The following is a 62548-nucleotide window of genomic DNA, read 5'->3' on the forward strand; positions in this document are numbered from 1 at the left end:
GGAAGGCAGTTTTCCGGGTCAGGGTACTTGGAGACACTGGAGAGGGGGTCCTAGAACTTATAAATTAAGATCACCCTCTAAGAACTGACTTATAAAAGCAGTACCCAAGAGATCCTATCTAGGGGACTAAATGACTCACTGGACAAGGCAGTCAATAAATTCCAAAAAGATCCACATGGACTGGTGGTCACTAGTGATACCTCAGAAGAGACAGGAAGCATGCCCTAGCTTGCCAAGGAACTGGTGACATGGTACCCTGGTCTAGGAACTCAGCCCAGCTCCCCTCAGCTTCCCCTGTTGCACTCTTGGTCTCTCCCACATTTGGAGGATCACAAAGCTTTCTGCTGGATCTCCTTCCTCCTGCTCAGTGGCTGTTGTTCCTGTCACACAAAGCAAATCCTAACCTTTCCCACTGAACTCTTCGGGGCTCCCCATCTTATTCAGGGGAAGGGCACGGATCTTCTTACTGCCCTCTCTGCTCTTTCCTCACTCGCCCCCAGGTTGGTCTTCCACTCAACCCTGTAAGACTACCCCTCCTTACCCGCCCTCCTCACATAGCCACACAGACTCCCATGCCCCGGCATCCTTCAATCATCCTAGCTGTGCTCCTGCCCCAGGGCCTACATGCTGTACACGGATGGCAACATCCTGCCTCTGGTTATTCTCCTGGCTCTCAGCTCCTTCACTGACGGTATGTGTCCTGTCCTGACCAGGTCAGCACAAAACCATCCCCCACTACCCACCCTCTCTCTCTTCACGTCCCGTTTTCCCTGGAGCACGCGCCCTCTCCTAAACCGTATCACCAGTTTCACTAACAAATTTATCCTCACTCTCCATGCACTAGGATGTACAGTCTGGTCAGTTTCTCTCACTGCTGCATTCCTGATGCCTGCCTGGGACAGTGCCTGGAACACAGCAGGCAATCAACTACGTTGAATGAATGGAGCATTTTCACCGACCCATGTCCTGGGTATCTTCATTGTGTAGACAGAGGCCTTCGTGAGCATTTGAACAAATGATCCGCCGGGGTAAATGTCCTTGATGAAATGATGGTTTCCCACAGCTTGTCTATGGCAGAGATGTCTTTTATATTAAGTTCGTTTATTAGGTAAAACAAGCAGCATGGCAAGCGACTGCTTTCCACCACTCCCAACAGCTCTGATGATGCTGTCCCCTGGGCCCCCTCTCAGAGGCTTAGCTTCCCTCCTGATTCCTAAAGCCTCTCCCTGGCTCTACACAGCAGCAACTGAGCAGACAAGGGTTTGACAGTGAAAACCCAGCAGCCATTCATGAATGGCTCAAAAGGGTGTGATGTGGAAGAGATCTGTCACTCTGCAGGGTCACAAATCTGCATCAGCAGGCTGGCGCACAGCAGCCCGGCAGAACAAAGCGCCTCTGTGGCCGGCCGGCCCACCATTCTCCTGGAAAGCGAACAGAGGTCTGCCTTTGTGAAAGATGGTCCTCACAGGGAGGCAACTGTGTGTGCTGGCAATGCTGGTGCACAGGGCTCAAACGTCTCCCCTTCATTGGTCCCCTAAAGTGCCGTTTAGTATCACTCACCAACATGGGGGGTCACTTGGGTTTTCTGTAAGGCTGCCTGTGTCTGCATTTACTGGTTTGTGTGCAACTGGAATCTTAGACAAGAACAAGACAGAGACAGAAAAGAAGACTTGTCTTCAAGACAAGAGCACGACCTCCCTGTTATGTTGCATTGGCAAAATCTGGTGCTTTCAGGTAAGTAGACAAGTGGTTTAGAGCTGTGAGCTGCGGAATCAGGTGGCCCCTGTTCAAATCCCAGCTCTGCCTCTTTCTAGATCTGTTGTTTTCTAGGGCTGACAATGTAAGCCCCCAGCTTCCTTGATCACCAAATTGTTTAGAAGGAAGAGTCCTAAAGATAAAATGTGGATGTGATGGCAGGCAGGAGAATCATGCCCCTAGCAGACACACCACACAGAGGTGGTAAGAAAAAGGATTATCCCTGGATCCACAGGTAACCATTGGCTAAATGCCATCCTATTGATGAAGTGGTAGTGCAGAGAAGGGGCCAGGCACTGAAGGGAGCATCATGAAAGGATTCACAGGACAGGAGACAGGAGGGAATCTGATTAGAAAGCCAAGTAGATTGTTAATCGTAAGCAAGAGCCCATGGCCTTTACAGCTGTCTTTAGACTACGGTCCAGTTACTCCAAATGTGGTTGGGTCTCAACAAGGGCTAGCACAGCAAATAGATTAGCTTCTTGGTCTCAAAGGTGTTGCCACCGGGGCTATAGCTCCATCCACCTCTTTGACATCGCTCTTAAATTTTGCTTGTCCCTCTGTTGACTTCAAATCTTCTGTCCATCTATTTTGAAATACCAGAGGCCGTCATTCAAGCATAAAGGATGCAACGAATGAACAGTCTCCCGTCTTTGTCCCAAGTCCTTGGTCCCAGAAGCAAACAACGTGACCTTGTTACTAATGTGGGGACATTAACGAAATAATCTACACAGATATAAGCATTTGTTTCACCCGCTGGAGCAGCAAGTGGGATGTACTGTTTGCCTCTTATTTCATTTAATTTTCTTAGGAAATTCTATACTGGCATATAGGTCCCCTATTTATTTGATACAGGATTACATCATGTAGCCCCAGATGGCCTGGTGCTCTGTAGATCAGGCTAGCTTAGTTTAGCAATTCTTCAGCCTCTGCCTCTTGATCACAGACATGCACCATCATCCTCTTTTAAAAATGACTGACACCTTCATAGGTTTTGGTACTTTAGCTACTGTGGAAGTACATCATGAGATCATGTCGAGGTAAGCGTCTAAAAAGGCTGAACTTTCCGAGCATTCTAGACTAATAGCCATTAACATTTCAACAAGCCCCTTGCTCTGGAATCCCAGGTCTTAGACTGCACATGCCAGCACCTAGTCACTCCAATGGCTTGGAATAAAATTTCCAGATGGGCTAGGTGATAGAAAAATGGTGTAAAATATTCTGTAGCAAAGCAAACAGAGTCAGTGTTAGTTTTAGATTGAATCTGATTTGCTAAATCCTTGACTATACTTTTTTTTTAAAAAAAAAAATTTGTTCCCAAGGTAACTATTTTAAGTAAAATACAATTTCCTAAAACAGTTGGCTTGGACAAAAATAGAGCAAATATGTTATCTGATATAACCTAATTAATTTACACTAACACTGAACATGAGGGGGCTCGTTTGTGTTTTTGTCCTGTCCACCCCCCCCCCCAGCTGTTTAGTCCCAGAGAAAAATCACATACAGGACTCTGTAAGTTATAATGCTGATTGGTCCATTAGGTTAGGCTTCTTACTGGCTAACTCTCACATCTTGATTAACCCATTTTTCTGATCTATGTTAGCCATGTGGCTCAGTACCTTTTTCAGTGGGGCAGCTCACATCCTGCTGCTTTGGTGATCTGGGCAGGAGTGGGAGAAATCAACTTCCTCCTCCCTAGAATTCTCCTGCTCTCTTTGCATCATTTCCACTTCCTGACTCGTTTCCCCGCCTACACCTCCTGTCTGGCCAATCAGCGTTTATTTAAAACATGATTGACAGAATACAGACAATTCTCCCGCACCAGAACATAAGGGTATGTTGCTTCCAAAGTGACACCCAGCATCAAGAACTTGACTACCCAGAGAAGAGACACTGACCATCCAAATGCCTGTGTGCTGATGAGGTCAGTCAGGTACTGACACTGAGCAGGCTGTTCCTTTGGGGCTCAAGTTCACATTGCAAAGACGGAGAAGAGCAACTCAATGGGACCAAAACAGAAAGTCTGAGCTGCCGTCCACTCTTCCTTCCTGCCTAGAGTTATGGGACAACTTCCTCAAAACACTGGCACTCAGTTCTTAGAAAGCCAGGGACCTGTACCAAAAGGATGAAGGATGAACAGGGCCCCCAGCCCCCTCCATCGGCTCAGTGGGTGTGAGAGTGGCCGAAATCAGGTTTGCAGGATTCAGACATTGCAACACATGGTTGTCATCCATGAGGCTCGGGTTCAAGCACTGTCCAAGAAAGTTGCAAAAATATCTCATAGTGTCTTGAGTAAGTTAACAATTTTGTTCTGAGACCCAGTCACAGCTATCCTGGGCACCCAAGGCCTGTAGGGTGCGGGTTAGGAACACACCTCCTAGCTCAAGGTCATGTGATATCCATCACCTGCTTCTAGAATCAATGGTCACTTCCCGTGTCTGTTAGAGGACAACTGTAAAATGGCTGAAGACTCTCCATGGCGTTCTTAACCAACAGGCCCCCAATGCCGTAAATCTGGAGGCCTACAGCACAACTCAAGGCAGGAATGGCCTAGTCAGCTGAGGCCATATGGGGTACGGGGAACCTAGGAACTGACCCAGGCCTCTGGCTCCAAAGTGTCATCCTTCTGATGTGCTGGCTCAGCTTGCACAGAGCCTGCCAACCCAGCAACTATGAGAACCCGAGAGTCATTTCCTGGCGTGAATGAAAATGCGAGGCACAGGGAAAATGTGACCACTTCAACCTCAGACACCAGTTCAAGTGGACTAGTGACAAAGCAATATAACGTCCTCTCTCGAGTGGCTCGAGCCCCCTTAAGGGTAACTTCGCAGGGACAGTCCTGTTCTTGATACGTGACTTTAGTACTTTACCGGTGAGGACTGACTGTCATCCTCCCTAGGAGAAAAGGAACAAGGCAGACTCTAGATGTCTCTTCTGCATGTTTATGTCACGGCCAAAGAATGCTAGGATTTTTATCCACCCAGTGCTGGGGAGCTTGGGAGGTTTAGAGAATGTTAAAAAGCAGAGGAACGTCACCCACCGAAACCACTTAAAAGTAATGGCTCGAGCCAGATCCCAGGATAAGTGCCAGCTAGCAGCATCCCTGTTTGTGTGATCTCGGGGCTTTAACACACACACACACACACACACACACACACACACACACACACACACACGAGAGACAGACAGACAGACACACACACACGGGGGGGGGGATCTTCCTCGGGGGGGGGGGGAGAGAGAGAGAGAGAGAGAGAGAGAGAGAGAGAGGCGGGAATCTTCCTCGGAGGTTTGCTGCGAGGACCATCAGATGCAGCTCATGGCGAGAGGGATCTGCCATTTTCTCCCTTCCCTTGCAGGCTTTTTGGAAAGGCAGGCTGGGGACACTGGGGTGGCGAGGGGAGGCAGGTTTAATGTGCAGATTCCACCACAAAGTCCCCAAGGAGTAAATGTAATCTTTCCGGACTGGGATCGGTCAGGTCCTTGGCACACAGTTGTTGGTTTTGGGCAGTCTGAGTTTGCTGCTTCCCAGGAACTAGTGGAAACAGTGTTTGTAAGGGTTTTACTTCCACACCTGTTTGTTTGGTGCTGGATCCATGTTAACTATCATGTCAAAGACCTCAGTTTGCTGACAATACTCAGTGAGACCACCTGAAAAGTGGCTTGACGTTAATCCAATTAAAGTTCCAGGAATAATCCAAGTGGCAAGTACAGTTGAAAGCTGAGGACTGAGAGCAAATTTCAGTTTCTCTGTGTCTCATGTTAGTGAACGCTTCCTTAATGAATGGAGAAAACACATTCTGTTAAAATTGAGAATGAAGCAACTTGTTTTATTTTTTGAAAGATAAACACATCTGATCCACACTACTTACTCATAGCATTCTGAAGTAAACAATATCCACCATTTCTCATCTACAAATAAATACCCGGGTTGATTTACTCGGTTAACCAAACATTTCCAAAAAGTTGGAAATGAGGAAAGTGGATAACGTCTATGGCATTAAAGGCTCAGATAAGATGTCCGATTCTAAGAAAATGAAAACCCACAGGGGTGGGAATGCCTAGCAAGGAACTCAGTAGAGACAGACGTGGAAAGGTGCACGTATAAATGTTTATATGTTTGATTTGACAAGCTGAAACATTTTTCAGGTCCTTAGTTATGTAAGACATATTAACAAAAAGTAAGACCATTAAAAAGCAGCATTTGAGAGTTTGTTGTAGGGTCAGGAATAAACGCGAGACCATAATAGTACCAGGGAAGCCTGGGAAATTCTAACCACTACACTGTTCCAGCCAATGTGCTTCCCCATTCTGGGTGTGAACTGTGCCTTCAGATACAACCGCCTAGAAAACTATACATGGCTGTACAACCAGTCTTGCTGCACCATGGCTACAGCCCATAAACAACTCACTACTTGTGATTAAAATAGCAAAACCAGGCTCAAGGGTGCACACCCTTGTGTTAGGCACAACTGCACATCAGAATTTCAAATTCTAGAAATAAAGACGAACGATGGCTTGAAGGGCATGATAGTTTATTTAAAAAACAAAACAACAAAACAAAACAATGACAAAAAAAATGGTACCACACTGATCATGGTGACCAGCATACACACAATGGCTTTTCTCTTGGGTATAAACATCGCAGTATTTTTAGATACTGAAATGTTTCAATAGGACCAAGAACGTTAGAGAATAAGGATCTTGGACAAAAATGGACGCTAGGAACTCTGGCGCTTTAACCCACAGAATTCATTGAAAGTCCCATGAATCAGTGGCATTATGCCATGTGGTTAGGAAGGACAAAGGTTCTCTTAGAAGGAGGCAGCATGAACTTATATTTCTTTGTACTTTAATCTTTAGCTTTTATAATTTAAGCTATGTCCACCCTGGCTAAAGCACAATCATACAAGATACCTCAGGTAATTTCCTTGTTATTATTGCACAAGTTTAGTAATTTTACTCAAAAAAAAAAAAATCAAACCACCGTCAAAACAAAAAGGCAAAAAAATGTGACTTTCAAAACAACTGAAAAGCAGAGCTTGCTTGTTCAATACCAATGCAAACTTAAATTAAATGCTATCGTTATAACCTCCAAATTTCTGCAATAAAATTAATTTTTAAATATATATGGGCTTTCTTTATCTAACTGGACTTTGCAATCAACACTAGGAAGTCGCTTTTTAAGGGAGCACAGCCTCTGGCGACAGTCCCATGTGTCCAAGTGAAGACAACGCAACATGATGCCAAGTTTGGCTCTAAGTTCTGAAGCATAAGAATTTGATCAGAGATCAAAATTATCATAATCCGTTCTTAAAAATTCAACTCATATGTGACTACTTCGAGGAGCGTAAATGCGCTGTTGAGCAATCATCCCAGGAGCCTCTCATTTTTGGCCTTTCTGCGAGCTGACCTTTCATGTAACTCTGGCTCACCCCCTTTGAGACTGGCCTCTGGCCTCCCTTGTCACCATTTCCGTACCAGGGCTTCTGGGGTAGCGGACGTGTAGTTCACAGGACAGCAGATGCAGGCGCCTCAACTGTCCGAGACAGCTTTGACATCTGCAAAATCAAGAACCACATCATTTAACTCAGCAACTACAAAGAACATGGAGATTTGGGCATTTCAAGCCAGAATCTCTTTGTGCTTTTTAAAAGAAGCTGCTTTTGAAACCTTTTTTGTTGTTGTTGTTGTTTTTGGTTTTTTTGGTATTTATAAGTCATTTGTAGTTCCCTTATAATAATAAAAGACTATACTCAAAATAATTTTTAAGGTTAAATGTTCCGAGGGGGGGCTTTTATCAATATTTAGTTTTTAAAAACACAGTATAAATCAGTATTTTTTTTTTTCTTCAGTACTGGAATAGTAGAAATTGTTTCTGGTCCCTCCTTAAGTCAACCAACAGTTCTCACTGCGCAGAACACTGAAATTTACAGACATCCCTGAAATTTTCTGATTAAGTAAACGAGTGAATCACAGTGGCGTCTCATTCAGTTAACAGTGTAGATCCGTTTAGAAACAGAACAAAAAGCTGAACATTGAAAGAAAATTTCAAGCTAAGAACAGAAGAAGACAGAAGGAAGCCTCCCAAGAACTAAGAGCGAGTATGCTGTCTCTCACTCGCTGTTTCTATACTGTCTCCCCACTGATTGGACTCCTCCTTCGCCACGCACTAAGCGCATTTGCTGAAGTCCTGACGCCCGGTCTGCAGGACCCTTGAGACACGCACGAGGCCATCCTGCGATGGGGGTAAGGGAATGTGGTGCGCTGCCTTTTCCCCATCCAAAGATGGCATCGCATCTCACCCCTCTGGAACCACCAGCATCGTAACTGTCTGGGCACTGACGGCCACTGATTCTCCCACCCGACCCAAGAAACATGAGGTTTTCATCCGTTTGTCGCCAATGCACCGGCCTTTCACTCTTTCCATCAGAAAAGTGGGGGCATGGACGGGGGTGGGACAGAAATGAAAACAACCAGTCTAAAGGCACAAAGTCGCGTAGCTGCTCTAGTTGGAGTTTGTAAACAGAGAATAGGTTGAATGTAGGTCACCTCGATCTATGAGAATAAAAAGGCATCCACAGCAGGCTTTTATCCAGCCAGCTTCTTTGAGACTCTTCATGGGTTCTGAGGTCTACAAAGTATACACTAATATACCCATACTTCAAAAAGCAATAAGGCAAATAGTATAATCATTATCCAAAAGTTACAATGGTAGTGTAGGCATACATAGTATAATTTAGTTACAAAGTGTGGTACTGTTTCTGCTATATAACCATATTAACTGTTTCTTTCCTACATAATTAGATATCCAGCCGGGTTTCAGTTGAACAAAAAACCATCCTGGTACCACCACCTAGAGTTGGCAATAGCTCTTTGAAAGCAGTTTTCACTCTGCTGTAGGAACGAACTATCCTTGGACTGAAAACAAGTGCACAGTCCCGTGTCCAGCCATTAGACGCTGTCGTATTTGTGAAGAGCTTCTTCCAACTTCTGGGTCACTTTTTGGAAAAATATTATTTGTTGTTGTAAAAAATGCTGCATCTGTGATTTAAAGTCTCTCACTCGAATTTGATGGAAGTGATGGATCTCGGCCAACGTGGCGAAAGAAATAGTGTTACAGCGGTCTTGAATGCCATCAGCTTTCTGGACCTCCATCTTCCCTTCTTCCACGTGTCGCCTACTCTCCTTTACTTTGGTAAGAGCTCCTGCAGTCAAAGAGAACAATAATTAAAATATATAGGTATACGTACAGCCCAATGGCAGAGCTAAGTATCACTCAGGAACTTAGGTACTGTTGGCACCTGTCTAAACTATTTCAATCACCTTTGAATTCAAAATGGTGACTGTAACTAAAATAGTCTGATTTCTGAAAGCTATACCACGGCTCCAACTCTACTTACTCAACCAATGTCTTCCATACTGATCAAGCCTCTGTAGTATTTGAGATACTAAACCTAACAAAAAGGCGTGAGAAATTGTCCTTTCAAAGATAAACCCCAAACCTGAAGTGTTCACGTGATAGGGGAGTTCAGCCAATCATATTCTGTTTTCGGGGCGTGCCGCCCTCAGGCAAAAGCCTGCCTATAAACCTTGCAAACGCGCTCTGCTAGCTCTCTTTTCGCCTGGCTCCTGTGTCCAGACAGATCGGTTGGATTCTGGTGTAAGCTGTTGTAAGTCTTACTTCTGTTTATTAAAGCTATATATTTTGTATCAAGATAGTCTGGGGACTTTTCTTTACCAATCGCCCTGCAGCTTCATTCATGTTTACAATGTATGAGACTGTTATACTTATGCACATTGAGAGAATTATAAGTCGAACAATACCCCAGAGAGGATGAAATCCCCTTTCCTGAGAAAATCTCACTAAAAAGTTGTTGTGTAAAGTCAGAACCGGTCCCTGAAGCATGTCAGAACCAAGTCAAGTTGGTTCTGGAAATCAAGCCACAGTGGGGGAGGGGCTGGGTAGTGCCGCCAGCATACAGTGAGGCTGTCAGGGTATCTAAGCCCATGATGCATACATGCATGCATGCCTGGTCTGACAGTACATGCTTGTGGGAGACCCTGCATGGGACACCAGCATCTCCAATGATTAGAATGTGATATCTTCTCTGGACGTCAGGTGCAATAGGTTTTATGTTTACTCTGATGACTGCTTCAGAAGGTCTTCAAAAGTATCACAGCCTTTTATCTAGAAATTTCTCCAGAGTGCTGTATGGTGGGAGCCATGGGTTCAGTCATTCTGGCAGGAGACACACAGGGTGCCCTCTCTCTGAGAACCACATGCCACACAGTAGGAATGGAGGCATCCATTGGTCCTGAGGGTTAAGCAATGTCAATGCTTGCGTGGCCTGAACATATTTTAGCGTAAAGAATGGAGGTGCTCAAGGCATCTGGAACGCACCCCTGCTGCTAATGAGCTCTAAAAGGCAAGATGACCGAGCACAGAAGTCAGGAACGGGAGCTAGCAGTCTGTGAGTGGGACACCTGGAGAAAGGCAGCCTCTTCCATTAGGAGCTCGCTCTTACCCTAGGAGGCCCTCCCTGCTTTCTAACTCCTTCAGATCTGCACATTAACAGTGCAAACTGGTGTTAAACAAAGATGAAACAGTGCTTTTTAAAAATGCTATCTTAATAATACCTGTGGAATAGCACCCATATACCAATAACTTACATACACCAACCAGGCAAGTGCTCTACCACTGAGCGCCGCTGTGTCCTCCCACCCTGCTTCAGCACTAGACAAAAATGGGAAATGAAAAACCACCAACAGCAAAACTGTATGCAGAGAAATGCATGTCTGTAGGGGAATGTCCATTCCCACACGTTTTTCACGTATTCTTTCTAAATGGGATCTTTCATTGACATGGGCAGAGTCCCAGAGCAGCAGGGGCAGACATCCATGCCTGAATCATTTTGCCCTGCCACTGAGAGGATGCCCTGCAGGGCCAAGAGGCAACTACATGGTTTCAAGACGACCCCTGCCAAGCTAAGGGAAGTATCAGGCCCTCAATGTTTTTCCTAGCTGGGCAGCATTAATATTCGCCAGTTCTATAAAATTTTTGTTTGTTTTTTTGAGACAGGGTGGTCTCACCATAAACTCCACGCTGGCTCAGAACTCCCTTTGTAGACTGGGGGAGGGGAGTGTGAACTCACAGAGATTGCTCTGCCTCTGCCTGAGTGCTGGGATTAAACATTGCCTGGCTCTGTCTGCTTTATATTAAAAGATTTGCACCCACTCTCGTGCCTTCTGTAATATAGTGTGTTTGTTGTTTTTGTAAGGTTTTCCATTTACATAAAGAAATAAAAGACCAGGAACATTGAGAGGCAACACTCTAGAAAAAAAGTATTTGAAGAAACAACCAAAGATATAAAAACCCATGTTTTAAAATGGCAGAGAGGAGAGAGATGTCTTGGTGATTTGACTGTTTTCTCATTCAATTTCAATCCAAGGTAGCTCTGGAAGCCACAGTCCACGGTTCAGTGTGGAGCCGCGGTGTGCTTCCCATGTCTGTACAGTCCATGCCCTGCTTAGGTGCAGAGGGAGGGGACTGCAATGGCTGGTCTCACTGTAAAGTTCCTCGGCCTCTTTAGCGGTGAAAGATTGAGACATGGCCCAGGAGGACACGAGTGTCCCCTCAGCTGAAGTCTAAGGAACTTTGAGGCTTCCAAGTGTGTATGTACAAGAGGCCAAGGAAAACGTCAAGACTGAGTTCTCTCCCACACATGACTCTTCTATGTGGTAAAAGGGTGTTGTATCTGCAGCCCACGTAAGGGCTCTAATTCATTTAAGGAATACTGAAGGAGAACCTAGCAAGCTTAACATGCTGGCTTGGTGGACAGAACAGGCAGAATCAAACACTTGAACTCTAGCCCCACCCTCCTGAGCTCACCAGGAAGCTATGTGGCAAGCATACTCAGGACAGATGGACCAGCCAGACACAGGGTAGCAATATCACGAAGGGTAGAATTCTGCATGGGAGTTGGATGTGTCTGCCCACAGGTAGCATGAATTATGTCATGACAGAAAATGCGGCAAGAGCCAGCTAGAGGCCACGTGTTCTACTAAAGGTAGTGGAGGTACAGGGAAGGGCTGGACTAGAAATAGACGGACAGTAAATGGGCACTGGAAAAAACAATAGTCCTGATATATCTAGGTACCACGCACACAGTCTCTAACCTTGCCACAACTTTGCCACAACTTACAACGGATACTGCTCTTACTTGACGAACGCAGAAGTTAGAGTTGCTCGTCATGGGAGCCTTACAGTCACCAGGCAGCCCTGTGAGAGGCTGAGGTGGGATCTGAATGTGTAATTGATTTCAAAGCAAACACCACAACTACACAGCAAAGGAACAGGTGCATGGACAGACAAGAAGAGCGGGCTCAGGGCAGGTCAGCCAGTGCTTCCGTCCTGGCCAAAGACGGCTGTCTCCTTTCTCACTTTCCTCATAGTAGCACCGCAATGAGCCTCGCCTTGCCTCCCCTCCCCTTCCCCTTCCCTCCTCTCAGACTACGGTGATTACCATCAGGTGAAGCTACATCAGTTCTGTGATGTGGATGCTGAGGCCCAAACTCAGCATCCTCATGCTTACTCAGCAAGCACTCTTACACAAAGAACCAGCCCTCTACCAGTCCCCTGGCTTTGGTAAACCATGTAATTCAAACGGCATTCTGAATGTGTAAACAAAACTATTTGTTTACGTTTGAAATCTTTCCTTTTACTGGTCTAATTCAATTAACTAACTGAAACTGCAGAACCTTTTGTACTTAAAGATGTATGATGTTCTTATCTTAAATACTGAAAAAGCACACACTGTAGTATTTGAAAGTCTAAAAACAAACTCAGACTAAGGAGGGAGTTCCCTGTTTTTGTTTTCTCTTTTCTTCTTATTTCTCTATCTACTTAGATGCTATATGGAAGATGGCATAAATTGTTGTAAGCGTATTAAAGAGTTCCACAACAGCCTGGAATGGAGTATAACAAAGGTTTATTTATTTGGGGACAAAACTCACAGTAAGGGTAGTAATCTGTGGTCCTCCATGTGAGCTGGAAGCTAGGAACTGAACCCAGCAGAAAAGGGGCTGCCTACGCTTTTTGTCTGTGCTTATAGTACCTCCCATAATACCCAAAATGGGCTGGTATCTAAAAGGCTATTGGCTGAGGGCGTTCCCATTAATACCTCCCTCTTTTGTCTAAATAAGAAGGTTCTAAGTCTAATACAAAACTATATACAATAAGAACAGGGAAAAGAAGAGGCAAAAGCATACGTAGAATTTAGAATTACACCAGCATGAACAATATCAAGTGAGAGACATGTGCTAAATGTCCAGTCTAAGGTAATTAGCAAAATAGCACCGATTATTTCATAGTCCTGAGGAGTTTAAGTCTTATGTTAAAAATGTCTTGGCTAAGTCATGAGAGGTAAGTAGCTATGACTATCTAGTCTTCAACCCCATCAAAGACCTAAGAAGGGAAATAATATTGCCTGAGATAGGAGGAAGTGCAATCAAGCAACTTCTGAAAGGTATAAGAAATGACAGAGAAAACTGGCTACCTGGGCAATCACCCAAAGTCTCATCTGAAACACTGGAGCAACCAACTTTGGCTAAGGCCCAGAGTATCTGATAGACAATTTTTGGAGGCAGGAAAATTTGAAAGACTATCTTACTCTGCCTTGGCAAGGTTTGGCAGACATTTTTGCTTTTTGTTCATTTTGGACAGTGTGTATATTGTCAGCAGTCGAAGCAAGGGCAGTTCTTTGCCCAAACTCTAGTTTTGCTGTGAAGAAAACAAGCTCCAAGTGAAGTGTCTTCAGTGCCCAACATTCTCTCGGGAATAGACTGGTGCTGCCAGGAGCAATCATGTGTCTCACATCAACGGGATCCTGAGTTATTTACATGCCATATTCTACAGTTCTTTGAAGTGTTTGAAGATTACCTATCTATGTGGAATGCAATCTCTGTGCATCTAGAGAACCTCACTAGTCTAACTATACATATGACAAACATAGGTGATTATTGACCTGAAATTTTGTTGTTGGTATTGTTGTTTTGTTTGTTTGTTTTTCAAGACAGGATTTCTTTGTAGCTTTGGAGCCTGTCCTGGAACTAGCTCTTGTAGACTGGGCTGGCCTCGAACTCACAAACTCTTAACACCTATATAGCTTAAAGACTAAGGCTTCACATTCTAAAATTAAACAATCTTTAAACAAATGTGCAGCAAATGAAGACAATTACCACAAAATGTAAACAATATATATAAGTATCTTGATTAGAGGTAGAAATGTATAGTGCAATATGATAATATATCCCAAATTTGCATCAATATACAAGATATCTTAAGCAGAGGTAGAAGCATGCATGCATACAATATGACAGAATAACTTTGCCTAGGTGTACAAATACTGTAAACAGAAATAGGAGCATATCCAATATAACAAATACAATTTGAATTTGTATCAATATACAAGAATCTATACCAATAAAAACTGTCTATAAGTAATAATTCACAAGTAGATATATTAATTTATCTATTAATCCATCCCATCCATTCCCTTTTTTGTCCCCAAAAGAGATCTGTAAGCCTACTTAATTTCCACCCCCAGTTCAATACAACTTATAACCAATCCCTAACAGATGATAGCTGTCCTTAACCCTGAGAGCAAACTTTGTTGGGAGAGGAGACATTGTTTTTTTAGAATTACTTTCAGCTGCCATGGGAGAGATGTTATTTCTATGGGATTCTGTAAAAACTAAAATAATGGCTAAATTTCCAGATTACTATCTGGTAAAATTGCAGATAGTCTCTGAGTAGTCGGTAGGGATTTTTTTTTTAAAATTTTTAATTGAAGTTCTGGCCAGAATGCAAAAGGTACACCATCTCAGCTAACCAAGTTGGAAACATTTTAAGCACTTTGTAGCCCCAAACCAATCTTAGAGTGGTGCTATCAGCATAATCATATGAACCAGGTGGAAACATTGTGGGGCCCCATCTTCTTCCCGGAGACTTCAGAGATTATTGTTGGAAAATGTATTGTTCACTGTGGAAAACTTAAACATTCAAAATGGAAAAAAATTAATTTCTATAGACATGCATTCCAAGGGACCATAGAGACAAAAATAGGTTTGGGGAGAAGTAAAATTTTTGAAAGCAGAGTTTCTGCTGGCTTTGACGGTGGGTGAGGCCTGGGTTCATGGTTGAGTAGCATGGGTGAGGGCATGGAGGAGGAGCACAGCGGGAGGAGGAGCTGTGAGCCTGGCGTGGAGCAGGCCGTGGCCGTGGCGTACACCTATCTCTTCATCTACACCATCATCGGCAACACAGGTGTTAGTAAATCGTGTTTCTTGCTACAGTTTACAGACAAGGTTTCAGCCAGTGCATGACCTCACAATTGGTGTTGAGGTTGGAGCTCCAAAGATAACACTTGACAGTACACAGACAAAACCCCAGATCTGGGCTACAGCAGGGCAGGAGTCCTTTCGCTCTATCACAAGGTCATATTACAGAGGTGCAGCAGGGACTTTACTAGTGTAAGATAGCACAACAAGAGACACGGCCAACCACTTGACAACCTGCTTAGAATTCCAATCCCAATATGGCTATCATGCTTATTGCAAATAAAAGTGACTTAGACTCAAGGAGAGACGTGAACCAAGAAAAAGGTGAAGCTCTTGCAGTAGAGCATGGACTTTTCTTCAGAGAAACTTCTTCCAAAACTTCTTCCAATGTGGAGAAGGCATTTATTGACATGGCAAGAGAAATTTATGAAAAAATCCAAGAAGGGGTTTTTGACATTAATAATGAGGCAAATGGCATGAATATTGGCCCTCAGCATGCTTCCACCAATGAAATAAACACGCAGGGGCAACCGAGGAGGAGCGCAGGCGGGGAGGCTGCTGTTCAGTCATTATTTCCGGCTGACTGCCCAATGGAGCCATGCACTCTGTTCCCCTCTTTCCTCACGCCCAACTGAGACATGGAACTATCTGAAATGACTTCACGTCACAGGGACTTTAATCCTTCAGATTCCTGCATAACTTTGAATAAATGGTTAGTGCTCATTTTAAAAGACAGATTTTGTGGACTGTATTTATACCTATTTGCATTTGATTTCTAGGTCAACTGATAGGATTATTTTTGTTAAATGTTGTCTTGTGTCCTTAACTACAAGCTGAATTGTATTGAACACTACAAAGCCATTGAGAGTATTTTAATCAGTTTGTGTAATTAGGTTTCCACACCTGTGGTTACCTAATGTTTAATAGGATAGGACTGTCCTCAGAAGGTCTGTCAATTTTCAAGAATATAAAGAAAGACAGAGGGACTCTCTGAATTCTGTATTTATCATTTGCTTCCTGTATATATAGTTTAATAACATGCTTGGGTGTGATTTCCCAAGCTTGAAGTCTAGTGCATTTGCATAAACCCTGCACTCTTGGGAGCTTGAAGCCACAGAAGCATTGCTAGGAATTGCTTGGACACTGGCTTGTAAAGTTTTTGACATCGCTAATGCACATGTTCATGTTTTCTTGTCACTAGTCCAAGAAGAATAAGGCTGTGTGTGTGTGTGTGTGTGTGTGTGTGTGTGTGTGTGTGTGTTAACCTGTATTAATGTCAAAAGCTTGCTATTTGTCCACAATTTCTTGAGACCGCTTCACAGAAGGATTTGTTTGCCTTAATCATGTTCCCTTTCATTCACTTGATTTCTAAGGATATATTTCATGCAGGACAAAGTTTGTCAGCCTTGATGGACAGTAACTGTGTGAAATTTTTCTTTCAGTGGCAACCTATCTATAATCTTTCAGCTACGGTAAGCTTACTGTCTGTTCTGAGGGGATGTGATGAAAATAAACCTACTAGACAGAAAATCCATTAAAGGAGAGAAGCTTCAGTTGTTTACACGCTGTGTGGTTTTACCTTTGCTTTTTCTCCCTTGGTTTAATGAGATTGTTACAGCAAATGCTATGTAATTCTAAAAAGTAAGGGAGATATGATATAGAGATGAATACTCTGCATTGATATGGATCTTGTTCTATTGATACAAATTTAAGGTCAAATTTGTTACACTGTATATATGTATTTCTGCTCTTTTTTAAGGCATTTTGTTTGTGCAGCTCATTTAAAAATGTAATGTATAGTTAAGAAATACAGATTAATAGATAGTCATCTATAATAATCAAACTTTTAATTATGTTAGTTAGGTTTTCTAGATATACAGAGATATATTTCAATTAGATAGATAATCTCCAACACTTCAAAGACCTACAGAATATGGCATTTAAAACGTTTTAAGAACTTTTCTTGACAGTGAGACATATCTGCTTCTGGCAGCGCTAATTACTTCAGAGAGGTTGATGGGCACTGAAGAAACTCGTTATGGAATTTACCTTCAATGTGACAAGGCTAGCCATTTGGGCAAGAAACTGCTTTTGCCTGGACTTGTATAAACTGGACATGTAAGACCCACAGAAAAATGATTACTGAACTTGTCTAAAGAAGATAAGACAGTCCTTAAGGGTCCCTGCTTCATGCAAGAGTCTGCCAGACATTTTGCAGGACACAGAAAAAAGTGACTGACAAACTGACAGTATAGGCAGAACTGCCTGCCTTTCAAATTTCCTGCTTCATGGAAAAGCCTGCCAGATACTATGGGCCTGTAGGCTGAAGATGGGTGCCCCAACGACACAGAACTATGGCTGACTGTCCAGGAAGTGAGATGGCTCTGTAAATTCTAGAGCTTTGGAAGTTGGTTACAATGTACTTCTTGTTTATTTAGGTAATATATCTTTCTGGGGTCTTTTATGAACTTAAAGACAGATAGTTATAGTTTTCCTTAGTTATGATAAAAAAATAAATTAGGTATGAAGTTTTAGACTCACAAAGAAATATTGTAAATGTAATTCTTTCTTGATACTTGTTTTGTTATATGTAATTTTATGTTAAAGTTAAAACCTTCCTTTTTATTTAGACAGAAAAGAGGAGATATTGTGGGATTTCCCTCTGTATGTTATGAATATGTTTTATTAGCATCGGTTATAAAGAAGCTGCTTTGGCCTATGGCAGGGCAGGATAGAACTAGGTGGGAAAACTAAACTGAATGCAGGGAGAAAGAAGGTGGAGCCAGGCAGACTCCAGGAGAAAGATGCCAGAATCTGCCAGTAAGCCACAGCCTCGTGGTGATACACAGATTAATAGAAATGGGTTAATTTAAAAGAGCGAGCTAGGAATACACCTGAGCCATTTGCCAAACAGTATTGTAATTAACATAGTTTTTGTGTGGTTATTTGGTGGCCGGTAAATGAAAGAGTAGTGTCCATTACAAATTGCTAACTCTAATCCAAAATATTAATACATAGCTGCTTTAGGATTGTATGAATTTATCTGACAGGTAAACAGGAACATCCTGGCAAAAAAAAAATCACTATTGTAAATTAAAGAGAACCAGACAGAGCATTTGGAAGACGAACGCCAAGAGCCAATTCTACTTGGACTTTCAGTGTGACCCACTTAACAGTTTCAAGTTTGCTGGTCTAGCATGTCAAGACTGCAACAAGGCAGAGGAGCAGGTGTGTCTATGAAAACTGTGTCTCCTGTGTAAGGGCTCAATCCTCTCCCAAGCACACAAACAGTACATGAAGGTATTAAAGGCATACTGTGACTGTGCAAACAAAAAGACCCATGAGCGCGCTGTGCAGTCAAGGGGGTCACCTCTCAGCGGCTGAAGAAGAATTGTAAATTCCAGGCCATTTGTGCTACACAGGAAGACCCTGTCTCAACCTGCACTGCTGTCACTCGTGATGTGGAGCAAATCTTGTGAATGACCTCTTTTAAATGAAATATAGCTAACTTGATTTCTCCTAGAGCTTTCAAAAGAAAGTAAGATGATTCAAAACAAAACAAACCAATAGCAATAAATTTAAAAACTAAACGAAAGAGAACCACACAGCCTCTGGGTAGGACCAGCAGCCAGGTTCCGCCTACCAAGTTCAGAATCCTAATTTCAGGGGCCTTCCACATCTGATGCAACATAAAGTTTCTTTTTCATAAAAACTAAATTTTTCTTCTTAGCACAAGAAGGCCGTTAATTTTTTTTTTTAACAACCTCTAACAGACAGGGAGCTGGTGTGTTTTCCATTCCAGGAACAAGATTAATTATTACAAAAGCTAATTTTCTATCTCAGACTGGGAGTGAACAGAACACTGACACATTTAAAGAAGCCACGCCACACTTCTGAGGGTCCAGAAGCTTCACTCTGCCCCACCTCCACTCACTGAGCTCAGTTCTCGTCAGAACAAATAAAAACCACATTTTCCCGAAGGCAATGCTCTAACAACCTCAGCTGAAAGTACGCAGTGTGACCCAGGCTAGAACTTGGGCTGTTACAAATCGCTCATTCCCACAGCTGACAGCTCTGGAGCCGGAAATTATCTGTGCAGCTCCTGACACTTCACACGTTTCATGTTTAACACGCTGAAGATCAAAAGAAAAGCAGTGTTTATAAAATTTCCAGGCAAACCTAGCTTGCGAGAGTGAGGAGCTGGAGAGGGAAACGGGGCCAGAATCAGATCAATGCAGGCTTGCTTGTCTACAGTCACTTTCAACATGCTTTGTAGGGCTTTGGGGACAACTGCAGAGGTGCACAATGCGGCCAGCTGCAGTGCCCAAGCGAAGCATGACAGCCACACTGCAGCATTTTCTTCAACCCTGGAGGACAGTAAATAAAAGCTAAAAACACTGCCCAGAACAGAACAACAAAGGGACCACACATTTCCATCAAAGAATCAATGGGGAGACAGGCAAAGGTTTCAGGAGCTCTGCTTCTTAAGTGGTTCATTCAGCAGGGACCTGGCCCCTCCCAAATGCATTATCACCATGTTGCTTTCAGAACCAAACAGGGAGATGAAAGAATGAGAGAATTACGTGATGAGGTCTAAGGTCATGAGAGCACTACTAAGTAAAAGAGTCCCATGGTGCCCATGATTAGGGTGACAATTCCTAAGTGAAAGAAAGGAAGATACAGATAAAAAAATAATAATAACTGGCTGAAAGAGGTACTAGTAGACATGATACACACGAGCTAATACCTAGTCGTCAGGAAAACATAACTAACTACATAATCCAACTACAGTGAGATTCCATTTGACCACAGTCAGAATGGATGCCATCAACTTCAAACAAACAAGCAAAGCAAGAGAAAAGCCAACGCTGAGAGCACTTGGTGTTTGGAAGCAGTTTATACAGTGCAGGTGGGAACACAGATTAACGCAGCCACTGTGGGAAATCAGCGTGCAGGGCCCTCAAAACATTAAAAAAAAAAAAACTACCACGATTCACCTACAGCATTTCTGGATGTAGATCAAAGGAATCTTAAGTCAGCATGCAACAGACACCTTCATCCCATAATTACTACAGTGTTAATCACAGCAGCCAAGCTCTGGAATCAGCCTGAAGCCAACGTCGCAGGTGTACAGAATGGAGTATTACTCTGCCATAAAGAAGTACAAACTGGGGCTGCAGAGATGGCGCAAATCAGTGAGGTAAGTAACTGCCGGTTACAGCTTCTAAGGGGGCTTTACTGGGCTAGCAGACAGACACGAGCAAACCAAGTGCTTACTTTAAAGGGGTCTACAAAGTGTGGTGCGTTCTTCAGAAGTATGGGGAACACGTCCACTCAGAGCGCTTGCTTCTCACTGGAAGGAGGTGGAAAGCAGTGCAGTCTCCTGAGTCACCCACAGGAAACCGCTCCTGACCTGTACTCTAAGCACAGGAAGGGGCCTGGAGGGAGGCAAACACTTAGGCAACAACCCCCAAAGGCAGAAGTAGCACAGGCTGTCCCAGAGCCCTGGCAGGTTCCTTCCTGTGAGCTCTGCGGTAGGGTATGACATGACATATTGAAAAGCTTACATATTGAGAGGGATGGTTCTGGTGTGCGTATGGTTGACTTATTAAATTAGTTTGGCAAATTATATGAAACCCTCAATAGGACCAAGAGTTCACTTGGCTAAACTGTATTTCTAAAGGAGCGACAGGAGCCCTGAGGCCCGAACTTCCACACAAATATGACTGACCCCACCCTATCACTCCAGGCCTGACAGACTCTGAGGAAGCTGAGCTGCGGCTCAAGCCCAGGTGAGCAGGGCACAGCTGGTGCCAGGTGCCCTTAGTATCTGAGACGGAAAGAAGCTTGAGAGAGTTCATGGTATAATTCTAAAATCTTCCATGAAAGAAGAGGCCGTCACTTGTCCAAAATGTCCCAGGGCGTTTCAAAGAAGCCACCATTCCCACCTGTGGGCCAGCCTGGCCCTTTCCACTTTAAGACTAGGCAGGTGTCTACAGGAGGCTGCCAACAGCTTTGCGGGCATCCACAGATAAGATTCACATCTTATGAGTCTCAAGTTGGCATGCATGAACTTGGAAGCAGAAGCAGGAAGCCCACCATGAGCTCATGGACACGTGAGCACTTCGTGAATTCCAGACCAGCCTGAGCTACACAGACCAAATAGTTTTGAAAACCAAAAGGACTCCTTCCACATTCGGAGAGTTAAGAGGAACTAAACCAATGTTTTTTAATCTCCTGAACTCCAATGCAGACTCTATAACTGCAAATTTCAGCAAGGTTCACTCTCAAACCTACTCCCATTGACCCACCTCTGGAAGAAACTTTGTATCCATTTCCAACTCCAAAATCAGGCCACAGACACCCAAGGCCCAATTCACTTCTGCCTGCTCCCTCCCTGTGTGTGTGTGTGTGTGTGTGTGTGTGTGTGTGTGTGTGTGTGTGTGTGTTATCAGGGTAAGCACACTGTAAAGTCTTAAAAGTCGCTCTGGTGGAAAAGAGCAAAGCCAGAGAGAACCAAGTCTCTGCTTGTAATTTGCATGCATGCCTTTATCAGGAGCATATTATTCATGTTTGAAATGAATACAAAATGAAAGGATTTAATTATTAACAAGTTCATTAATATCATTACATTAGATTCAAATTTTATAAATGAATAACGATCAAGAAAGCCAGCACCACTTGACTGAGCACCATACTACTGATGTACCATGTCATTAAATTATTTCTCAGTTAGCTAGTGCTTACCAAGCATTTCCACGTTACTGCCTTTGCAGAGAGACCATGGGATCTCTGCAGCGGGTCCTAGACCCACAGTGACAACCACAGCCTCCAGCTGAACTAAGTCAACAAGTGTCTGTGCCCCACTCCACAGCGACAGGCAACTTTCCTGGCCCCAACCGACCCACAAAAGAAACAGGAAAAACCCAGCTTCACGGGCTCTATCCTGCCTCGGGAGGTGCCCCGACTCTGTTTGACAAGTTGCTGGGGCTGGTGCAGGGCTCCCTCTTTATGCCCCGACCCCAATTCTCCCTCTGCCTTCCCACCCTCATCCAAATGTCTTCTCAGTCGGTTTTGTCCTTCTAAATCCACTTACATAAAAGGCCTAGTCACTAAGCAACAGAGATCCAAAGGCTATGTTTTTTCCCTTCAAAGAAAGAAAGGGAGGGGTGGTAAAAAAGTCATCTGATTTTGAAATCATGAATGTGCCAAAAACATAAAGTAGCTTTTCCTATGGACTTTCTTGGAAAATAGAGGCCTTGGTGTAAGGGGCAAAGCAGGAAGGGGCACAGGGACCAGCAGTCGGCCCGGGTGGCCAGTTTATTTTCATTCCCTTGTGCAACCAAAGTTGAAAGAAAATGCTAATTTCGTCAAGGTGACCTACTTCCTTATCCTCCCTACTGATCCCCACACTCTTGCAGCCTCCTCCTCTCCAGCAACCTTTCCCACCCCTTTCCTTCCTCCCTTTGGGTCTCCACCCACTTGGTGGTACACTTTCCCCTCTGCTCCTGTATTTACATACTTGTCCCTCAAGTACAAAGGCTTCCAAAACAAAGGCCAACACCAGCTAACAGAGGAGGGATGGTCACTGGGATGGTGACAGTCGTGCAGGGCATCAAGGGTACCTGTTCTGGGCTACCCCCTCTGCAGGTTGCATGCTTTTCTTCTCCTCAACCCCCACAGGAAGTAAAGAGCACCCAATTTTCAAAGGTTGTAAGGCAGAGCCTTAGGAACTGGATGACAGTGCTGACGACAGCCGGCTACAGGAACCTGGGCAGTGAGCTGGAAGGGCCCCGTGGGGACTCACATCTCATGCTGGAGCAGCCCCAAGGGGCCTCAAGAATTCCGTCCATTCAAGTCCTAGTAGGTTCTGAGTACGTTATCTGTTTCTGTGTTGGAGACCACAGTCTGCTAGGTAGACTTGAACTCACAACCCCCTAAACTCAGCCTCTCAAGGTTCCAGGATTACTAAGCCCGGCCCCCAACAATGTTATTGAAGGGCTTAAATGCCACTAAAGTACTACCAAACTTCCAAGGTAAATTCATTTGGGTTCCCTTTCAGCTCACAACTGCACTAAATGACAAGACGTCTGGAGCTATTTTAAGAGCGCTGAGACAGAAGAATAAGCAGCAGAAAGAAAAAAAAAAAACCCTGGCTGCTTGTTAATGGGGGAACAACAGAAAAAAGAATCCTTTAAAGAATCCGTTCTCAATCAAGTGGTGGCGGCGCATGTCTTTAATCCTAGCACTTCAGAGGCAGAGGCAGGCGATCTCTGTGAGTTCGAGGAGGCCAGTGTGGCCTCCAAGCGCTAGTTCCAGGACAGCCTCCAAAGCTAACCCTGTCTCAAATAAATAAATAAATAGAAGAATCCATTTTCTAAGCTCATTTTGGTCCTACAAGTTTGGTCCTACAAGTAAGTTGCCTGTTCTTGGTAAAAAGCCTTTGCTATACCCTGAGGAGCCAGCTAGGATAGCTTTATTCAGTCACCTAAGGTCCACCAGTGGATGGACGAGCCAGTATGGACCAGAGCATCAAGGTTATCTACACCCACTAAACGGACGTTCAGTTTGCCTTGTTCCCCAAATGAAGGCTGAAAATCATGGATCTCTTGCAGCTTATTTGCTACAAACACAATGTTCGTGGCTGGAATCTCATAAAGGTTCTTATGATGCTCCAGCTCCCAAGAAATACTAAACCTGGGTGGCGCTTAGCTCAATGGGGAGCCACCACACTCAGCAAGCAAAGCCCTGAGCTTGATCTCCAGGACCAAGGGTGGATTTAAAATCTGGGCGACAAAAGTAGATCCAAGACATTTGGTAAGCACCATATACCTGGACTTCAGAAGAGTGGAGTGAGGGGAAGTGCTGAGTAGCCTCTACCTCACAAAATACACAAAGACTCTAAAATCTGTGCATAAAAGAAAGACAAAGCAAGTATTATTTCTTTTCTTAAATATTTTCTGGCCATAAAATTCCACTAAGCAGGGTCAACAAGCTGCCAGGACTTGCTGCGTTTAGACCCTTCACAACCAACCCCAGGAGTCGGAGAGGAGGGGACCTGGAAAGTACTTATAATTGGAATAAAATCTTGGTTTCTTTTGTTCTGGGAAGATAAAATGGAGACTTGGGCTAAAATCAAACCTACACAGGCTGCTAAACAGAGAAGACCCACCCACGGGGCAGGACCAGGCCCGGTTTAGTGCCAAGCAGCACCAGAGCTTGACAGGGGCCACCAGGGGGCTGGGTGCTGAGAGCTCGGAGCCAAGGCCTTCCAGGAGGCTGGGCTGTGAAGTCGTCCAAGAGGGCTGCATTAACCTGAGGCCACAAAAATAGTTCCAGAGTTTGTATTTTTTGCTGTCTAGTATTTTTCCTGAAATGGATCCAATCATGCAAGGAAGGCACCTCAGGCCTTCTCACATTTCTTTCACTGCACCCACGCTGTGAGGGCCGCTGCACACCACCCCATGAGCACCAAGTTTTAGGGGCAGCTCTTACAAGGCCATCTTAAACAGAAACCCCCTCATCCCCGTGGCTTCCCTGCTTCCCTGTGCTGGGAGGGATCAGGAATCTATTGGCTTTATTCTTTACTCTGGCATGTTGGAACTTCCTTGGGTAGGAGCAGAGAACAACCAACCAACCAGAGACAAAACACAAGAACTAGAAAATACCGAGTTTAAAGACATACTCAAAACACAGGTCTTGAAGTGAAAGAAGAAGACCAAGATGGGCCAGGTTGTTATCTAGATTGGTTAAGAGTGTCCTACTGTGTAGAACAGGGATTGAGTTCTCTGGGATGTAAAGGCACTCCCCGACCCCCACTCTGAAGCCCCTTGTCAAGAGCTGGTATCAGTTATGCTGCCAGGCTTCAAGAGGAGGCGTATTATATCTCGACTGATTTATTTTAGCCAGTGCCTCCCTTTACCTTTGTAGATCAGAAGAAACTTAAGCTTTTCCTTTCATTAAAACAATGAAGGGGGCCACAGTGGTGTGGTGCGACACTTAAGCTGAGGCAGGAAGGTGTACATAAATTCAGGGCAATCTGGGTTTCAGATGGGGAGATGGGGACCTGCCTAAAGACACAAAGCAAAACAAAAGACAGAGGCCTGGAGCGCAGGATTTCCTCCAATTCCTTTCAGCCCCGCTCCCGTCTGCTTACCACGCCCCTCCTCGCCAATGTATATTTCTATTAGAGGCCTCACCCAAACATAACACCCAGGAGTAACACTAAGCCCCTCCAGACACCCAGCGCCGTGCCAAGTGCTGCCATGCTAGCTAGCAGGCGTCTCAAGTTCAGCCGCTCCTTTCCAAAGCCGCAGCCAGTGTCCTACTCCACAGCCCAGTCTCTGAATATGTTGGCAGAGGTTTCCAAAGTGGGGCCTGCAATCAACACCAGGGAGGATGCGGAAACCTCAGGCTTCGACTTCCACAGCTCAGTCCCCACCTATAAAGCGGTAAAAACAGAGGGGTGGCTACCTCAGAAGCTCCCATGAGGTTTAACCAGATACGGCGTATATAAGTATATGAAAGTGCCGTGCCTAGTACATGGTAAAAAGCCTTCAAAATATGCTAGCTAATTTGAAAATGATCAAGATGTCACTGTTTAGCTGAAAACCTTTCCCAGATGCTAACTGTCAACAGACTCTTTCCTAGCAAGTATTCTTGTAGCGAAGCACACCAGTCTCCAGATAAAAGATGAATTCAAATGCTGCCTTGGCTTGTCAGCTGCAGGACCTAGGACACGCCCAGCTTCTCAGCCTCAGTTGTGAGGATCACCATCAGTTGTGAGGATCACCATCGGGAGATGATACCCTCTTAGGGGAAGTTAACTACCTACACTGGATTGAAGAGCATCGCCCCGATCCTTATCCACTGGGAAACAGTCTTTGCACATACATGTCATTAGTGAGGCGGTGTCAGATGTAAGGCCACACTGGGCAGAGCAGGCAAGAAAGAAGGGAGCAGAGTCACCCAGTTACACACAGGGATAATGCCATGCCACAATGGGTACTGACTGACCACCTGTAGCCAAGGTACTCTGAGGCAGGCCAGCAACTAGGAATGGGAGAGATCTCTATGGAAGTGTAGACGGAACTATCTGTCCTGCCTGGTCCCACAGCCATTCAGTCACAAAGAAACACACAGAGGCTTATATTAACTATAAACTGGTTGGCCTATTAGCTCTGGCTTATTATTAACTAACTCTTACAACTTAAATTAACCTGTAATTCTTACCTATGTTTAGTCACGTGGCTTTGTACCTTTTCTCAGTACAGTATTTTCATCTTCCTTCCTCTTTGTCTGGGTGGTGACTAAGTCTCTGCCTTTCCTCTTCCCAGCATTCTCTGTTTGGTTGCCCTGCCTATACTTCCTATCTGGCCACTGGCCAATCGGCATTTTATTAAACTACTACACAAATGACAAATCTTTACAGTGTACAAGGGCACTATCTCACAGCATGGAAGAGCAATGGTTCTGCCAACACCTTCATTTCAGACGGTCGGTCTGTGGAACTGTGACGGAGCACACTGCTGTGGTTTAAGTCACCCGGATTACGACGACCTGTGAAAGCAGTCCTGGGAAATTAATACAGGAGATAATACCAATGCCCAAAAACATTAAACACTGACCCCATAAGAGGCAGACGTGAAGCACTTGTTTAAAGAACTATGATGTAATGTACCAGTATGCCTGAATAGCGAAGCCACACAGCAAACTCCATAAAGAGCAGCAACCGCCACGTGTACCTCCATCCCACTAGCCTGCTTGTCCTTGAACAAGAGGCTCAGCAAACATTTTCTTTGAAGGCTAGACAGTAAATATTTTAGGCTTTGCAGATCACCAAGCAAAACTGGGGTTATTATGCAGGCACGTACAGAACCACTAAGAACATAAAAGCCATCCTTAGCTCAAGTGCTATAAACAGCACCTTGGTACACCTGACCCATGAGCTGTGGCTTGTAGACCTCTGCTTACAGCTATCTTCCAAGACTTATGCTGTTGGCTCCACAGTTTGTGATCTACAGTCATTTTGTCTCCTTTCTCCACTTCTGCGAGGGAAGTGCCTGTCTCTTTCTCCATTCCGTGATACTGCATCTATTTGGGATTTTACCATGTCTTGCCTCAATTATTTCAAAAGCTTCCCACATATCACACGTGTCCACCGTGTCCACCGGAAGCGCTAACTTGGCCACATTAATAACCCCCTTCTATAACACTCCCTCCACCACCCACAACAATAGCTGTAAACCCAGAAGCATATCATAAGTACTTTTTAAAAGACCACTACTGTCTAAACTGTATGCATTTGACATCCAGGTTCAACAGATGGGGGAGGGTGGCTGGGCTGATTCTGAGAGGCAGCCAGGACTGATTTTTGCACATACAGTTCCTCTGGTCTGGGAAGTTCCCTCCCTGCTTGGGCTTGGAAATTTACAATTGCTTTCCAAACTCATCTTAGAATGAAACTGTGCAATTACAAATACCATCAGTGTAGGCCATGCCTGTGTGTGTCACATGGTAATCACAGCTATTCAGACGTCATCATGGACTTCTGTGCTGGAACCAGCGTGTTGGCTATAATGTGTTTATCACACCTGTCCTAAATCATATCTGAGACCGAGCAGGTACTTTCCATCCATGTTCTTCCAAAAGAACCTTTCGAAGCAGAAACTAAATACCCTCCACCCTGGTCTCAAATGCAAACTGACAACCCTCTCCATCGTCTAGACTCTCACACACGTATTCTGAGGTGAAATTGTCCTTCGTCTGGATCCTCTGTACACACATGCCACCCCACAGAACTACAGCTTCCACGAGGGAACACGCAGTCAGCATCCGAGCTCCAGGAAGCCAAGTCCATCGACAATGTCAATGCACATACTTGGGTCCTTGGGCTCCAAATACAACAGAAAGAACCCAAAAAGGTACTACTACTACTAAAACTGACCAAAGGGGAAGTGTGTGTTTATGAACTTTATCTCTACACGTTCAAACACCACAGTCCAGACAAAGAAATACCATGAGGAACATATTCATTTTCCTCCCTCCAGGGAATTTTGGAAAGTCACATCATAGCCACATAAATCTAAGAATTTAAAACCACTCACATATTAATGACTTCATCCATAAAGTTCACACAGGTTCTATCCTTTGATTCTGTACTTTTAAATGAAAAAACAAAAACATCTAGTAAGTCACATAAGACGTCTCTCAAAGTCAGCCAAGTGGTTCATTAATGAGTGCCTGCTTCATTAACGCCACAAACATGTATTAAGCACCAACCATAAATACATACGTGTGTGGAGCTGTATAATACACAGAAGGGAGACAGCCAACACCAGCCAACAACCAAACCCTGCACAGGATGACTGTTCAGGACAGGAAGGCTCTAAGCACAAGGTCCAGGTCAGGGGTTTGGCTGCCTGTGCTTGTGATGGGGAAAGACGCAGATCCCAGTGTATCTACCAGGCTTAAAAAGTCCCATCTTTTTGGTCAGGCCCCAAACCTGAGGACTGTATCTTCAACACAGATCTTGCCTAGGGCTGGGACCCCTCCTGATCACCTCTACTGCCTCTCTCTTGTCTAGACCACCACCAACTCCTACTCTTTTCTTGTTTGTACCTACTCAGACCTCTGAGCCATTCTTTTTCTCTGTGCAACTGGGAAATGTCCACAATGTCATTCCTTTACTCAAATTCCTGCAACAGCTTTCATCTCACTTGAACTTTTTTTAAATAACCTATTCTTATTTTATTTGTATTAGCGTTTTGCCCGCTAATGTATGTCTATGTGAGGGTGTCAGATCTTGGAGTTATAGACAGCTGTTAGCTGCCATGTGGGTGCTGGGAATTGACCTGGGAGAGCAGTAAGTGCTCTTGACCACTGAGCCATCTCTCCAGCCCCTGGCTTGAACTTTTAATACATGTCCTGACAATGACCTACAAAGCCTGACCTGACTGTTCTGCTCTTCTGGGATGACCTCTCTTACTAGGATGGCCTTAGACCCAACAGTTGACCTCCTGGCTGTTCTTCCACCTTCCTGATCCATCCAGTCACCTGGGGCTTTGTTACAGATAACCCCTCTGCCGGAGCAGCCTCTACTGCAATACCTGCTCTAATAGCCTCCCACCCTCCACAATGCTACTCAATTCCACCTTCCCAGTGGGCTCTACCCTGCCCACACAACTCTGCGCTCCACCCCGTTCCCGGCTCCACTTCTGAACATGTATCATACATATCTGTTGTGCATTATGGTTCGCTGTGTTTATCTTTCACTGTGTCTCCACCCCGCTAGACTGTGAGCTACACAGGGTGGTAATCATTTGGGTCACTGATGTAATGTTGGCAGTGCTTAGGCTATGGTGTCTACTTAAATATTTATGCAATAAAAATCGAGATTATTTTTTAGAGGGTTGCCTTTCTCCCAAATACTGTCACCCAACCCACTAAATGATGCATAGGGGAAAATCAGATCACATCATGAGTGTCAAAGTTCTCAGAAAAAGGGTAGAAATGACACTGACGTTCAATCAGATTACATACCGTGATGGGGAATTTTGATTGTCAGTTTGAGTGGATTAAGGGCTTTCGTGACACACACCTTTGGGAATGTCTGTGCGGAGCTAATAAGGAAGATAAACTGAGGACCACCCAAAGACTGGAAGAGAGGAAGAGGGAGGAATCTCGGGAGCAGAAGCAGAAGAGGGGTCCCCCCTGCACACTCCAGCCACCAGGGAGCCACCTGCTCTGACGCCTTCCCTCCCAGGATGGGCATGCCACTTGCAAACCCAAGTCAAAGCAAACCCATTCTTCCTTAAGCTGTTTTTGAGTGGTATTTGGGTTACAACAAGAAAAGGAAACTTGATTTTCCTTCATTTTGGGAAAGGAGGCTGTGTTTAAGAGTTCAAAATAAAGTTCACTTTGCAGGCAAGAAAAAGCCAGCATTCCAACCAATCACTTTTGCAGCCCCATTCATTACACCCCTCATTAGGTCCTAGAATTGGTACCAGATGTTCACCACAGGCAGCTTCAGAACTCGGGGCGCCCCCACAGGTGGCCAGGAGACCAGGTACCTCCCTTCTAGAAACACCTGATGAGTTAAACCAGGGATACATGCTTACCGATCTGAACCAATCTGAACTAAATGTTTTCAACTTCGTCAGCTGATAAAGGATTTTCAAGCTCCCAGCCTGCAGTCACGTGGACAGACAAATACTCCTGAGGTCAGCCTGAAACAATGTCTAAATGTCTACAGCATTCTTGAGCTGTTTTACTTTCAATATGAAACACTACTGCTATTTAACAAACTAAAAATCATCTAAACAAAGTAGTATCTAGGGAAGTCCGAACTTCACCTTTACAGATGTGGGGCTGAAGCAACCTGTCCCGGCACAAAATTCATTTGGTGTGGGAGGAAGAGGGCTGACAAGAGAAAATTTACATAAACTATATAATGTGAGCAATATACTAATCACTCCAGGCAACGTCTCCACCTACCCCTCTGATGCCAGTAATGACTTCTGGTACTCAATACGGGGTAACTTGATGAAAACAGAACACCCTAGGGCTGTACTAATGAGTCCTCTAGCTTTTGTGCCGGTGTCTGCAATTCTGGTGGTTACAGGCTGCAGGGGGGATGTTATACTCTCTAGAACTGTGTTTCAATGGAGATTGATTCCCATTTTAAAAGTACTTTCCTGATCTCAAAGCCAAATATTTAGTAAGTAGCTACTAAGCACCATAGAATCTAATCCTGGGGTGACCTTGAGGAAAGGCTTCCACTTTGCCCTGAAGATTATGGAGGTTCCAGTCGTTCAGGGTTACTCCCACTGGGCTGCGTACCAGCCCAGCAGACTCCACACTGGTCCACAGATGGGCACCGGGCCACAGCCCTGAAGCTGCACACAGGACTTCCCTTGTGCCATGGGTACACTAAGAGCACGCCCCCTTTCCCATTATCCTGCAGGCCCTCAGCAACCTGGCTCACCACACAGTGCCAGTGCAGGGTGTCCACCCTTTATCACTGGTCCAGAACTCACTGAGGATCAAGAGTGCTGTCTGCGCCCCAGTCTGTGCTGCCTAACACCACTGCCGGATGGTTCCGTCTGTCTTCTGGATACAATCTCACTAAACACAGCACAGTTACCAGACCAGTTTATTGGTGATAATCACGTATCATGGGCGTCAGAGATGATGCAATCCAATTTAATACTAAACCCTGGTTTAAAAATATTAGATAATAACACAGCAGATTTTTATGGAGGTGCCAAAAAGGAACCAAAGTTTAAGGGAAGTCTCCTGTTTCCTGGTGAATCACAGAATTTCTCGTGCTTGGAAACCCTACGGTGATCAAACAGGGTGTCACTTCCCAAGGAGAAGGGAAGGCCAATGAAGATGGAGGGGGGGATAGTGCGTGATAAGTCCTTGGTGGAACTAGGAAGGAATGCAAGTCCCCTGCCTCCTCTCATTTGCTGCAGACAGTCTAGGTCTTTCAGTGGGGCAGAGAGGACTGCAGAGCTCAGTCTAGAAACCACTGGCAGGGAGGAGGGAAAAGCACCTGAGCAGGACAGTCACGGACCAATCACGTTTAAGCTTTAATCAAGGACCTGACTCCTCTACCTTAGAGCCACTGAGAAAAGTGCAAACGGGGCCAAACACTACATCTAGAAATGAAGTCAATGCTGAGGTGGAGGTAGGAGCGGGAAAACTGCTCTGAGTTAAAACAAAAAGAACGACTGGCCTCCATCTCTGGCCCAGGGGTTTCAAACGGATGGGCCCGCAAACCGCCGCCTCCTTAGAGCTTTCTCTTTGTTCCTGGCACCACCTTCTTCCAGCTATTTTTAGGACAGGAGAACAGGGCACACTGAATGAAGCCGGGACAGCAAGGCCTCACCTTGTCTGCCCTGCTGGGGCTCGGGCTATCTTTAATTAATGTCTGAGGGACACAAGACCAGCCCTCCTCAGGGCGGTGAAAGGCGGCACAATAGAGAAATTCTAGCCAGGACGACTCCCAGGCCAGCTCCTGGCCACCATGCCTCACTCAGGTCCTGGGACTATTTGTTGTTGTTGTTGTTGTTGAAAAGGCAGTACCATCTGGACCACTCAGCGAGCAAAGAGAGTTTCAGCATCAAGGGAAGAGTACGAAGATGGGACTGTGTTTACCCAGCCCTTTGCAGACCACAAGTGAGGTTTCACCAACAGGTGCTTCTGTCACGGTTGAAAGTTCCACTGAACAGCGCTGTCTAGTAGGCTGCAGCTTCAGAGACCCTGCTCCTAAGATTCTCCCCCAAATGAGTCATCGTTCAGTGTGTAATGAGGTTTGAGGCCTTTTCTTTGGAATAAAGAAACTGCCCTATGTGGCCCCCTCCCTCCTCTGGTCCATTTTTACAAGCAAAGAGGAAAGCAAGGGGTCCCATCACTTTGCTGTCATGGTCCTTCCTGCTGTGATCCTCAAGAGATAAATGACAAACATTAAACCATGGGTTGCAGCCAACCAGAAGTGGCTTTATTACATCAGAGAAACTAACCATATCTTTGGAAACCACACTAAATATGCTGTGAACCCCACAATACTCTCCCACAGACTGCTGCAGAGCCCCTGGGGCTTCGGCATCCTCAAAACACACTGCAGGCAAGAATGATAAACAGGGAAGATAAAATGCTCCCACCAAGGGGAACAAAATCAGAGCCTCAGGGTCTCCAGGTCAGTGACAGGCCTGCAGAGGTCTGGAGAGCCGAAGGGGCTCCTGGTAAGTCAAGCCAAGTGTGGCTGCAATCTGAGCACATTCGAAATTTCCATCCCTGCAGCAACCCCCTCACCCTCCACTCCACTCCATTAAACTAAGTAGGTCTATTTATCCAAGAGTCCATTAGTTGATTTAAAAACACAACTCTAGAATTATCTTTTAGCTGATGGAGCCATATGGTTCTCTTCATTCCTGCTCACAGTACTAAACTAAAACCTTTAGTAGTCTGAGCAAAAGCCAGCCCACCAGAGCTAAGAGCACCCACAGTTATTCTGTCGTGGGGGTCCCCACTAGGACGGTTCAGATTCCCAAAGGAGGCCAGTGTGGTTCTGAGACATGGCGGCCAGTAGTAAATCATGCACACTGGGTGAGTGAGGGGAGCCGGCAGCAGGGATCCAGCAGGACCTGTTTCCCTCCAGCGGTTCATCAATTAAGCTTACCAGAGAAGCAAGCCTTGCCACAAAATAACCAAACGAAAATGACCAGGAAAACACACTGAAAGGTAACTAATTTTCCGGGCTCTTCGGAAGGGAGTTGCTGAAGTCACAGCCAACTGAGGCAGAACTGTTGAAACTCTGAACTATGATGGACGTGCCTGGGTCTGGTGCCCAGCCTTCTGGTCACAACTCATTTAAGCACCTGTTACTTACGACCATTTGAATAAGGAACTGAAGCTTTCATTAGACTTCATTTACCATGCATGTAAAATGTCAAAGCAATGAAAAACCACCTCCCCTTTAAATAGTGAGCGCAGCGGAGATGAGACCGTTGTTAAATGTCTTAATTATAAAATTTCTTCCTACACTGAGACAGAGACTTTGGGTCACCTACAGCAAAAGGCCGGGAAGCTGCTTGAGTTTTTCTCGTTTGTTCCATTTTGCAGCTGCTATTTTCAAAAGTCAACGGAGCCCTCTGATGTGATTATACTTTGAGACCTTAGATGAAAAAAAAAAAAAGAAACAAAAAACAAAACAAAACTCAGGCAGTAAACAGGCTCCCAAGGGCTCTGACTAAAAAAAGGAAGAGCCATTCAACAGCAACTACACAGTGGAAAGAGAGGAAAGGTCAGCTGATCTTTACATCACCAAGTCCCTAAGCATGCTCAGAAAGCTTCCTCCGCTGGGGGGTAGGATTTTAATCTCATCCTTACTTCTAATAGTAGCATCCTTACTGGTTGTAAGCAAATGTCAGCCCTACATAGGGCACTGGGTGCGCTACAGTTGTAAGTGTCAACACTCTAAAGACAGGTCACGTGGAGACTCTAGCTCCCGGTGCACGACACACCAAGGCAACAGCAGAAAACACTTTACCATCAACGGTGTTCCTGAAGTAATGCCCACAGACGTTCACTCTCTAGAACTGACTAAACCACATAAAACGACTTCAGTTTTGAAAGGATTTCCAGGTCTCAAACAACAGGAGACAATTCATGTTTTATGGTTGAGAGAGAGAAAAAAGCCCAATGGCTGACTAGACAGCTAGACTAACTGCATGTTCAAGCAGTCCTAAAGACAAACACAGCTTTTCTGATACACAGTTTCCACAGCAGGGCACCCAAAGGCCTGAACCACAGTAGAACCAGTGAATGAACCCACACAGAGGAGGAGCAGACACCTGCCCGCCCCCGAGGTGTCTGTATGCCGTTCTGCTCTACTTCAATTCCTGTCAACATTCTGTACAGAGTCACAGAAATTCAGCAATAGGCAGCCGGCGTGTGACCGACTGAAGTCACACAACGGAACTTAAAGGGGAAGGTGCTGCACTGGAGACTCGAAATGTCAGTTTCACCAGCACCAGCCCAGAAGGGAAGGATTCCTAACAACTTTAAAAGAAAAAAAATAAAGAGTGCAGATGTGGGTTCAGCACAGGCCAGCAAGAATATTATTGCTCGAAGAGCTAGTTCAATCTGAACTGTGTTTATGAATCGCTAATTGTCAAGAAAGTTGCTATTCGGTTAGGAAACTAGTACAGCGCTGTGTTCAGCAGCAGCAAGAAGGGACTCAGAACTCTGAACGTCCCCATCCCCCCACCCTATTAAGAGTCAGAGCCTTGGTCACACTGGGAAGGGGAAAGAAAAGTGTGGAAGGAAGGAGATGGCTGATGTCCCCAAATGTCTGAGGAAGAGATTTGTTCTGTTTCCTTCCAGCGAACCATTAAGAGAATAAGAAAGAACTCTGCTGAACCCAAGAACAAGTTAAATATCAGGGATGTTCACAGACTCTCTGTCGTGTCGTGTGCCCCCCCCCCGCCCCACAGGGAAGTAAACGGGTTACCCCCACCCAAGGCCAAACCTGCCAATCCAGGCAGCCTTCCACCAGCCCAGGATGCTACAGGAGGTGACTGCCTGCCTCCACCTCCCCCACTCTGAACCTCCAGAGGCAAGGCCGCATTCCTAAGAGCAACACCTCCCCATCTCTCCCAATCAATAGAGCCATTATATGGGACGGCCGGCTAGTGAGGAACCTCAGGTCAGGAAGGCAAGACTGCTGCAGTTTAAAAAAAAAAAAATTGCAAAGTCTCAGTGTTTTCACAAAAGCCAGCAACACCACCAGCTTCGAAAAGCACACTTTGACACCAGGACGGCTGATTTGCTGCTCTCAGGCACGCTATTCCGATTTCCTCTCAACGAGTTTCCCTGTGCTACTCCTGAAGAACAGCCCAAACGTCAGCTGGTTGATGAATTCCAAACCCAGAGTCAGGAGAGCTGGGTTCCTGAAGGTAGAGAGCCTTTCAGGGCATGTCACAAGAAGTTGACGCAGGAAGTTCCTGTGCCACACCAGCTTTGAGAACAGGGTTGGCCAAACTCCCCTGCCACACAGCAGGAACCCAGGAGAGAGCATGACTTACCTTTATTGGGAGGCATCTATTGTTCTCCTATCTCCGCCAGCACAGCAGGGTTCAAAAGGATGCCTGGCCTGGTTTAGGTCCCCTGCTAATTCCGCCCCAGTCCACAAGATTATAGGTCAGAGCAACTGATTCCCTGCCTACTCAAACTCTCAAATGACAACTACATTGAGTGGCTTCTCTGCCTAGAAGGAGCAATCTAGCAATCCACCGAAAACTCTCTAAGCAAAGTCCCAACAGTCCACAGCCCTAAGGGTCCCCAGACAAGGAGAATGAACCGGAACCTGAAACCAGACAGTGATGCGCCTATCAAAGTCACTGCGCTCAGCCTGAACAAAACATCCCACCCCACCTGCTCTACAGGCCAGGTTTTACCTTTCTGAACATGGATGATGTCTGGGAAGTTGGCCAGGTGCCCCTGATACAGTGCTAACAGGTCCATGACAGGGTCCAGGTCCTGCCTGGGCTGCTCAGCAAAGAGTTCGCCGATGGCGTCGTAGGCATCCCCGGTGAAGGCGATGGCCTGGTTCAGACCCACCGAGAAGGCCTGCTGGTCCAGCTCAAAGGCTTGGCTGAGGCCTCGGAAGGACTGGCCCACCTTCTGATACTCCTTCTTGAAGCCAGTCACTTGCTTGCGCGCAAACTCATTGGCAGTGTGGTTGAGCTGCAAGGCGCTGTCGTCCATCTTCTTGGTGAAGCACTTGAAGCCATCGATCTTGCTCTCCACCTCCTGCAGGTCCAGGGCGGCAGCAGGGGGTGTGCTCAGAGTGAGGAAGAAGTTGGCGCCCACCATCTCATCCTTCTCAGCCTTTCGCTTACCCTGTTTCCAGGCCTTCTCGTCCGTGCTGCTGGGGCAAGTCAGGAAATGCTGGAAGACGTCGCACTGTGCCAGCACCGGGTGGCTGGCCATGTGATTCATCCACCAGATCAGGCCCTTCCTGCGCTTGGAGATGAAGTCCTCCTCGAAGCGCCCGGTGGCCTGCTTCTCAGGCAGGTGGGGCACCGAGATGACCGGGAACTTCTCGGCCAGGCGCGCATACAGCCAGTCGAAGTGCTTATAGCGCCTGTGCACTGGCACCTGGGTGTGCGTGGGCACCAGCTTGTAAGAGATGTAGCTCTTCATGCCCTTGAACTTGGTCTGCTTGGTGGGGTCGTCGATGGTGCACTGAAAAGGGTACGGGTTCTCCTGCCACTCGGGGCCATAGGGCCCCAGCACCACGCACAGCTTGTCCCCATCCTTCACGAAGCCCGATGCCTCGCCCAGCACGAAGGCCTCCCCGCCCGACTTGACGAAGGTGGAGAAGCGATTGAGGTTGCGGCTCACCGTGGCCGAGCTCTTGGCTCCAGACGCTTGATGCTGTGGAGGCGCCGAGCCGCCGCGGGAGCCCAGCGACAGGTCGGAGCGTGTGGACAGGCGGTAGCGACCAGCCGCGCCGCCTCCAGCCGAGGACGAGCCGTCGAGATCGGGGTACGCGCCGCTGCCCAGAGCGCCCGGCTCATCGGCCACCGTGGAGCTATCGTCCCACTCGTCGTCCCAATCATCGTCGCTGCCCTGGCTGGCCTGGTAGCCGCCGTACAGCTGCTGCGGCGACGGCTGCAGGGCGCCCCCGCCGTAGGGGAAGCCGGCGCCCGACGGCTGGAAGGACCCCGGCGGCGCCTGCGACTGCAGCAGCGGCTGGAAGGCGGCGGGTGGCGCGGCGGGCAGAGGTTCAAAGCCACCGGGCGGCACGTTGGCGTAGCGGGCCGGGACTCCGGGGCCGCCGTCGGCCGGAGGGCCGGGCTCGGGTGCTCGGATCACTTGCACGTACGAGGCCGGGAAGAGGCCGCGATCGCCGCGGCTGTTGATCCCTTCGAGCCAGCCCTCGATGTCCTGCTCGCTGCACAGGCTCAACACCTCGTGCTCCCGCAGCGAAATCTCCCCGGGGTTCTCGGACCTGAAATCATAGAGTGCCCGGGCGCGCAGCGCCATGGTCCCGAGCCCGGAGCCCCGAGCCCGGGCCGGCCCGAGGGCCCCGCGGTCAGTACCCGCGCCCCTGGGTGCCGAGGGGAGCTCTAGGACAGTGCACGGTCCGCTCCCCGCTCCGCTCGCGCCCTCCGTGCAGATCCGCTCTGCTCGCAGCCAGCACTGCTGCTCAGGGCCGCCGCCGCCGGCTGGGGGCGGGGCCCGCGCCTCCCACGTCTCCAGCGGCGCGAATCCATTGCCGAGAGCCGAGAGCCAGACAAGAGCAAGCGATAGCCGAGCAGCCGCGCCGGCGCCGACTCAGCGGCCGCCGCTGCCCCCTCGTGGCGGGTATGAAAAAGTGCGCGCTTGGGTGACCACGCGGCGGGTGGGTTTGTTTTGTTTTCTTTTTCAGAAGTGAATTATTTGAAATTGTTTCGATTTTTAAGTGAAAAAAAACTCGCTTTCTTAGAAAGCGAGTAGTTGTGTCCGCGATAGCCGTTCCCCCTCTGACTGTTCGGAGTGAATGATCCTGAAATGACTTAACTCCAGGTCAGTAAGAAAGGCTTCTGTCCTGAAGATTAGCTTTTGCAATGATTAAGATGTCCTTGCCAGGGGTGGGTTCACTGCAGGAACAGCTCCTTTTCTTCCAGACGGGAGGATCCTAGTTTGACCAGAGACAAGGGTGGTGTAGGGAAAGAAGAGCTGAAAAGTGTGCAGAGAGCTAGCACTCGTGAGAGCCCAGCTTCAGAGCCAGGCTGCAGGTCTGACACTTGACTACCTGTATGGCCTTGAGCGAGGCACTTGCCTTGCACAACCTCCCAGGGTTGTGTGGATTCAGTGATAACGCCGTCCTTATCTTACAAGTGAAGGACTGAGCACGGTTAAGTAGTTATTGCTACCTGGGGAAGTACAATTTCTGGTCCCTTTCCTAAGGAGAATAAGGTTCCTAAAATTGCAGTTACAGGTGTGATAGACTATAAAGAAGCTGCCTGTGTTCACACCTTTACATTTCCTCCAAGGTCATTGACCACTCCTTTTCTCAATACCTTTATAGTAAGTCGATCAAAGCTCCCTTCCTGAGATTTTATCAACCCCAATCTCCTATAGTTGCCCTGTTTCATATCTTTTCCTTCAATATTTACTTTTCCCAAGGCTTACTTTCTCATACTCTCCTTACAGAGTCTTAACCTAACCCTTTGAAGAAAACTCTAAATGGAGCTCTACAGTCACAGGTCATTAATTTCAGCCTGTTCTATGCCCATTTCTATGAATCTGATCAGAAGAATATTCCATTATCCTCAGCACTGTGGTATTCCAAGCTGCCTCCTACTGAAAAACCTTAACTCAATCCCAGGAGCTAAATCCAGTATTTTCTGGATATGACGATTCTCATGGAGAGCAATCATTGGGATTCTACGTCATCATTTGGCATGATCAGAAACACGAAGCCAACACTAACTAGATAGCTTACATTACATAGTAATCAAGAGATGTTCATGTGCGATAACAAATCTACTGGACAAAACACAGTAGAATTCCTCCGCTAGCACTTGGTAGTAAACTTTAGATTTGAGAGTTAGTTACGGTAGCTTCGGGTTTATCCTGTAAAAATTCCAGGAGTTTACAGGAAGCTCTTGCAGAAGAGTTGGACAACTGTGGAAGCAATGGCTAAGGACCTCCAGGGTGTTGAGTCTACTGATAGCCCAAGGGTACACACATCTGTGAGAGCTCAGCTTCTGAGAGCCGAGTTAAAGACTTTGTGCTTCTCAGTCATAAGGGTTTGGGAGAGACGCTAACAAACTGTCGTGATGCTTGGCCCTGTGCTCAGACTGGTGGGAAATACTTTACCCCTAGAGGGTCAGGGATCTGGAGGAAATGTGCTTAATTAATAACTTACAATCATTCACCCAGGGGCGTGAATATGGTAATGCGTTTGTAAAAGATAAGTCTAGAAGACAGTTTCTTAAACTGTGGGTTACAGCCCCATAGAGAGGCCACATAACTGAATGTGACGGTGGTCGTGAAAAATATTAGCAACAGGAGAAATTTTTTGAACAGGCAACAAACAGAAATACTTGATTAGAATCAAATACATAATGGGTCTAAGGTGCTTCAACTCAACCATGTTGCATGTTCAACTTCACTGCAGACTTGGTTCTGAAGACAAAATATGCTTTTGCAGAATGCCTGCCATCAGACATGTAGCACAATGAATGCTACCCCATGTGCCCTAGCTGTGATGAGAGACCATTGTGTTTCCTGAGCAGCGGTGATTTAGCGTACATATAAAGTTCTTTGCTCTTAAAGGACCGTAACAGAGAAGAGAATCATATCCCACTATCCTTCCTCATCATGTATGTTTTGAATCCTCTTTAGACTGTGTTTGATTTTTACAACAGCTGTTCAAATTCTTAAGTTTATAAAAATTTGTTAAGTGAATTTTGACTTGGGATTAGCATAGAGTTGCTAGGAATTTATGAAATAGTCTTAAATATATGTCTGCCATATTTTGTTGATGTGGGATTCTCCTCTGTATGCTGTGAATATCATTGGTTAATAAAAATGCTGTTTTGGGCCTGTGATAGGGTAGAGCAGAGCTAGGTGGAGAAAACTAAACTGAATGCTGGGAGGAAGAAAGTGGAGTCAAGGAGAAGCCATGTAGCCCCACTAGAGACAGACACCTGAACTTTACCTAGTAAGCCACAGCCATGTACGTGGCTATACACAGATGAATAGAAATGGGTTAAATTCTAGATATAAGAGCTTGCTAGAAATACACTTAAGTGATTGGCCAAGCAGTTATTTAAATAATATAGTTTCTGTGTAATTATTTCAGGAGTCTGGGCGGCTGAAAAATAATCAGGGAGGCCTCTTAAAACATTTTGTACTATATATTTATGTGAAATGACATTCTTAAGCATTGCTGATTATAAAAACATATGTCAATCAGCTCTGAAAAACATTGAAGATGCTGTGCCTTCCAGTGTCAAACATTCATCCAAGATGTAATTCTTATTTAAAAACAAACAAGCATACTTACTTCATTAGTATGTAGTTTTTAATCTTTAATTCATGGTAAAATTATATGCATAGAAAATAATTAGTCTGATTTCCTTGCTCATGTTCTCCCTCCTTCCGCTCCTCATTAGGACTTTGGGAGCTCAGTCCAGTGCTCCAATATGGGTCTCTGTCTCTATCTCCATCCATTGCCAGATGAAGGTTCTATGGTGATATGCAAGATATTCATCAGTGTGGCTATGGGACAAGGCCAGTTCAGACACCCTCTCCTCTGCTGCCCAAGGAACAAGCTGGGGACATCTCCTTGGACCTGGGAACCCCTCTAGAGTCAAATCTCTTGCAAACCCTAAAATGGCTCCCTTAATTAAGATATTTACTTCCCTGCTCCCATATCCACCCTTCCTCCATCCCACCCATCCCATTCCCCCAAGCTCTCTCGAATCCTCCCCTTCTCCCTTCTCTCTACCCGTCTCCCCTTACATCCACCCCCCCCCACCGTGCACCCAAGTTTTGCCTGGCAATCTTGTCTACTTCCAATATCCAGGAGGATAACTATATGATTTTCTTTGGGAACTCACCAAGGCCAGCTGGACTGGGAGTGATGGAGCATGTGATCAAACTGGACACTCTGAATGTGCCTGGCAGTGAAGGCTGACTGAGAAGCCAAGGACAATGGCACTGGGTTTTGATTCTGCTGCATTAGACTGACTTTGTGGGAGCCTGGTTTGTTTGGATGCTCACCTTTATAGTCCTGGATGGAGGGGAGAGGACCTTGGACTTCCCACGGGGCAGGGAACCCTGATTGCTCTTAGGACTAGAGAGGGAGGGGGAGGGAAAAAGGTGGTGGGGAGGAGGTGGAAATTTTTAATAAATAAATAAATAAGAAAATAATTGTCTGAAGTCACTTATTTATTATTATCAGTAAATATTTGACTTTTTATAATGATTATATATAGCCATATAGCTAAGGTATAAATTTTTCTTGAATAAAAAAAGTCTTAAGTGGGAAAAGGTCAAGAAGCCTTACTCTAGAACAGTGTTTCTCAACCTCTCTATACTGCAACCCTGTAATACAGTTGGGGTTGTGGTGACCCCCAACCATAATATTATTTTGTTGCTACTTCATAACTATAATTTTGCTACTGTGTAAGCATAATGTAAATAACTGATATGAAGGCTAATGATCTTCATTAAGATTAAGAACTTCATTAAGGTTAAGAACTGCTCCTCTAGAAAATAGAACATAATTCATAATTTAGTTCATGTAGTCACTGTAGCTATAAACAGTTTCTACTTTGTTATGTTTTTATATTTAAAATTTGTTAAGGGGCACTCAATGGTCCTAGACCTGTATTTTCTCACTTTCTACGGTGGCTGGAGAGGCCCAAAGTGCCTGGCTCTTGGCTGCCTCTTCCACCTGGGAAGCCACACGGGTTTCTTTGCTCTTCTTGGGACTGCCCCTGCTTTTGCCTTTGCTGCTGTTTTCTTTCTTGAACCCGTCTCTCCTAGAGGTTCCACCATGCTGCACTTTTTCCTTATTCAGAATCAGACTGGCTCCACCAAGCCTCACTTGTTTATTTGTTTGTTTGTTTGCTGCTTTGAAGACCTAAGAAGATAGAGTACGCCTGGGTCCAGAGTTTCCACTCCCAACCCTACTTTGTGGGAGAAAGCCTCTGCTGGGCTAAGCCACTGACATAGCAGGGTTCGTTTGTTGAGACAGCTGGCATTCATTAACACAGTCTCCCTCCCTCCACACCCCATCCACAGCCCTATCTCATTTTCTTTGTAACTCTTTGTAACGCTTACTACCTAACATCAACACATCTCTATATATTCATTCTATCTCCCTGTTACAATGTAAACCACTTGGGGTGGGGGGGTTGTGGGTTATTCGGGACACCAAGGGCATAGCAATGAACGAAAGTAGTAGGCAACCAGTCAATTCTTGTTTAATGAATGAATCAGAAAACACCCATTTGTTTCCTCCCCAGATGATGTCAACTCCGAGAAGTGACTCTTGCTGTGTCTGGACCCTCCTGGTTTGGTCCCTGCAGCCTCCGGCTCAAACTAAATATTGCAAAGGTCAACTGAACAATGCTTCTCATCAAGTCAACAAACTTAAGGCTGACTCATCTGCCCAGGGCACCGCTGCAAAATTTCTGAGATGACTGGAAATGGCATTGAATTGGCGGAATGGGTCATTATTTTCGATATAACACTATATTTATGTAATTACCTGAAACCATGCATATAATATGTCACGCACTGCAGAAATGATTCTATAAGCACTCCCACCTGCGTTGTGCGAGTCCCGGCTGCTTTCACAGCAGCTGCTCCAGGCAGAGGGCTGACCCAGCTCAGGACCACAGACTGGGTGTTTGGCCAAGGCACGTGGTTGGCGAGTGGCCTCGGGGCTACTCAGCTGTCTTGAGAACTTCCATTCCCTGAGTCACGATCCTGTGCTCTGCTGGTTCCTCAAAATTACTGTTGTTATTATTAAAAGGGTTGGCCACTTACTAGAAACTGTGTCGGAGGTCTACAAGAAGGCTTGGAGTCAGGAGCAGAGCAGGGAGGGAAGAAGACCACTGACTCTGTCCCTGAGTCTGCTTGGTGACACCGGCAATTAGAACTTTCCTGGGACATTTTTTACAAAATAATAATAATAATTATAATAATCTTTCTTCACCATGATCTATGCCCTGCATACTAAATTAAATATTCGTCAACTGAATAAATGAATGGACAAAGTTTTCCAACCCTTATTCCTCAAAAATAGGAATTAAAAAGAAAATCTACTACAGAGCCAGGTGTGGTTGTACCTGCCTTTAATTCCAGCACTCAGGAGGCAGAGGCAACCACATCTCTGTGAGTTCCAGGCAGGCCTGTTCTACACAGCAAGTTCCAGGACAGCCAGGACTACTCAAAGAGACTGTGTCTCAAACAAAAAACAAACCTACCTCAGGGGCTAGAGAGATGCCTTGGCATTTGATAATACTACAGCTCTTTCAGAGGACCAAGTTTCGACTCCCAGCACCCATGTGACAGCCCACAACTATCTGTAATGCCATTGCTATGGGATCTGATGCCCTCTTCTGGCCTTTGTGATCGCCAGGCATGCAAGTGCTGCACCGACATGCAGGCAGGCAAAATAGCCACATACATAAAGTAAAGCTTTTAAAAACCTTTAAAATCCCCTTCCTTGGGTCAGATCAGGATTTAATGAAATAGTAACTTCATACTACTACCACTAATAGTAAGGCGGTTCAGCTTTTTGTTAAGGTCAGCTTCTAGGATTGAACCATTTATCCCCGAGGCGAAGCTGGAGTGTTCACCTGCTTGGGTTTCCTGTCACACTGCTATGATGTTCATTTCCTTTGCGTCCGTATTTACAGCTGAGAACAAACAATTCTCTAAAAGTTTATCCACCACTGTTGGAGGAATTCTTCATTCATTTAACGCCCTGGCCACCTTCATCCACATCTCCTGTCTGCTCCAAAACGAAATCAAGGACCAAAATGCTTCTGTTTCCTTAGACGTGTGTTTTGTTACAGCTATGCGGTCACATGATTGATGAGTGCCTTCTTCGGGATATACTTCCCCATTTTCCTTGTAGCTGTTTGTCGCCTTTTCAACTGGGGCTTCCAGCTGCCTTCCCCCTGTTAAGACACTCACATTTCCACCGTCCAGAAAGGAATGATCCCCGTTTTTTTCAATCAGAAATCATGAATTGTTAAACCAAGACCTAATTCAAGTTTAGTGTTTGGTTTGATCAACATGTCTCTACCGTGACATACAGTGATCTGACCCGAGCTTACGTGTGTGTGTGTATGAGTGTCTGTGTGGGTGTGTTGTTGATTGCTTTTTCTTAATGTTTGTTTGTTTAAGATGAGATATCATGTAGCCCAGAACAACCTCAAGTTCCTGATCATCCTGCCTCTACCTCTTAAGAGCTGGGGTTACAGACATCCACCTCGACATATGGCCAGTCTTATTCTGTTGCACAAAAAGCAGAAATCATCCTTTGCATCATGAACAATGATCTTTCCTGATGTTTCTGTGAAGCTGGGCAGCAGCAGGGAGCCACGGTGCTTAGTCATTCAGTGGTCACGAGGGGGAACTATCCAGCTTGTCCCCTAAGGTGGGCTGGGCTGCTAAGCTAAGGTGTCCCATGGGAGATGCATACTAAACACATTTCCAATTTATGCTTAATTAACCCCAGCATATGTTGAAAAGCATCTATGTTGGAGATTCTTTTGTTCCAAAGCACAATTCCAACTTCCTAAGCTAAGGGGGAATCAGAAAATGTTGTCACACTAAGCCAGCATCTTTGCATAGGAGTTATTAGCTTGCCTCTGTACCTGGGGTATGTTCTCTCTAGAGAATCACAGTCTCAGCTTATCCTAAATGTCTGACTATCTTTCATCACTGTTCTGTACACAACTTCCTGGGCAGAATTTCTCATCACTACAGCATCACCATGAGTAAAGAACAGTCATCCCACAGCATCACCATGGATACAGAGCAGTCATCCCCACAGCATCACCATGGATACAGAACAGTCATCCCACAGCATCACCATGGTATAGTCTGGTACAGTCCTCTTCTGAGGTTCACACTTATGCTCAAACATCTTCCAGATACCTCTCCCAGGACATCTCTCCTACCTTCTACAGGCAAGGATACACTGGGATAAGAATATGGTGCCTGTTTCATCGCTCAGATGGCTGGTGAGTGAAACTGGTGTGGCAATCATATGCTGTAGATTAGGAAATTCGAGGACTTGGCATACCAGGGAGTGAAGGGTGTGGTCGATCGAAAGTTAGAATTAACCAGACCAGCTCAAAGATATATAATATATTTAATAATTGGAAAAACAGAGAAAACTCACACGACCAATGATTCAACAAACACCAGGAGCGCGGAGAGAACAAGGCAAGCGCACCTGGATGTTTTATCCTTTTTTTCTTGGCCTCAGGGGGCCACACCCTAAACAGAATGTGATTGGCGGAGCTTCCCCATCAAGGGAGGAGAAAGATATAATCAGGGAAGACCTTCAGAAGCTAAGGGGTCTGATTTGATTAATGTGGCTACAGAAGGAGGAGGGAGAAAAGAGACGAGGATGGCATCTAGTCCCTGAGGGTTGATGCAAATTACAGACTCAAGGCCTCGTTCACTTACCATAGCAGGATTTACAGCAATGTCTGCTATGTTTCTTACAATGCTAGAAACGGCTGTGATAGGAATCATCTCTGTACGGATGGACTTAGAATCCAGAAGAGTCACTAGTGGATCAAAGAGGTCATTGATGAGATGAGGTGTATATGAGGAGAAGCAGGTTCAACTAAGGTAAGTGGATAGATTTGGGGATAGAGTTTGAAGTGCCTGCAGGACACCAGGGAGAAAATATTTTCTAAGCAGTTGTACAAAAAGGCCCGGAACCCGTGAGATAGGAGTATACCTTGAGTTAGAAGTCACCAGCTCATAGCTGGCAAGTGGAGATGTGAGGGTGGGAAATTGTCAGTGAATGAGCACACAGACAAGAGAGAAGAACAGACCCAGGACAGGAACATCCCAAAATTGTTCCTGTCTCTTTCCATGCCTGGGAGATCCAAGGAACTTTCCTAGATGTTCACACTACGCTCATCTAAACCAAAGACAACTGTGACCTCGAGAGAGATGCAGATGTTCCTCCCAACCACTAAGCAAGCAATTAATTATGCAACATCAGAGACTGGGCAGTTGTGTCTATAATTTAATCTTGTGTGGACACTATCACCCTGGAGGGATGATTAGATCCTCCATCTGGAAGGCTCTGTCTCGAGACTGTCTCCCCCCCCCCTCCACAAACTTCAGCTGTGACCTATGTTTTGTTGGTTTGTTTCTTTGTTGTGTTGCTTTGGATCAAAGCCAGAACATTTTGCGCATGCTTAACTTTTTAAGAACCTGGCTTGTACTTCTGATCAGCATTAAATCAAGGCATCCATACTTTCCTGTTACGAGAGGAGCATGAAATTTTTTTTCAAGAGGCTCACAATCCTCCAAGAGTCTAGAGGTTAGGGCTGAAAACCCAGCCGTCTAATCAGGTTGAGGGCTTCCAGTGTCCAGTCCCCATCCTAATGGACTTGCAGCCCTCCACCCAGTTACGAGAATAGAGATACAGTCACTTTGGCACTTCATACACTCTTGTCTGTTGCATCTGTCCCACTATGCTGTAAGGGTTTATAACCAGTCTAAACATTTGCCTATTTACATAGACCTCAGCTAAGAAAAATCCAGGAGTTTCTAGTAATGGTTTTATACATCAATGGCTTTCCCTCCTGCTCCTGCTCCTCCTCCTACTCCTCCTTCTCCTCCAGGTCCTCCTGCTCCTCATGCCCCTGCTACTCCTCTTGTTCCTGCTACTCCTGGTGCTCCTGCTGCTCCTGGTGCTCCTGCTGCTCCTCCTGGTCCTGCTGCTCCTCCTGCTCCTCCTGCTCCTCCTCGTCCTCCTGGTTCTCCTGCTCCTCCTCGTCCTCCTGCTCCTCCTGCTCCTCCTCGTCCTCCTGGTCCTACTGCTCCTCCTTGTCCTCCTGCTCCTCCTGCTCCTCCTGCTCCTCCTGGTTCTGCTGCTCCTCCTGCTCCTCCTGCTCCTCCTCGTCCTCCTGCTCCTCCTGTTCCTGCTGCTCCTCCTGCTCCTCCTGCTCCTCCTCGTCCTCCTGCTCCTCCTGCTCCTGCTGCTCCTCCAGCTCCTCCTGCTCCTCCTACTCCTGCTGCTCCTCCTGCTCCTGCTGCTCCTCCTGCTCCACCTGCTCCTCCTGCTCCTCCTGGTCCTCCTGCTCCTCGTCCTCCTGCTCCTCCTCGTCCTCCTGCTCCTCCTGGTCCTGCTGCTCCTCCTGCTCCTCCTGGTCCTCCTGGTCCTCCTGCTCCTCCTCGTCCTCCTGGTCCTGCTGCTCCTCCTGCTCCTCCTTCTCCTCCTGCTCCTCCTTCTCCTCCTGCTCCTCCTGGTCCTGCTTCTCCTCCTGCTCCCCCTGCTCCTCCTGCTCCTCCTCGTCCTCCTGGTCCTGCTGCTCCTCCTGGTCCTGCTGCTCCTCCTGCTCCTCCTCGTCCTCCTGGTTCTCCTGGTCCTCCTGGTCCTCCTGCTCCTCCTGCTCCTCCTGGTTCTCCTGGTCCTCCTGCTGCTCCTGCAGCTCCTGGTTCTCCTGGTCCTCCTGCTGCTCCTGCTACTCCTGCTGCTCCTGCTGCTCCTCCTGCTCCTGCTGTAATGGTAAAAGTAAAATGTTGTGGATCCCCAAGTGGCTGCAGCAGGCAACAGGCCATCAGACCACACCACAGGTCTCTGAGCATGGTGGGGAGTGGGGGGGGAGGGGTGTCAGGCAGTGGGCAGCGGGTCACCAGAGCAGCCAGTTCCAGGCAGGGACAGTGCAGTTCCCCAAGTGGTTGCAGTGGGCCACAAGAGGCAGTAAGTCCCAGGCAGGGAGTCCCATGGTGGGTGAGAGACCTCGATGGGGCAGCCAGTCCTATGAGGAGTGACAGACAGATGGGCACGCCATGAGACTATACCACATGTCTCTGAAGGCAGCTGGTCCTGGGCATGGAGCCTCGCAGTAGGTGAGAGACAGATGGATAGATTGGATATTTACTCAGTGGTTTATGGGGGGGGAGGGGAGAAGAGGAGAGACAGAGACAGAGAGAGAGAGAGAGAGAGAGAGGAGAGAAAGGGGAGAAGTGGTGAAAAGGGAGAAAGAGAAGCTTCCTGTTTGAGAGGGAAATGGAAAGGGAAGGGACTCAGGCTGGAAGCTGAAGATCAGCTTGCCTTGGCAGACAGGGGAGGGAGTGGGCGTGGCTTGTCTCTTAAAGGGGAGGACAGACCATTCCACTATATCTTACTAGTTCCATGTCAGCATACAGTATAGGGGAAGAAAGATAATCTCTCAATCTTCAACAGTGCTGACTCTAAGGGAACTTTATACCAGAAGAGTAACAAGAGAAAATGAACAGGTTTCTTGATATGTGTACTTCCTATGTCCATGGATGATAATCCACAGAAATGAGGAAGTGTCCAGAGCAGACCTGAGATGGTTGCTTTGAGGAAGTGTCTAGAGTAGATATATCAAGGTTAAATAATATTATTTGTTGAAAAGAAAGCTGAGCCATGTGGGAAAAGACGTGATAGCCAGGACAAAGTACCGCTAATGAAGAATCTAGTAACTTAGTGGCGTTTCACTTCACCGAGACCTCCTTTATAGAAAGAAACTCACCAGAATTTATCAAAAGTTTACGTTCCTATTAATGGGCATTTCTATCACCTCGAGCCAGCTATTTTTCTGAATTGTTTTGTTGTTCATGTTAATGGAGAAAAAACAGTTATCGCAACATGCTGCTACTGAACCTCTGCAAGCATGGCTTCTGTGTAATGGTCGGCTCTCTCCCCGAAAGAGGCAGCTTCTGCCTCTCTCCATTCTCCCCACTTCTCCCCTCCCCCCCTCTGTGTTTCTCTCTGCTCTTCCCCCTTCTCTCCTTACCTCCTCTCCCTTTCCTTTCCATAACCCACTAAATAAATATCCAAACTCACTCTGCATGGCGTGCCTATCTATGCCTCTGTCTCTCACCTGACGCATGACTCCCTGACCGCTGCCTACCCCTGCTTGGGGGTCTCATGACCCACTGCTCACACCTGCAGCATTTTATTTACTCCACTACACTCTGGGTAAACCACTGCTTCCCAGTTTTCCCGTAACAGTTCCAGTATCCGGGTCCCTCATAGATCTGTTTGGCAGCCATCTTGTTGCCTCTTGCCCATGGCATCTGTTGGTCAGCCCGTCATCTTGTTCCCGTGGCTTTATTTCCTGGCTGCTGCAGGGAAGCCAGACTTGCTAGTGTGATACCAGTCTGAGCTGGAGGAACACAGCCACACCCAGTCTCAAACAAAGCAACGCACTCATATGTACAAATATACATATATTTCAATACCATATTGAAAAGTCTCTCCACTTTGATAAACCCCTCCTCCCACGCAATAATCTGAATCAGACCAAATCAAACCAAACTAGAAATTCCAGGAATTGGTATCCAGGATTAATGGATACCAATGCTCCTGGATGGCTTTCGAGTCCCCCAGAGAGGAGATGAGAAGGAAGACTGGAAACCACGTGTTTGTTCTCTGGGGGGCAGTTTAAATATCCTGTGGGAGAGGTCTTGAGCATCTCTGGGGAGGGGGGGGTCATCGTTTGGCAGGCCTTCTGGGGGGTGGAGTCTGGACTGAGGCAACTCCCAAGGGAGGGGACTTGGGACGGAATTTCCACCCAAACATTCCAGACTCTTTGGTTATGTGGACGCCAGTGCGTGAAGTCAAACTCAAAGGTTGCTTAGAACAGCACGGATGTGCTGCTAACCTTTAGGATGTCTCCCTGTCCCCAGGCTTCCGATCTGCTCTCACTGCCTCCTTCACAAAGCATGTGCATTACATCATTCAAGCGGTGTAATGATCTCTGCATTCCTGGCTGAAACCCGACCAACGTGCACATCTTCTCAAAGCCATAATCACAGTGTTTACACAAGGCGACTTCTACACAGCCCAGGCTGGGTGGGGCATTTGGTGAAGGGCTCCTATCTCAAAAAGAACTTTGAAAAGTCTCCGGCCTTTCCTGATTTCTTATCACTGAGTGTCTCCCACATTCCCCCTGGCTGTCTACCACTCCGCGGCCTTTCTTAGCTATCTGCCAGCGGGCAGTGAGCCCATTCAAAAGCACGCCCTGCTTTGAGCTCAGAGTTTCTTACAGTGGGAGGCATCTGAGCATGGCTCAGCTACATCCTGAGCTCGGTGTGTTCTAGGCCAACAAGGGGCCAGCTGGATGGGCCCTCATCTAGAGGCCTGAATGAGGGGAAGCAGCTTCTGCTTCTGAACTCTTTCAGTGTTGACAGGCCTTGTCCCTGAGGCTAGGGCACCATGCTCCATGTTTGGCTGCTGGCTGTTGTTCCGGGACTCCTGCCATCTTGAAGAAGCTATCTGTAGTTGCATGACCCTTCCACAACATGGCATCTTCAAAGTCAGCAAAGATGTCTTGACATCCAGTTGAGACAGTCTTTTATAACAAAATGTGATCAACAGGGTGACGTCTGTGGCGTAGCCTACATCTGGGCAATGTGGCAATGACCTGCTGCCGGGTCCCACCCTGCTTATTCATTCTTGCTTGGCGGGAGCATTGTGGATTGAGAAATTGCCTGGAGCGATGACAGAGACACAGAAGAAACAGACACAGGATAGACTGAGGACCATCAGTGAATACTGAGCCTCAGGTTTATTTTTCATAGCCCGTTTATACCCAAGACAAAGGGAAGGACAAGAAGACTTTTTTTTAAATCATAATACAAGGAATAAGCAAGAGTTCAAAACATTGAGGAGCAAAGCACCCAGTACCTACACCTTAGGCCAAATACCTGTTATCTAGGCAAGACTTACAGCAGCTTCACCTTAGGCCTGCTGTTTGACCTTGAAGGAGCAAAACACACTTGAACTCTCTAACGAAATCACGATGGAGCGGAGCCACGTCTTTGGGCTCCCACACATCTGATTATATTTGCAGCTGCTTTACAGTTTAGAAGTAAGTTATAGGTTCTACCAGCACCCAGGGGGACAGGATTATACAAGGGCATGACTCACTGGCATTGCTCTGTTGTGTCTACCCTACCGCCTACAGGGTGACCAGATGGCTAGTAAATGCACAAAGCATCACTTCTGAGCATAGTTGATTCTTTTCAAGATAATCTGGGTTTGGCAGATTAGGTTTTAGGAATAAGAAGAGTAAAGAGTCTAGCATGTCTTTGCTAGAAGTATTAATAGGATATTCCAGGCTGAGGCAAGACGGAGGATCACAGAAGCCTGGGGCAGACAAGGGAACAACCCTCCCTTGAAGGCACAGTAGTCAGAGGCGAGTGAACTCCACACAGAGGGGCTATCAAAAGATCAGAAGGGTTGGAACTATGGACATGGCACCAAATACACACAGTTAAGGTTTAAAAATAAGCATCCGGTTTTGTAAGCCAAGGTCTTTGTTCCTCACCCGCCTCAGCATTGCACCATCCTCGCTGGTTCCAAGGGGTCCTCCATCCTGGGAAGGTGAGAAGAGTAAGAAGCAGCCATTCCCTGTTTCTCCCCACGCAGCAGAGTGGTAAAACCAGAAGCCACATTTTGTTTCTTCTCGCCAATGCTCTCAAGCTGCTTGTTAAGCTCCCTCGCTGCGTCCAAGTTCTTCTCTGCCCTCTTTGAAGTGCTGAAGTGGCTGGCTGAGGACTCGAAATTGCGCAGACCGGTTAAATTCGGCAGCTCCGGAAGGTCCTCAGTCCCACTTCAGCTTCAGTTCCTCTTTTGCCCTTTCAACATCCTCCCCACCCAGCGAGTTTTCCGCTTTGTAGTTTCAGCTGTCCAATACAGATGAACTCTCCAGTTCACAGCTCCAGCCTTGGTTGGAAATAAAGGATGAAAGAACGTATTCCTACTTTCAGCCAGGACCCTTCCTGTTGGTGGCCTAGCCAAGGTCAAGCTCCAGGTTTGATCCACTTTCCCTTCGTGTTTCGCTAAGGTCTGGTCTGGGAAACAGGAAGCCTCGGAGTTTTCCTTGAAACAAATCAGTGACTAACACAGAATCCTGAGACTTTAGTCATTCTTCTCTCTACATCCAAACTCCTGGTTGGTTTGTTCTTGGGCTTTGTTTTGAGATACAGTCACTCTTATGTAACTCAAGCTGAATCCACTTTCAGGTTTTTCCCGTCTCTACCTCCTGCATATTAGGATTCCATGTGTGTGCCATCGGACCTGTCGTAGCGTGTCTAGCTTTTCCAACCTTCCATCAACCAGTCTTCCTATAAAAGTAAAATGCTGTGGATCCCCAAGTGGCTGCAGCAAGCCGCGAGGAGAGACAGACAGATGGACACACCACAAGACCATGCTGCAAGTCTCCAAAGGCACCTGGTCCTGGGCAGGGAGACATGCAGGGGCGGGTGAGAGACAGAGACATGGATAGGCATGCTATGCACAGTGAGGTTGGATATTTATTTTGTGGGTTATGGAAAAGAAGAGAAGAAGGGAGAAGAGGAGGGAGGGAGGGGGCAAACAGGAGGAGGAAGGGAGAAGTGGGGAGAGGCAGAAGCTGCCTCTTCAAGAGGGAGATGGAAAAGGAAGAGACTCAGGCTGCAAGCAGGAAGGAAGAGCTTCCTGCCTGGGGGGGGCGGGGAGTGGGTGTGGCTTGTCTCTTAAAGAGACAGGACAGGTCATTACACTTCCCTGTCTCCTAGTTTTCCAGAACCTCCTAAGCCCACCTAAGCCTCATTCCTGTCAGCTTGTCTGCTCACTTACTCTTTTCACAAGGGACCCCACACGCTCTCTAGTACTTTGGATTGAGAAATTGCAAAGTCAGATGATGGGGCAGTACAGATTCAGGGATCAGATTGCCTGGGTTCAAACCCAACTAGCTCTATGTCTTACTGGCTCTCTGGCTGTATTAGCTATGTTTCTCGTTGCTGTGACCAGAAACATGACTAAAGCACCTTCAAGGATGAAAGTTTTATCTTGGCTTACAACACGAGGGAATGCATGTCATCATGGCAGGGAAACCATAACAGTGGGAATGGGAGGTGGTCACACTGCATCCACAAGGAAGCAAAGAGATGAACTCTGGTTCTCAGCTTGCTGCTCCCTTTTGGTTCAGTCTGAGATCCCAGGCCACAGAATGGTGCTGCCCGTATTCAGGGTAGATCTTCCTAACTCAGTTTAACCCAGTCTAGAAACTCCCTTAAAGACCTGTTCAGAGGTTTGTCTCCCAAGTGATTGTAGAGCCTGTGAAGTCGCCAGTATCAGCCATCATATGATGGTGGGCAGATTGCTGCTTTCTGCCTTTCAGTATCAGTTGCTACAAAATGGAGGAAATAGGGTTGTTGGGTTTTTTGTTTGTTTGTTTTGTTGTTGTTTTTGTTGTGTTGTGTGGGAGTTTTTTGTTTTATTTTTCGAGACACTGTGTAGTCCCGGGTGTCCTGAAACTCACTATGTAGACCAGGCTGGCCTTGAACTCATAGAGATCTGCCTGCCTCTGCCTCCCAAGTGCTGGGATTAAAGGTGTGCGCCACCACTGCCCAGGCAAGGAAATAGGGTTACTTTAAAGAGAATACACACACACACACACACACACACACACACACACATGCACGCACACACAGCCCCCACTCCACCACACACATATATTACACACATAACCCCCCCATACACACACATGCACACAATGTGTCTACAGCATTCTTGCCAACTAGGCCACACAATTAGAAAGACAGATGCTGAGGAACTGTTCACCGATTTCACTGCCATAACTTGGTTATGATGCCACACCTCATCCAAAAGAGCTAGCAGTTACTCACTTTGACCAGAGTTGTACATGTTATTATAATTATATATTACTATAATTTATTGTAAATCTTAGAAAGCTCTTTGTTTCCAGTCTTGGTCATCTTAGAAAACCATCCTAGGCAAATTCTATCACACTCTTCAAGAACTAGCTGATGTATGTAAGTTATCCTCAGACGGAGATCTGGCCAGGCAGAGAGCTGTAGCATACAGCTGGCAAGTGGAAAACAAGTTACTCTCCTTATTATCGACAGAGTTGAAGTGTAGGCTTACTAGAGAGTGAGGGACAAACCCACCTAGTGCCGCTGGAAAAGGCTCTGCCTTCTCTTCACGGGGTACTCGTAGTGCGTCCACTGCCCGTACATCCCCCTGTTTCTCTAGGAAGAATAGAAGAGAAGCCAGAGGACTGTAAGGAAACGTTCTCTTCCTAAAAGTCAACACACAGGGCGAGGGCTCATTCCTGCATGGACTCTGCCTCGCATGAACGATAACCTGTTGAATCAATAGTCTATAGAATCTACAGAAGGCCCAGAAGAGTCTCTCAGGGATAAGCCCTGTTCTAACCATCCTCCGTTAGATGTGCTGTGAAGCCACTGGTACTAACACACCGTTTTATACTGAAGAACACGCCCTGCACTATCTATAAATGCTAAAGCTGGGATTGAAGTCCAGTCTGAGGTCAGAGTGTCTGCCTTTGGCCACCACTTTACACTGTCCCGACTGAATGTGAAGGGCAGCGGTGTTGGTGACGAGGAAATTCTAAGGGTCAGAAGCTGGACACAAACCAGCCCGGTAACACGCAGCTAAGGGAAATGTTCTTTAAGTACTAGCTCAAGCATAGGCAGCGTCATTAGAGACAGTCCCATGACAATTTCTCTTTAGAAGGCAAGGACAGGGTCTGGCAGTGTTAACCAGGCAGCTCTTGAATTCCCAGTCCTCCTGCCTCAGTCCCCTGTGCCAGGATTGCAGGACTACACCAGACATCTCAGAAAAGATCAGAAAGGCTGGGAGTGGCCAGTTGGGTGGGACCACGTATGGGCAGCTAGGAGTCTCTCTTCCAGCACACTGAAATCTTTTCTAAGAAGCGGGAATTGAGCTCAGGGCCTCACACGTGCGAGCAACTGCTGTACTACTCAACAGTACCCCAGCCCTGGTTTCACTTTTTATGTTGAGAGAGTCTCACGAAGTTGCCCAGGCCGGCCTTGAATGTCTCCTCCTGCCTCAGCGCCCAGCATAGCTGGGAAGAATCATCAGGCCCAGCTGAAATAATTTTGTGGTGGAAAGCCCGATCACTTGTGCAAAGACAGTCACAGGGGCTCACGTTTCTTTGGCAAAAAGTGTTTGTGGCCTTGATCCTGAAGTTGTGCGTGTAAATGTTTATCTAATGAAAAGATAAGATAAACCTCATTGTTTTATGGGATAATACAAAGGTACCCAAACCCTGTCTCTATACTAATACTTGGTTTCCTAACTTTATATTTCACTTTTGTGACTTATTTCAGTCTGAATTCCAGACAGGAAAATAAAAAATATCAGTCTCTAGATTGTTTCACCTACTTCCCACTAGAGGGCACTATGTCTTCTTTTATCTTTGAACCAAGCCCCAAGGGGGCTGCTTCCTAAAGGTCTGTCAGGGAGGGACCAGGTCTGTGAGGCAAGCTCATCCATCATCCTGAAGTCATCTAAAGCCGACGGTTTCTGATGAATCCCATGGATGTTCTGTATTTGAGGTGACTGCCACTGGTTTGGGGCTTCCTGTGGGTCGGGGTCTTAGTCTGTGAGTGACTCTCAGTTACCGATGAGGAAAACGTCGCTCAGGAAGCCGTACCTTCCTCGGCCATTGAACAGCCACCAGAGAACACCAGCCCGCAAAGCTCGTTTGGATGTGGAAGAGAAAAGGGCTGTCTTTAATGATGCCAGTTCCCTGATTTCTTGACTCCAGAAATGCCTCACGGGAGTTTTGATTTTTCATAAACTCAATTTGGAGATGCAGTTTGAGGTGGGGAGGTCAGAAGGACTCGAAGATAAATGAGCAGCAACGACACTAAATGCAATTTCTAGCTGAACGGGTTCTCGAAGAGCAGCTGTCTGAGGCTGTCCTCTAACCTAATTATCACCACCTTTTTACCTGAATGTAATTAGTGGGATCGTTTAAGGGCCAGTATGACAACTTCCTTAATAAAAGCTGTGTTTCTGACTTAGACATTCTCTACCAACTTTTCTCTCATTATCAAGACATAAACGGATATGCATAGGAAAGGGCCCGTTTTACACGCAGCATCTAGGGGTCCTGACTGGATGACATGGCGTGAAACTGTGCTATGCTGATGTTCCATCTTCCCACAGATGTGGCTTCCTTCCACGGTGACCTGTATCTAATTAAATTACTAAATTAATTTATTTATTACTAAATAAATCCCACATACTGATTTATCCCCCAGCTCCATTGGAACTGATCAGTGATGCCCTGCACACCATCGGTCTTAGCCACTCTCCCTTCCCGCTCTCTGAACCTGCTTACTAAGATCATCGTGAGCTTGGGGTAATCACCACAGCCCTTGTCCTGCCGAGGGGAGGGCGATAAATGCGCGGCTGATACTTCCAGGAGAAGGCAGGTGAAGTGTCGGTCCTGGTTACAGCAGTTACAGTAGAAAAGGCGTCTAGATCCACCCTGCATGAAACACATTCTACCCTCTCACCCAAACCCTACTTAAATGTTAATCTAGAAAGAGATGGCTAAAGGACCTGCCGGTGGCGGTTGTTTCGGATACAGCACCACAACTACGGTCTACCTCCGGCTTACAGGCAATTTCTTTACTAACGCCGTGAAACGTGAATGCAGGAAGCTATTCTTTCTCTTCCAGAATTTGAGAGGAAGAACGGGCATAAGAATTTATATAATGGCGTATCCCACACACTCATTCCAGTTGAGTCAGACTTCGGACCCTTTGCATCTAGAACAGAGGTTCTCGGTCTGTGGATCGCAACACCATGGGGGTCAAACGGCCCCTTCATAGGGGTCGCCTGAGACCATCAGAAATAGAGACATTTACATTATGATGCGTAACAGTAGCAAAATTACAACCATGAAGTAGTGATGAAATGATTTTATGGTCGGGGTCCCCACGACGTGGGGGAACTGTGTTAAAGGGTCACAGCATGGGGGGAACTGTGTTAAAGGGCCACAGCATGATGAAGGTTGAGAACTACTGGTCTAGAAGCTGCCGTTGAGTATTTTGCTTTCCTTTCTCTTCTGGGATCACGGAGCAGCTGTTGTTACTTGAAAGAACCCGCTAATGCAGATTTAGCTTTTTAATTATGACTTTATTCTAATGGCAATTGAGTTAGCTAATTATATCAACTCAAAAGCATCTATGAGAGCATTAGCACACAGAAATTTTAGTGTTTGCCAGCAGAACAGCCCATTATCATGCAGACCAGTCCTCCCGGGACATCAGTGCATAAGGTAAAAACCTGTGTTCTTGGAAGGCTGAGGGAATGGTGGGTCCTTCACTGGCTTTGTAAGGTCTCAGCGCCCTCTCCTGGACAGTCTATGCACCTGCAAGGTTTCATTCTGATAGGTTTTAATAGGAAAGTAGCGGGTACTCTGGGAGAACCCCAAATTAAATGGTCACAGGTGTATAGGAGAGACAATATTTTACCACGGTCTTATGTGTTTTTTAGTTTAAATCAACCTGATGCAGATTAGATTAACAGGAAAAAAGCACGCAAGTGTACCAAATGTACACACTGTGGGAGTCCTCCCCCTAAGTAAAAGAAGAGCCAAAGACAGAAGTGTCTGTACTGAAAAGGAAAGAGCATAGTACAAAAAAAATGAGGAGGCAAAGGGGCTTGTGTACACCCTTAATCCCAGCACTAGGAAGCCAGGGGCTGGCAGATGTCTGAGTTTGGGGCCATCTGCTCTACCTAGCGAGTTCCAAAACAGCCAAGCTCAGGCAATGGAGGAAATCATGGAAAACAGAAAGCTGGTGAAGATGTAATTGAACAAGGGGGCTGTGTTCCAGCTCCAGCAAGCAGCAGAACTTGGCAGCTCTGGCCATGTGGACCTGGCTTTAGAGTCCAGGCTAGAAGAAAGGCATTACAGAATCTCCTTCCCCAGCTGAGGAGAGCTGCTGAGGAGACCAGCTGAGGAGAGCTGCTGAGGAGAGCTGCTGAGGAGAGCTGCTGAGGAGAGCTGCTGAGGAGAGCTGCTGAGGAGAGCTGCTGAGGAGAGCTGCTGAGGAGACCAGCTGAGGAGAGCTGCTGAGGAGAGCTGCTGAGGAGGGCTGCTGAGGAGAGCTGCTGAGGAGAGCTGCTGAGGAGACCTGCTGAGGAGAGCTGCTGAGGAGAGCTGCTGAGGAGGGCTGCTGAGGAGGGCTGCTGAGGAGAGCTGCTGAGGAGAGCTGCTGAGGAGGGCTGCTGAGGAGGGCTGCTGAGGAGGGCTGCTGAGGAGACCTGCTGAGGAGGGCTGCTGAGGAGGGCTGCTGAGGAGGGCTGCTGAGGAGGGCTGCTGAGGAGAGCTGCTGAGGAGAGCTGCTGAGGAGAGCTGCTGAGGAGAGCTGCTGAGGAGAGCTGCTGAGGAGTTTGCCCAGCTGGTTCTCGGTGTTTCCTCACTATGCTCCCTCCCCTGTGTTTTGGAATGATAATTTATATCCTGTGCTACTAGATATTGGAAGTATGTGACCTGTTTTTTTGATTTTGATTTTAAGGGAATTACAGTTAAGAGATTGCATGAATCTCAGAAGAGACTCTCAACTTTGGACTTTTAAACATTGTAGAGACTGTGATAGACTATGGGGATGTTTACAGTCGGACTGAATGCTTTTTTGCATTATGCTATGGCTACAGGCCTTTGGGGGCCAGGGAGTAGAATGTGAAGGCTTGAAAGAAAATGGTCATCAAAGGGAGTGACACTATTAGGAGGTGTGGCTTGGTTGGAGTGGGTGTGGCCTTGTTGGAGGAAGCATATCTCTGCAGAGGTGGGCTCTAAGGTCTCACATATGCTCAAGACACACTAGGGTCTCAGTTCACTTCTTGTTGCCTTTGCATCAAGAATTCTGCAGCACCATGTCAGCATGCAGACTGCCATACTCCCAGATGCCATGCTCCCCGCCGTGGTGGCAATGGACTAAACCTCTGACACTGTAAGTTACCACCACAATTAAATGTCTTCCTTTATAAGACTTGCCGTGGTCATGGTGTCTCTTCACAGCAATAGAAGCCCCAACTAGGACAAGGCTGGAGCTGGACTGGGTAACTGGGCAAGGAGGCTGCTTTGACAGACCTGCTTGTGCTGATTTCCACTGACCTCCATTTCCCATCCACCACAAGAGTGACCATGTTCATTCGGTAGCAATGGCATCTTTCACATAACGACATCACCACCTGCTAAAACAACAGACAGGGCTAGGGAGATGGCTCAGTGAGGAAATCACTTGACATGCAGCCATGAGGACCCAAGTTCAAAGCCCCACAAACCACGTAAAGTTTGTAATATCAGTGTTCCTATGGCAACATGCATGAGTGGAGACAGGAGAAACCTGGGAATCCCATGGGCCAGTTATCCCAGATATGTGACAGTGGACAGCAAAGAGACCCTGTCTCAAACAAGAAGAAAGGCAAGGACCAACACTCAGAAGTTGTTGTCTGACCCTGCCCCCTCACATGTACACACGCAGGCACACAAGCAAGAGGGAGACAGACAGACAGAGACAGATGAAGAAAGAGAGACAGAGAGAGGCATGCAGAGAGAGACAGAGAGACAGAGAGACAGAGACAAGCACACAGAGGAAGACATGAGACAGAGACAGAGAGAAAGACAGACACAGAGAGACAGAGAGATAGATACACAGCGACAGATACACAGAGACAGAGAGATAGAGGACAGAGAGAGACAGAGACAGAGAAACACACAGAAAGAAACAAGGTTGGTTCTTCCCTTATTTGTTGTTTTTCAAGCATTTTTTCAAAATGACATAGTTTGGATGACTTGTTCTGGGCCTCTTCATAAGCATGCTAACTTTATGGCAATAACTGCTATGGCAGAATCCTATTTTCTAAGGAAAGAGGTTTTCTTACTGATTTCTGTCCAACGTTAAAATGTCTTGGGGTAACTGTCAGTTGTTATAATGGTTACTGCTAACTATTTAAATGCAACAACTTCCTGTCCTTAAGATTCAAAAACTTTAACTTTAGTTTTAAGGCTACTTTATGGCCTCTTCTCCCCACCCCAACAGCAGATAATATGTGGTCTGGTTCACACATACCCATCTTCCCACCACATCTCCTGCTGGTCACGGCCACGGAGGAGAGGCTGGATGAGCGCGTGAGACTGAGGTGTTTGTACTCAGTGTGGACAGTTGACAGTGGAAGGCATCATCTGACGAGAGATTTGCTTCCAAGTGGAAAGTTCCTAGTGAGAGATTCCTCCCCAGCTGCTCAGGCCCTGTTCTGGCTGCCTGATGTCCACATCTTTGGATGTGCGCCACATTTTTGCTCAATGCCGTCATATTCTGAGACAAGATCAAAGCCCCACCCACATGTGACCTGACTCACATTCAATTCCCAGGACTTTCAGCCTTAAGTAGCCTCCATCTTCCAACCTCTTGGGAGCCATGATTTAGGGGGCAGTCTCAACCCCAACTCCACCTAGCAGACCCTCGTGTATGCAATCTATTTGCAGGGCACTTTCTCTCTACTCTGATAATGTAGGAACCATATGACTATCCGGACAGGAGTGGCATGTGAGAGACCCGTGGGTCTGAGGACAAGAAGCAACCAGATCCAGACCCAGCCTCTGCTCTTGTTTGTGGGATTAAACAGTTCTAGGTGAGTGTCCGAGTCATGTCTCCATGTCCAGACTCTCACTTCAGGCTCTCCTTCACACAGCAGCTGCAGGGAACCTTCTAAAACCGCTCACCATGCCATAGCTTTGCTGACCATCCTCCTCTGGGGCCCTTTCTTCAGCAGTTCAGGAAGCAGTGCTTGGAAGGCAAGCTGGTGAGAGAGCTGGAGTCTGAGATGCAGGACCTTGACGGACTGACGACTCACTTTGCATTTTTGCATCTGCTATGCTCTGTGTCAGCAACATTGATCCTTTAAAAACAAATCCCTGGGGGGCTGGAGAGATGGCTCAGTGGTTAAGAGCATTGCCTGCTCTTCCAAAAGGTCCTGAGTTCAATTCCCAGCAACCACATGGCGGCTCACAACCATCTGTAATGAGATCTGATGCCCTCTTCTGGCCTGCAGGCAGACACACAGACAGAATATTGTATACATAATAAATAAATATTATTAAAAAAAAAACAAAATCCCTGAGGCCCTATGGTTTCTTCCTACAAGGAAGTCAGGATGCAATGGCAGCAATGATGGCAGTCACCATCTCGGACCTTCAGCGGCAGAGTGAGTTGGCTAGATTAGTAAAGCTGTCACTGCCACATACTCTCAGCCCAGGAGAATGACAAGGCTGTTCTTTCTACACATACAAAGTAGGGGTTTTCAGTAGCACCTTTACCTTTTCCTATTAATAGATGACTTTTTATTATGAACATACTTTTCTAAACCTGTGGAACAAATACCTTGGGATCAAAAAGGACATTGTTTCCATTTCAACACAACAGCAAGCAGAGTGCACAGACACCATGTGAGTGCTCAGACACCAGGGTGAGTGCTCAGACACCAGGTGAGTGCTCAGACACCATGTGAGTGCTCAGACACCAGGGTGAGTGCTCAGACACCAGGTGAGTGCTCAGACACCAGGTGAGTGCTCAGACACCAGGGTGAGTGCTCAGACACCGTGGTGAGTGCTCAGACACCACGGTGAGTGCTCAGACGCCACGGTGAGTGCTCAGACGCCACGGTGAGTGCTCAGACATCAGGGTGAGTGCTCAGACACCACGGTGAGTGCTCAGACACCACGGTGAGTGCTCAGACACCACGGTGAGTGCTCAGACACCACGGTGAGTGCTCAGACACCACGGTGAGTGCTCAGACACCAGGGTGAGTGCTCAGACACCAGGTGAGTGCTCAGACACCGTGGTGAGTCCTCAGACCACTGCTGAATGAAAACATAAAGAATGGATTTCAGTCTGAATTTCTACATAGCCACTTACAAGACTCTTGGATTTCCTACTCCCTTCATTTTGTAATAAAATCCCAGTTCCATGATTTGCATCAGAATGAATTAGGATAGAGGTGTCTGGCTTCTGGAGTGGTCTTACAGACATGTCAATTAGTCATTGAGTGTTACTGGGAGCAGGAATCCTTCCTAGGGAACGCAAAGAGACAACTGATCATTCTCTGCACAACTTCTAGACATCAAATGGATCTGTAGTCATCGACTGCTGTCTCAGCAGAGATTCGGGGCACACTATTCTAGCATCATCTTTTACCAAGGACACCGGTGTGCTCAAGGATCACCTGAAGATAAAAGAAGAAAACTTTCACTGGAACAGTAAGGGAGCGCAGTGGGGTCTGTGTGTTTGGCCCAGGCTGATACCTCACTTCTAGGGCAAGTTTTAGGCAAGAACATGCGCG

At 46.5% G+C, this 62548-nt stretch overlaps 1 protein-coding gene and 1 pseudogene across 1 annotated transcript; one reads left to right on the forward strand and one right to left on the reverse strand.

Moving 5' to 3' along the window:
• Positions 1-6273: 6273 nt before the first annotated feature.
• Snx18 (sorting nexin 18) lies at positions 6274-37807 on the reverse strand. Its single transcript, XM_048443042.3, has 2 exons — positions 36060-37807; positions 6274-8963 (listed from the first exon to the last, which is right to left on the reverse strand). Exons 1-2 carry the CDS (start codon positions 37651-37653, stop codon positions 8710-8712), a joined length of 1848 nt encoding a protein of 615 aa, XP_048298999.2. The 5' UTR covers positions 37654-37807; the 3' UTR covers positions 6274-8709.
• LOC125406028 (ras-related protein Rab-2A pseudogene) lies at positions 14965-15731 on the forward strand (annotated as a pseudogene).
• Positions 37808-62548: the final 24741 nt, after the last annotated feature.

Source organism: Myodes glareolus, chromosome 15, assembly GCF_982192425.1.
Source record: "Myodes glareolus chromosome 15, mMyoGla1.1, whole genome shotgun sequence".
NCBI classification, from domain to species: Eukaryota; Metazoa; Chordata; class Mammalia; order Rodentia; family Cricetidae; genus Myodes; species Myodes glareolus.

Bases quoted from the DNA above. Each gene is read 5' to 3' on its own strand.
- Snx18 (XM_048443042.3), bottom strand. From the start codon at position 37,653: ATGGCGCTGCGCGCCCGGGCACTCTATGATTTCAGGTCCGAGAACCCC. The intron at 8,964-36,059 runs GTAAAACCTGGC...CTTTGACTGCAG, and splicing joins CATCATCCATGTTCAGAAAG to GAGCTCTTACCAAAGTAAAG.